General features: G+C 45.5%; 2 protein-coding genes across 2 annotated transcripts; both read right to left on the reverse strand.

Moving 5' to 3' along the window:
- Positions 1-18362: 18362 nt before the first annotated feature.
- Positions 18363-29227, reverse strand: LOC140389256 (extracellular calcium-sensing receptor-like). Its single transcript, XM_072473436.1, has 6 exons — positions 29024-29227; positions 25294-25585; positions 22719-23552; positions 22305-22532; positions 19339-19462; positions 18363-19258 (listed from the first exon to the last, which is right to left on the reverse strand). Exons 1-6 carry the CDS (start codon positions 29170-29172, stop codon positions 18363-18365), a joined length of 2523 nt encoding a protein of 840 aa, XP_072329537.1. The 5' UTR covers positions 29173-29227.
- Positions 29228-61353: 32126 nt separating this feature from the next.
- Positions 61354-69361, reverse strand: LOC140389549 (extracellular calcium-sensing receptor-like). The gene is made up of 5 exons (XM_072473757.1): positions 69072-69361; positions 67858-68683; positions 64740-64967; positions 62352-62475; positions 61354-62258 (listed from the first exon to the last, which is right to left on the reverse strand). Exons 1-5 carry the CDS (start codon positions 69332-69334, stop codon positions 61354-61356), a joined length of 2346 nt encoding a protein of 781 aa, XP_072329858.1. The 5' UTR covers positions 69335-69361.
- Positions 69362-72089: the final 2728 nt, after the last annotated feature.

The raw sequence follows: 72089 nt of genomic DNA on the forward strand, positions 1-72089 counted from the left end.
ACACAAATGTCAGCGCAGATGGTTAAGAAACGTTGCAATGTAATTCCATGAATAACAACCTTAAAAGGTGGCTATGAGCAGACAGTTCTCCTTAGTTATACCCGAGTAACAGGTTTTCGGCAATTACTTAGTTTAATACGCCTATACTGGAGGCCAGACATTTTTGAACATTGCCCTGTTCACTCTTGCTTAGGTTTTAGCTACAGCCAACCAGATGAACCTGTTTAATAAGATGCAATAACACACGTGATGTCGCATAAAGTGACGGGAAATCTAATAATTGAAGGATCATGATTCTGAGAAAGTGAGTGTCTCATTCAAATAACGTGAATGTATTCACTTTGTAGGTCAAAGACAGAAATATTTAAATTCACCAGATGTTAAAAGGGCACGGAATCCACAAAGTGACATATGAGACTAGTGACAGGCTGTTGTATTTGTCGTTTTGTATAATAAATGCAATGCCAGTTGTCCACGGCAAAACCCTCACCTCCGGCTTTCTGATTCAGTCGGAGTAATGGTAAATTAATGAACACTCTGAATCGCATATAAATGCACAGTACATATAACGCCCAGAGGAAACTCCAAGCAATTCCCATGCTCGTGTTCATCATAGAATTTACAGTACAGAAGGAGGCCATTCGGCCCATCGAGTCTGCACCGGCTCTTGGAAAGAGCACCCTACCCAGGCCCACATCTTCACCCTATCCCTATAACCCAGTAACCCCAGCCAACACTAAGGGCAATTTTGGACACAAAGGACAATTTAGCATGGCCAATCCATCTAACCTGCACACCTTTGGACTGTGGGAGGAAACCGGAGCACCCGAAGGAAACCCACGCACACACGGGGAGAACGTGCAGACTCCGCACAGACAGTGACCCAAGCTGGGAATCGAACCTGGGACCCTGGAGCTGTGAAGCAATTGTGCTAACCACTATGCTGCCGTGCTGCCCTTCATCAATGGATTTTTTTTAAACCTTCATGTTATCGAGGGTGCCGTCGACAGTGCTGCCAAGCCGCACATATTCAGAAACAACATGCTGACTAACGCTCAGTTTGAGTTCCTCCAGGATTACTAAGCTCCTGACGTAATTTTAGCCTTGATCCAAACATGGAGAAAGGAGATGTCAGCAAGACGTCAGAGTGACTGCCCATGACATCAAGGTCGCATTTAAACGAATGTGGCATCAAGGATCCCTAATGAAACTGGAGTCAATGTAGATGGCAGAGTTTCAAAAAGGGGGAAGGGGGCAGAGTCGGAACGGGGGTGGGGTTGGATCCGGCACTAGTGGGAGTCATACCTAACACGGTGAATATTGTTTTATTGTGGAAGCCAACGATTTCACTCCCAGTAGAGTCCTACAGGGTACGGTCCCAGGCTCAAGCATTTTCAGCTGCTTCATCAAGGACCCCACCATCATATGGTCAGAAGTGGGGTTTTCAATGAGGATTGCACAATATTCGTTTTGAACATTCAGGGCTCCTGAAATACTGATGCAGTTCATGCCTCACGCAGCAAGACAGGGACAACAATTGAACAGCTTACTTGGTTGGCACCTGTTCACCTCGCTGCAGTTCACCAAGACTCCTTCGAAAGCGACTTAGAAACCCGACACCTATACCACCCAGAAATGCAAGGATAACAGATGCATGTGAACAGGACCTTGTACTTTCCTTTGACAAGGTGCCATACAAAAGGTTGTTGCATAAGATAAAGATGCATGGCATTAGTAGGATTACTGGGAAAGTAGTAGCATGGATAGAGGATTGGTTAATTAATAGAAAGCAAAGAGTGGGGATTAATGGGTGTTTCTCTGGTTGGCAATCAGTAGCTAGTGGTGTCCCTCAGGGATCAGTGTTGGGCCCACAACTGTTCACAATTTACATAGATGATTTGGAGTTGAGGACCAAGGGCAATGTGTCCAAGTTTGCAGACGACACTAAGATAAGTGGTAAAGCAAAAGGTGCAGAGGATACTAAAAGCCTGCAGAGGGATTTCGATAGGCTAAGTGAATGGGCTAGGGTCTGGCAGATGGAATACAATGTTGACAAATGTGAGGTTATCCATTTTGGTAGGAATAACAGCAAAAGGGATTATTATTTAAATGATAAAATATTAAAACATGCTGCTGTGCAGAGAGACCTGGGTGTGCTAGTGCATGAGTCACAAAAAATTGGTTTACAGGTGCAACAGGTGATTAAGAAGGCAAATGGAATTTTGTCCTTCATTGCTAGAGGGATGGAGTTTAAGACTAGGGAGGTTCTGCTGCAATTGTATAAGGTATTAGTGAGACCACACCTGGGGTATTGTGTTCAGTTTTGGTCTCCTTACTTGAGAAAGGACGTACTGGCACTGGAGGGTGTGCAGAGGAGATTCACTAGGTTAATCCCAGAGCTGAAGGGGTTGGATTACGAGGAGAGGTTGAGTAGACTGGGACTGAACTCGTAGGAATTTGGAAGGATGAGGGGGGATCTTATAGAAACATATACGATTATGAAGGGAATATATAGGATAGATGTGGGCAGGTTGTTTCCACTGACGGGTGAAAGCAGAACTAGGGGGCATAGCCTCAAAATAAGGGGAAGTAGATTTAGGACTGAGTTAAGGAGGAACTTCTTCACCCAAAGGGTTGTGAATCTATGGAATTCCTTGCCAGTGAAGCAGTTGAGGCTCCTTCATTAAATGTTTTTAAGATAAAGATAGATAGTTTTTTGAAGAATAAAGGGATTAAGGATTATGGTGTTCGGGCCGGAAAGTGGAGCTGAGTCCACAAAAGATCAGCCATGATCTCATTGAATGGTGGAGCAGGCTCGAGGGGCCAGTTGGCCTACTCCTGCTCCTAGTTCTTATGTTTATGTTCTTTCCGTTTAAAACAAGCAGCTTCCTGACTTAGAATTATATTCACTATCGCTCGGTCCAAATCACGGAACTGTCGAATAACATTTTGGGTGTAAGTAAACCACGTGGCTTGAGGGGTCAAGGAAGGTTCATCACCAGCTCTGAGGCAATAATAATAAGAATAATCTTTATTGTCAGAAGTAGGCACACATTAACACTGCAATGACGTTACTGTGAAAAGCCCCTCGTCGTATTCCGGCGTCTTTTCGGGAACCAGAGGGAGAATTTAGCATGTCCGAATTATCTAACAGCACGTCTTTCGGGAGTTCTGGGAGGAAAGCGGAACACTCGGAGGAAACCCAAGCTGGGAATCGAACCTGGGACCCTGGTGCTGTGAAGCAAAGTGCTACCCACTGTGCTACCGGGATGGGCAATAACCTTATTGACCTAGCAGTGCATCTGCTGAAAGGATAAAGAAGAAAGGATATTTCCCGAGCAATTAATTTCAAGGCAAATTATAAATCAAAACAACCGAAGAAATATATTTCACCAATGAGAGGTTAATATAAAATCTGACATTGATCAAAGCCCCGTGTTCTCTTTTTAGCCTGGTCTGGTTGACACTAAAACTGTTCCTGAGGAAGTGGCGGATGTCGTTAATACAAGTTTATGTGCGAAGCGATCCTTTTAAACCACACGGTATATGGAAATAACAGACTGTCTGTGCAGCGTGACCAAAACAGGTTTGAATTGTGACCCACACCTGGCGAGTTGCTGAATGTATAGACAATGCCCCAAACTCACAATAACCTCCAAATTCCCAAACCTGTCCTACTCGGTGGAAATTCCATTCACTTTTGCTTTTCCCAGGTTATTTTAGCACTTTCCAGGTTGTTTCTCTGAGGCAACCGAATGTTACAACCAAAGAAACCTTACGTATAATTACGCATCAAGAGTAAATGCCGGTTATAGCGTGTGTCTTAGAGATCCCAAACTGAAAGACCAGTTTCAGTTGACGGCAGTAAGAAATAAAAGCGAATTCTGTTCATCGGGATGGGCGGGAGAGCGGGTAACCACGCCGCCCAAATTCCTTAATTTCAGATGCTGGAAACCTGAAAAGAATCATCGACAATGCTGAAAATACTCAGTAGATTGGGCAGTCTGTGGATTTCAGGTCGCTACATTTGATAGGACACTGATGAAAATTCTGATGAAATGTCGCGGCGGAAGCGTTACCTCTGCTCCATAATTTGAACAGTAAGAAGTTTCACAACACCAGGTAAAAGTCCAACAGGTTTATTGCAAATCACACAATTGTGTCTCTCCTCTATATGCTGTGATTGCGAACCTGCCTCCACTTCACCTGGTGAAGGAGCAGCGCTCCGAAAGCTTGTGATTCCAAATAAACCTGTTGGGCTTTAACCTGGTGTTGTGAGACTTCTTACTGTGCCCACCCCAGTCCAGCGCCGGCATCTCCACATCATGGCTGCAATAATTTGAATGCTTAAATTTGCCTCACTGCACAAACCTGTAGTGATACTGGGGTAAGATGTGATGGGACAATAATCGCTTTCGCACCGAAGCTGTGAGTGTGACTTGGAATTTTTTTCTAATTGGACATTCCCCGTCTTCTGCTCCCCTGTGTCGAAGATGGTGACTTGTTTTGATCTAACTCCCGCTAGGATGCACTATTTCATTCCACTGGGCCTTTATCCTGTCCTTTTCCAGACAATCCTGTTTGCTGGGGTAATCCGAACGCAACTAGAACGCGGTGCTGACGTTTCATCACAATGTGAAGGGGAGTCGCTGCTCAGGACCATTTCCTCGTAGGTAGATTGCCGCAGAACAAGTCAAAAATGCTTAAGTTTGTCAATTCATTACAGATAATTTCATAAAATTTACATTGCAGAAGGAGGTCATTCAGCCCATCGAGTCTGCACCGGCCCTTGGAAAGAGCACCCTACCCAAACAATACCTCCTACCACCCCGCAAACCTGTAACCCCACCCAAACGTTTTGAATACGAAGGGCAATTTAGCATGGCCAATCCACCTAACCTACACATCTTTGGACTGTGGGAGGAAACCGGAGCACCACGCAGACATGGGGGGAACATGCAGTAGCCGCACAGACAGTGACCCAAGCCGGGAATCGAACAGCTCCAGGGTCCCAGGTTCGTACTGATTAAGACGCTGCCTATCTCATTGGAAATCTGCAACCTGATAAATGGGAAAGATTCGCTGATGTGTTCCCTATTCAAACAGATCTTTGATTACCGGTATAGGGCGCCATTTGAAAAAGCGTTCCAATTCCTTTCGACCGACGTTCAAGATGTTGTAAATCTCTCTTGTGGAGATCATGAATTTATTTCAATTTGAATTATTTTTTTGGATTAAGCAATAAAATGGATTAAGACCTTCCCCTGTCCACTCTGCGCATTGGCTGTATACCTTTAAGAATAGATTTTAAAAAAAATAACTGCCCACAAATATCTGTGGATAGCTGTAAGTTTCACAAACAGCTGTTGTGTTCCATATACACTATAGATGCAATTGTATTTTATACCACTTTTCACTGTACGTTGGTATACGTGATCATAAACAAATAAACAATATCTAGTTAAATTTCCATTTTCTGATAGGTAAAGCGGGAAGGGAAGAAAGTGGCACAATTCTCAACGCAAAGTTTCCTGCATCATTGCATCCACCCGCATTTGTTTTGAGCTCCACTGTAACTCCTCGGTTTAGCTGCCGCTACTGCACGTAGCCGCCCAATGTGAAAAATACATTATGTATTTCTAACCAGTGACAATAAGGACACTGCCATTCAGAACTTTACAGTGTTTAGTACACATTTGGTTTAGCGACTATATCCCAACTATATATAAAAGTCGGTTATTTAGTTATACCTATCGTTAAACAAATCAAATTGCTTATATTGCTTCAGTAATACCATGGATGCCACACAAATAACATTCGTATTCACTACCGATGGGGTGTGGATTTATCATTCCCTCGATGCATTACACTTACCATTAGACATTTATAACAATAGAAACATTCAACAACAAACAAATAATGCGGTGAATATAAATTCTTCAGATTGGGTCTGTGCACGATCCTGATTTGATAATTGAAGGTTAACGTTCTGTGGAAGCCGATTCAAATAATCTGAATCTAGAAACGTTACAGGACACAGTAAAACTATTTAAACCAGCCAGAAGATAATCACAGAATTTACAATGCAGAAGGAGGCTGTTCGGCCTATTGAGTCTGCACCGGCCCTTTGAAAAAGCACCCTACTTAAGCCCACACCAGCACCCTATCCCTGTAACCCAGAAACCAATTTAGCACGGCCAATCCACCTAAACCTGCACATCTTTGGACTGTGGGAGAAAAGCAGAGCACCCGGAGGAAACCCACACAGACACGGGGAGAACGTGCAAACTCCGCACAGTCACCCGAGAGGCAGGGACCCTGGAGCTATGAGGCAGCAGTGGAACCACTGTGCCATGGTGCCTGAATCCAGGAGATTCGAATTTGTGAAAAACTGATATTAAAATGTGTTATTGTTATTTTGTACAGTAATTGAAGACGGTGTTGCCCACGGCAGCAGTTAGACGTATCTTTTGCAATCCGCATCTGTTGGATTAGTGATAAAGGAAGGGAGCTCCTGATTCAAATCTAAATGCGCCGTGAATATTCCGCCCAGGATGATATCAGCTACCAAAAGGAAAACTAGAAACAAAGTTATTGCTTTATTGCAAGGAGCCTATCACTAGGATATTAGGAGAAAGAAGCAGCTGGAATTTATATAGTGGCTTTCGTGACGTGCCGGCCTCCCAAAGCTTCTTACAACAAATGAATTACCTCGGAAGGTATATCACTGATATAGGAGGGCTCTCAGTATGACATGGTACATGGTCTACCCCGATGTGCGGAGAGGTTAGTCAATTGTGACGTATTGCGTCCCAGTTTGCTGTGGGAGGCGAGGGAGGAGATTGCAGGGACCTGATCCAAATGTTTAGTTTTTCTCTGACCACGGTAGACGTGCCTGAGGACTGGAGAACCTCTAATGTGGCCCCAATATTTAAGAAAGACCGCAGGATAAGCCAAGGAACTACAGGCCAGTGAGTCTCACGTGAGTGGTGGAGAAACTAATGGATAAAATTCTGAAGGAGAGAACCTATCTCCATTTGGAGAGGCAACGTTTGATCAGGAACAGTCAGCTGTCTTTGTCAGAGGGAGGTCACACCTAACATATTTGATTGATTTTTGAGCACCTGACTAACTGTGTAGATGAGGGTAGTTCAGTTGATGTAGTTTAAATTGATTTCAGCAAAGCATTTGACAAGGTCCCACATGGGAGATTCATAAAGAAGGCAAATGCACATGGGAAACTGGGGAACTTGCTACGGTGGAGTCAAAACTGCCTGAGCTGTAGGAAACAGAGGAAACGGCTGCTTTAGTGACTGGAAGTCAGTGTCCAGTGGCGTACCACAGGGATTTGTGCTGGGTCCCCTGTTGTTCGTAATTTATACAAATGACTTAGATGACTATGTGGGCGGTAGGATCAGTAAGATTGGGGAGACAGAAAGATAAGCCTGGTTAAGGACTATGTTTCAGCAGTAGTGAGGTTGAAGATAAATTAAATTAAAATCTGCTTCTGAACAAAGCCACATGTGGTTCTTTGACTGAAGACCTGACGTCCGGCATGTGGCCAAATCTGTCATTTAGATCTTCACATGTAAACTACACACATGCACACATACAAAAATACACATGCACAATGACACACATGCACAGATACACAAATACACAGGCACACATACACAGATACACAAGCACACATAAACAGACACCCACCCACACATACACAAATCCACACAGACATACACATACACAGACATACAGAAACACACATGCACACATACACAGACAGACACAAATACACACACACAGGTGCACACGTACATATACACCGACTCACACACATACACAGACACAAATGCACAGATACAGGAATACACATGCACACATAAAGACACACATACACAAACATACACAGATACATACGTACATATGCACATGCACACATACTCAGACATACATGCACACATACACAGATGCATACATGCATAAATACACAAACATACACATGCACAGACTCACACACATATACACAGACACACACACACATACCTAGATATACAGGGACACATACATGGAGATACATGATCACATACTTAACACATGTGCTTAAATGTCACTCAACGGGACGCAGTGCTCCAACTGTGAGATGTGGCAGATCTGTGATGCTTCCAGCATTGTGATCAACTTTATCTGCAGCAAGTGTAACCAATGGCAGTCCTCGCATACTGTGTGGTTCAGTTGGAGCAGCAGTTGGATGCACTTAGGTACATGCAAGTGACAGAAAGGATCATAGATAGGAGTTATAGAGATGTGGTCACACCCAATGTGCAGGCAGACAGATGGGTGACCGCTAGAAAGGGCAGACAGTCAGCACAGGAATATTATGAGGCTGTCCTCCTCTCTAACAGGTATACCATTTTGGATACTGTTGAGGGGGATAGCCTATCAGGCGAAAACAACAGCAACCAGAACAGTGGCACCATAACTGGCTCTGTTGCTCAGCAGGGGAGGACAAAGTGTAGGGGAGCAATAATTATAGGGGACTCTATTGTAAGGGGCACAGATAGGCTCTTCTGTGGACGTGAAGAGATTCCAGGATGGTATGTTGCCTTCCTGGTACCAAGGTCAAGGATATCTCTGAACAAACACAGGACATCCCGAAGGGGGAGAGTGAACAGCCAGAGGTCGCAGTACACATAGGTACTAACGACATAGGCAGGAAGAGTGATGAGGTCCTGCAGAAGTAGTTCAGGGCAGGTACCATGTTGGCGCAGGCTTAGAGGGCCGAAGGGCCTGTTCCTGTGCTGTATTGTTCTTTGTTCTTTGTTGTTTTTTCCCGCCCTCTGTGGCTGCATCACTTTCCGCCCTCGATGGCCGTGCGTTCTGGAGTCAAGGCCCAAAGCTGCGGAATTCTCTCCCCAAACTTTTACAATTATCTTTGTTTTTCTCCCTTTCTACGATGTTGAGTGATCTGTACTTCTTTGTCAAAGGTTTTGATTGCCGACCCTAACATCTCTTTATCTGGCTCAAAACTGTTGCTAACTTTTGGTTGGCTCTTAATTTGGCTCTCTTTAATCACGTTTGCTCAAGAGTCGCCAGGTATCTTTTGATACCGCACAAGGTTCAGAATCGAATACTGATCAATGACTCGATACACCAGTCAGTAAGTTCAAAAGCAATGCTCATTTATTTACAGTCAAATCTACTCATGCATAAACTCTACAAACTAAATTACCACTATTACTAAAGCCTATACTTAGCTTCGGGTGCCCACTCAGTCAGAGGAACAATGGCCTTTGCTCAGTTCTGAGGCTGCTAGGTTGAGCTGTTTACAGGTTAGCAACTAGGAGCGTCTATCTCGTAGCGTGCGTTGACTTGGGACTTACTTGGTCTGGTGCAGCTGCTAGGCAGGTCTCTCTCTTCGGTGAGAGCCAAAGCCAAAGGAGGAAGATTTTCCCTTGGGGGGATACCTTTTATACTGAAAAGGGCTTTGTGCGCTTTTGGGCGGGCCTTGAACTTGGCCTCAACTAATTGGGTCTTTCCCAATCATCTGTATCGATTTTCCTCCAATAGAGGGGTGGTTCCCTGATCGCTGGGCGTGTCCTGGTGACTGTCAGTCTGCTTTGTCTTAGCTTCTTCTGGCGCCGGGGAGTCTGCCTTAACATTGTGTATCTAAATGTTTCCCTTTTGTCCCCGGAGATGGCTCATTAGTATGTAAATCGTTTGGTAGTTTCTGTCCTAACTGAGAGTTTAAGGTTCTAATCAACAGACAGAGCTTGCACCTGCTTGCTTCTTAGCATTGTCCAATTTTCCCTGCATTCTTTGCAAGTGTCCATTTTGTAATCGGGACGTGGCCATCCCAGATGGCTACAAAATCAAATTATGTAGATGTAAACGGTTATGATATAGTTGGGATTACGGAGCCATGGCTGAATGGTTACCAGAGGTGGGAACTTAACATCCAGGGATATTCAGGATTTATGGAGGATAAAAAAGGAATAGGTTACGTAGTTGCATTAAAGGGTAAATTAATGTAATAACGAGGAAGGAAATTAGCTCTGATAATGTGGAATCTGCATGGGTAGAGCAGATAATAACTGAATCACAGATAATGCAATGCAGAAGAGGCCCTTCGGTCCGTCGAGTCCATACCGACGCATGAAAGACACCTAGCCAGCCTAACTAATCCCATCTATCCAATGTTATAAATAGCTCTCGGAAAGTGAACCATATGGATGAATGCAGTACAAAGCCTGCAGACAGGCTCTGGACTAGCAGCCTCCAGAGCAGTGATCCCAGACATATATAAGGATAAGGTTAACAACACCTGAGACCCCGGCCCCCTCTCCCAGACAGCATGTAAGCTCTCTGTGTGGAAGGGTTAGGGACCCTCACTGGCGTCTCCATCTGCAGCGTGAGTGGGCTGCAGTGGGGAAATGAGGCATCGCCGTATCACGTTACCACAGAGTCCTCTATACCATTCAATGAGGTGAGTGAATTGTTGAGGGTGTACCTGCTCTTGTGGAGTGGATGAGTTCATTCATTCTCTTGTGGCATCACAGAGCCAGGGACACTGGCTACCCTGGAGGCGTCCTCTCAGTTAGGAACCTCTCCCGGCTTGGCCTCCTCCTGCAAAATTTCCTGGCCTCCACATCGTGGAGAAGGATCCCAGGAAGGCATCGCTGAATTTGGGTCACTTCCTCCAGGAACGTTGTGTAGGTTACTGTCCTTTTCGACATGGTGCACAGGTCCGTAGGTGGTGAGCCCGTCATGCTCTGCGCCCGACCATGCAATACCTGGGGACCGGGGACTCCCCCCTCCCTCCATTTCCTAATTAATCAGGCCCAGTAGCCTGTGCTGCAGGAAACATTTCCAGGTTCCGCCCCACCACGGCACCTTGGACTGAATTGTCAGGATGACGAACATACGGCGCTCACCACCCTGAGAGTCCGCAGGGAACACATCTCCACTGAGCATTGATTGGCAGCACATGGGACTTTCCTGCGTCCTTGGAGGAACTTCCCGCCTTCGAGTGCTGCCAGCCAAACAGAATGGCCGACAGATCTCTTGCACACAGCCCTCCTTGGGGTCATTTAGAGGATGAGAAGGTGGATGGGAAATGAGGAAATGGCTGAGGCATTGAACAGGTATTTTGTGCCGGTCTTCACAGTGGAAGACACAAATAACATGCCAAGAATTGTTGGCAAGGAGTCTATGGCAGGTGACGATCTATAAACAGTCATTATCACTAAGAATGTAGTGTTGGGCAAGCTGAAGTTCGCAGATGACACTAAGCTGAGTGATAGAGGCAAGTGTTCAGAGGAAGCTGAAAGTGTGCAGAGGGATGTGGATAGTTCAAATGAGTGGGCAAGGATCTGCCAGATGGAGTTCAATGTTGGTAAGGTCATCCATTTTTGTCCGAACAATACCAAAATGGACGATTATTTAAATAGTTTTAAAAATTGAAGCGTGCTGCTGTGCAGACGGACCTGGGTGCCTTTGTGCATGAATCATGAAAACTGGTATGCAGGTGCAGCAAGTAATGGAATTGTGTCCTTCATTGCTAGCGGGATGGAGTTTAAAAGCTGGGAGGTTATGTTGCAGCTGTCTAGGGTGCTGGTGAAGCCAAACCTGGAGTGCTGTGTACAGTTCTGGTCTCCTTACTTGAGAAAGGATGTACTGGCACTGGAGGGTGTGCAGGGGGGATTCACTAGGTTGATTCCAGAGTCGACAGGATTAGCTTATGAGGAGATACTAAATTGTCTCGGACTACACTCATTATATTTAGAAGAATGAAATGAAATGAAAATGAAAATCACTTGTCACAAGTAGGCAGATTAAGGACTGAGTTGAGGAGAAACTTCTTCACCCAAAGGGTTGTGAATCTGTGGAATTCCCTGCCCAGTGAAACAGTTGAGGCTCCCTCGTTAAATGTTTTTAAGGCATAGGTCGATAAATTTTTGAACAGTAAAGGAAGAAAAGGTCACGGTGAGCGGGCAGGTAAGTGGAGCTGAGTGCACAGAATGATCAGCCATGATATTATTGAATGGCTGAGCAGGCTCGAGGGGCCAGGTGGCCAACTCCTGCTCCAAGTTCTAATGTTCTTAAGATAGCCTTAGATTACAGGAGGATATAGCTGGGCTGGTCAGGTGGACTGGTCAGTGGCAAATGGAATTTATTTTGGATAAGTGTGAAGCGATGCACATGGGAAGCACAAACAAGGCAAGGGAATGTATGTTAAATGATAGGACCGTGGGAAACACCGGGGTTCAGAGGGGCATTGGTGTGCATGTAGGCGGGTGCCTTAAGGTAGTAGTGCAGGTGGATGAAGTAGTTATGAAGGCATTTGCTCTCCTTGTATTTATTAGCCGAGGCATCGAGTATCAGATCCGGGAGGTTGTGCTGGAACTGTATAAAACTGTGGTTTTATTGTGTGCTGTTCTGAAATCTGCATTATTGGAGGGATGTGATAACCCTGGAAAGGGTGTCGAGGAGATTTACTTGGGTGTTACCTGGGCTGGGGAGATTGAGCTATGAAGAGCGATTGGTTGTTTTCCTTGCAGCATAGGAGACTGAGGGGAGAAGATTGAGATGTATAAAATTATGAGCGGCATCGATAGAGTCGACAGGAAGCAACCTTTCCCCTTGGTGGAGGGATCATTGACTGGGGGCATAGATTTAAAATAAGGGGCAGGAGGTTTGGAAGGGATGTAAGGAATTTCCTTTCACCCACGGGGTGGTGGGAGTCTGGAAGTCACTGCGGATATTGATGTAATATTGGTTTCATTTATCTCTAGACCACTGCTTTCTTTTTTTTAGTGTAGGATTTCATGAACGGGATGTAATGAAACTCTGCGATCTTTTCCAGATAATATTCTGCGCACAATTTATCAAAGGCAGAGACCCTCATGACATTTAAGAATTGATCAAATGTACACTTGTAATGCTACGTCATACAGGGCTGTGGGCCAAGTGCTGGAAAATGGGATTAGAATGATTTGGTGGTTGTTTCTGACCGGTGCAGATGGAGTGGGACAAAGGGCTTTTTCTGTTCTATGGTCCTCTGCGACTCTATGATACCTTTGCTCAAATCCGCTCTAGTCTGGATTCATCTGCCAATGAACAGATCTTTAATGCCTTTGCTAGCTTTGAATTTACCTGTTCTACTATATTCGATGGCTGACCTCCCATTATCAAAATCAAATTCACATCTGCTGCCCACTTTCTAAATCATGCCAACTCCCACCGCCCATCAGCTCTCTTAATCAAATCGCCTCCGGGCTGAGGCAACACCATTTTAAAATGATAGTCCTTCTATTCAAATCACTCCACACTCTTGGCCTTCCATAGCCCTGTAGCCTCCTCCAGCCCGACAACTTCCCAAAATATCTGCATTCCTCCAATTCTGGTTCCTTCGATCCTAATCCAACACTATTAATATTGTGCCTTCTGCTCAGTGGACTCGAAAGCTCTGGAATGCCATCTGTAATACTCTGCAGCTCTCCGCCTCTCTTTTCTCCTTAAAGACAACCTTTAAAATCTACTTCTTTGCCTCGGTTTTTATTAAGCATATGCCCTTATGTGGCAATTATTCTACTTTATCTTTCCCAGGGAAACAGAATCTGGCTCACTGGACGAAAATGTGTTTGGAGATGATTTGCCAAGTATTTATAACCACGAAAGACAAGCAATGTCAAATGGACTTTATTTTATTTTTCAATTGGGAGATCTGGTCTGCTCTACCGAAAATAATCATCCAAGAAGATTCCATTGTGTTCTTGAAAGCTGAAGCGCATAAATGATTTTGAAAATAAAATAAATAATCAGACGTGGAGAAATGTCGCAGGAATTAATTTGAATAAACAGCTCGACAAGAAAGACTAGCAAAGTACAACGGACCGAATAACCTCCTCCTGTTCCGTAATATTTAATATTTCCAAAGCGCTGTGCCCGTGCGTACCCGGTGTTTGAGAAGACGGGAAATTCAGAGTTCCACGGGGGCGGGAAGTGGTTACAGCGGTGATGGCAGTCGTGAGGATGATTTAAGGTTGGCATTGACGTTGCCGAAAATAAAGCCATTGGTGCCGGGAGTAGAAGTTTTATGAGGCTTCAAGTTCCGTTCAGTGTGAAATAGGTGACCAATATCAGATGCCACTATGTTGAGGCTCAGTGAGGGGGTTGAGTTGGCAGCTAAGGTGTGAAGTATTCAATCGACCCCAAAATAAATATTTTGCTTGAGAAAAATGGTTGGAACTCGCTCACAACCTGATCATGGACCGGCTGCCAATTAATACAGCAATAGTTGTAACAAGGGTGGTGATGGCGGGGGATAATGTTGGGTCCATACCTGAAGGTATGACGGCCGGGTGTAGATGTTGTTACCGAGAGCTGGCAAGCAGGCAGAAACAAAAATAAATGATATTTTTCAGTTTTGCTTTCACTGGGCAGTAACCTATGTTCTCGTGGTAACACAGTCTGTTAATTTATCTTTATGCTGCTTTTAGCACCTTCCTTAATCCTTAACATCACCATTAACACTCCTATTCTCTTGTGTGAGTGGCATCTTTGTAAATCTCTCCTCAGCTCCGACCAATCCCTGACCTGCCATTCTGCGCCAATTGCACGCAACAAGTTGCATCTACGAATCCGGCTCCACATGCAGTGCGCCCACCTGCTGAATCAGCCAGTAGAGCACCGCGGGCAGTGTTGCAGGAACAAAATTGCACAAAGGGCAACAGGATTGCAGCGTGTGAATTGTAGCTGCCAGTCCTCCTTTCTACTAGTTGAAAGCGACATTCCGCGTTTTCCTAAACAGACTGGGACGATTCCGGACCGTACCATTAAATACGCAGCACCCACTCCGTACAGCATAGACGTCATAGACTGTCATGTCAACGGTGGGATTTAAACAACAACTACTAGGACTTAAAGGCCACAGAGAGAACAGCGGAGCCAATCTGACTCTGTTTCAAGGAAGGATGAAATAAAACCAGGAAAATACATAAATACTCTGCAGATTAACTGATTGGATGTTGTAGACCAGCGGCCTGAACCGTTTGTTTTTCTCCGCTCCGCACACACAGATGCTGCCTGATCTGCAGAGTGGTTGCCGCACAGTTTTGTGTATATTTCTGACGTCCAGCATGTGTAGTATTTTGCTTTTGTACGGATTAGGGCATTTCATAGAATCCCTACAGCGCACAAATTAATTTTATTAACTTGTGACTGATGAACTATGAAGTATGTCTCAATAGATGAACGAAACACGTTCTCACTAAGTTCCTCGAATTACATAAATGAAGAACCGTTTGAGTTTCAAACAGTCCTAAGTTCTGAATTAGCTCACTAAGAGGGAAACCTCTCTTTGCACGGATTGTTTTTTTTGCAAACAGTATTTGAGTGTTGCTGAAAAAAGAAACATGTTCAGCTTGCCCTGATCAGGACTCGTCGCAAGGACACCAGTGTAAGGGGGAAACAACAATTTATTCTATCTGAGAGAGAGTGATGGGTGGCCGGCTGATTGGTAGACGCGACATCATGGAGATTGCATCAACTGATGCTGATTTTCCATGGCAACGCCTCTCCCAATTATCATCAACTTGCCAACGAACATTCACTCTATTCTCATACAGCATAAACTGCGGCTTTCTCCTGATGATGGCATTCTTGCAAAGTGTCCTGAGGAGTGAAAAATGAAAAGCTTCGATATGTCTCTGTTTTCAGGAATATTATCTGCACGGAGTTGAGCGAAAGTAGGTATTATCACGAGAGGAATATCAGCTTTCTGGAAGTGCACGCTTGGCAACAGGATATTTTGGGAGTTATTCAGGACGCGCAGCAGAAATTCATCCCAAGGAGGAGGAAACACGCTGAGGGCAGGACAAGGCATCCCTGGTTGACGAGAGAAGTCAAGGACAGCATAAAAGCAAAACAAAAAGCATACAAAGTGGCAAGGATTAGTGGGAAGCCAGAGGATTGTGAATCCTTTAAAAGCGAGCAGACGACAACTAAAAAAGCAATAAGGGGAGAGAAGATGAAATATGAGTGCAAGCTAGCTAGTGATATAAAAGAGGATAGGAAGAGTTTCTTTCAATATATAAAAGATAAGAGAGAGGCAAAAGTAGGCATTGGAGCACTGGAAAAAGTAATAATAGGAAACAAAGAAATTCCAGATGAACTGAATAGTTACTTTGCATCAATCTCCACTGTGGAAGACACCAGTGAGATGCCAGAGCTCCAGGAGAATCAGGGGGCAGCGGTGCGTGTAGTGACCATCACTAAGGAGAAGGTTCTGGGGAAACTTAAAGGTCTGAAGGTAGATGAGCCACCTGGATCGGATGGACTACATCCCAGGGTCGTAAAAGAGATAACTGAGGAGATTGTGGAGACATTGGTTGTGATCTTTCAGGAATCACTGGAGGTAGAAACAGTCCCAGAGGACTGGAAAGTGGTTAATGTAACACCACTGTTTAAGAAGGGAGGAAGGCAGAAGACAGGAAATTAGAAGCCTGTCAGCCTGACTTCGGTCATTGGTAAGATTTTAGAGTCCGTTATTAAAGACGAGATGGCGGACTACTTGGAAGTGCATGGTAAAATAGGACTGAGTCAACTCGGCTTTATCAACTGTAGGTCATGTCCGACAAATCTGTTAGAGTTCTTTAAGGAGGTAACCAGGAAGTTAGACAAAGGAGAACCGGTAGATGTGATTTATTTAGATTTCCAAAAGGCCTTTGACAAGATGCCGCACAGGAGATTGTTAAATAAGTTAAGAGCCCATGGTGTTAAGGGTAAGATTCTGGCATTGACAGAGGATTGGCTGATTGTCAGAAGGCAGAGAGTGCGGGTAAAGGGTTCTTTTCAGGATGGCAGCCGGTGACAACTGGTGTGCCTCAGGGGTCTGTGCTGGGACCACAACTTTTTACAATATACATTTATGATCTGGAAGAAGGAACTGAAGGCACTGTTACTAAGTTTGCAGATGATACTAAGATCTGTCAAGGGGCAGGTATATGGAGGAAGCAAGGGGTTGCAGAAGGATTTGCACACTGGGCAATGAAGTGGCAAATGAAATACATTGTGGAAAAGTGTGAGGTTATGCACTTTGGAAGGAGGAATGTAGGCATAGATTATATTTTAAATGGGGAAATGCTGAGGAACTCAGAAGCAAAAGGGGACTTGTGAGTCCTTGTTCATGATTCTCTGAAGGTTAACGTGTAGGTTCAGTTGGCAGGTAAGAAGGCAAATGCAATGTTAGCAATCATGCCAAGAGGGCTAGAATACAAGACCAGGGATGTACTTCTGAGGCTCTGGTCAGACCACATTTGGAGTATTGTGATCAGAGTTCAGACCCGTATCTAAGGAAGGATGTGCTGGCCTTGGAAAGAATCCAGAGGACGCTCACAAGAATGATCCCTGGACTGAAGAGCTTGTCGTATGAGGAACGGTTGAGGACTCTGGGTCTGTACTCGTGGGATGATTAGAAGGATGAAGAGGTATGTTTTATTTAGAGCATTCAATTCATTTTTTCCAATTAAGGGGCAATTTAGCGTGCCCAATCCACCTACCCTGCACATCTTTTGGGTTGTGTGGTGAAACCCACGCAAACAAGGGGAAGAATGTGCAAACTCCACATGGACAGTGACCCAGAGCCGGGAGCGAACCTGGGACCTCGGCGCCGTGGGGCAACAGCACTAACCACTGTGCCACCCAGCTGCCCTATGAAGGGAGATCTTGTTGAAACTTACAGGGTACTACGAGACCTGGATAGAGTGGATGTGGAGAGGATGTTTCCACTTGTAGGAAAAAGTAGAACCAGAGGACACAATTTCAGACTAAAGGGACAACCCTTTAAAACAGAGATGAGGAGGAACGTCTCCAGCTAGAGGGTGGTGAATCTGTGCAACACTTTGCTGCAGAAGGCTGTGGAGGCCAAATCACTGAGTGTCTTTAAGACAGAGATAGATAGGTTCATGATTAATAAGGGGATCTGGAGTTATGGGGAGATGGCAGGAGAATGGGGATGAGAAAAATATCAGCCATGAGTGAATGGCGGAGAAGACACGATGGGCCGGGTGGCCTAATTCTGCTCCTATGTCTTATGGTCTATGGTCTTATTTAATCATATACAAGTAACGATAGCATTGTGGTCCATTTATACAAGTTTGGGTTTGCACACGTGCTCTATGATATATTCCGCAGAATTAAACATAGATTTAATGACAATATTGAATCTTGCACATTCATTTCTCAGACATTTTACACCAAACGTGAGTGCAAACTACATTAATTAAGCAAGGATTATACATATTGATGTTACAGATGGGGCACAAGACGTGCAAAACAGCTAAAGGTTCGGGGTTATTGTGAAGTCACTTTCCCATCATATTTTTCTTTGTATTATCCTCCGGTTTCAGCAAGATAATGTAACATTTAGGAGCGAAAATACAGACAAGCAAACCAAAGCTTGATGCCCAGATGGCAAATACTTCTACAGCCACAGTGTACTTTCCAGGAGAGCTTACATAAGCTGGGATAAAAGTTATCCAAACAGCACAGAAGATCAGCATACTGAAGGTGATATACTTCGCGTCGTTGAAGTTATCTGGAAGTTTCCGGGCAAGAAAAGCAAGCATAAAACATACAGTGGATAGAAGGCCAATATAGCACGACACAAAATAAAAGGCTTTTAAAGAACCCACGTCACATTCCAAAATAATGACATCTCTATAATAAGTCATGTTTTTCAGTGGATAGGGGGGTGATACAGATAACCAGATAGTACAAATCAAAGCTTGAAGAAATGTAAGGACGAACACGCCTAATCTCTGTTGCATTGGTCCAAACCAGCTCATCAAATTGTTACTGGGGAGTGTCGCCTTAAAAGCTATAACAACGAGAATAGTTTTACCCAAAATACAGGAAATAGACAGAACAAATACAATACCAAACGCAGTCCGGCGCAACATGCAAGACCATCCGGTTGGCTCCCCAATGAACGTCAGTGAGCACAGGAAGCAAAGCATTAGTCCGAGGAGAAGGAGGAAACTTAACTCGGAATTGTTCGCTCTGACGATAGGTGTTTCTCGATACTGGAAAAATATGGCAGCTGTGGCCAGTGTAAAACCGACTCCCACTAAAGCAAGCGCCACTAACACATACCCCAAAATCTCTCCAAAGGAAAGAAATTCAATTTTCTTCAGGACGCATCGATCTTTCTGTTGATTGGACCAGTACTCCAAAGGACACTTCAGGCAGTCTGCGGAACCTGAAACATAAAAGACTTTTAATAAAAGTGCTCGTGGCCACCGAACTGCGGAGGAAACGGTGAAAATTATTTCTACAGACCTGTGGTGTTGCTAATCTCGCCATCAGCGCATTCGGCGCAGTCAAAACAACAGATTGGTTGCCCTTTCCTGTTAACCTTTCTTGTCCCAGGTGGGCAGGGTTCTGTGCAAATGGCGTGTGGAATCTAAAGAAAAAGAAAACATGCTTACTTCTACGTCACATGGCATCGATAGTGTCCAGAAGGAGCACTCGGCACATCGCTTTGTCACAGATTACTCTTCCTCCTCTGCGTTCAGGGTAAGATCCTGGCATGGATAGACGATTGGCTGACTGGCAGAAGGCAGAGAGTAGGGATAAAGGGGTCTTTTTCAGGATGGCAGCCGGTGACTAGTGGTGTGCCTCAGGGGTCTGTGCTGGGACCACAATTTTTCACAATATACATTAATGATCTGGAGGAAGCAACTGAAGCCACTGTTGCTGATTTTGCAGATGATACAAAGATCTGCAGAGGGACAGGTAGCATTGAGGAAGCAGGCGGGCTGCAGCAGGATTTGGACAAGGTAGGAGAGTGGGCAAAGGAGTTGCAGATGGAGTACAGTATCGAAAAGTGTGAGGTTATGCACTTTGGAAGGAGGAATGGAGGCATAGACTATTTTCTAAATGGGGAAATGCTGAGGAAATCAGAAGCAAAAGGGATTTGGTAGTCCTTGTTCACGATTCTCTTAAGGTTTACGTGCAGATTCAGTTGGCAGTTAGGAAGGCAAATACAATGTTAGCCTTCCTGTCGAGAGGGCTAGAAAACTAGCCCAGGGATGTATTTCTGAGGCTGTATAAGGCTCTGGTCAGACCCCATTTGGAGTATTGTGAGCAGTTTTGGGCCCCATATCTAAGGAAGGATGTGCTGGCCTTGGAAAGGGTCCAGAGGAGAATCACAAGGCTGATCCCTGGAATGAAGAGCTTGTCGTATGAGGAACGGTTGAGGACTCTGGGTCTGTACTCGTCCGAGTTTAGAAGGATGAGGGGGGAACTTAATGAAACTTACAGGGTACTGCGAGGCCTGGATAGAGTGGACATGGAGAGGATGTTTCCACTTGTAGGAAAAACTAGAAGCAGCTGACACAATCTCAGACTAAAGGGACGATCCTGTAAAACAGCGATGAGGAGGAATTTCTTCAGCCAGAGAGTGGTGAGTCTGTGGAACTCTTTACCGCAGAAGGCTGTGGCCAAATCACTGAGTGTCTTTTAGACAGAGATAGATAGGTTTTTGATTAATAAGGGGACCAGGGGTTATGGGAAGAAGGCAGGAGAATGGGGATCAGAAAAATATCAGCCATGATTGAATGGCTAAGCCGACTCGAATGGCCGAGTGGTCTAATTCTGTCCCTATGACTTATGGCTTCCCCGGGCATATATTGCTTCCCCTTTAAGTTGCCGATGGAATTCCTTTACCTACCACTCTTCCTACACACTGCGGAATTGCCAACTTAAAAGTTCATACTGAGAAAGAGAAAATTGTCACAGGAACAGAAAAGAGGTTTTCTGCTAAATTACAAACGATCAACTTTCAGTGATCTCCAATATTGAGACTGTTGGTAAGACATAATTATATATTTTGTTAAGGAATAAAACAAACTGATAGTTATAAGCGTAGTTTAAAATCAGTGGAGTTCAGTGAGAACATGCAGATAACCTGTGGGGTGTGGGGTTTGAGGCTCGAGAGTGGAGATGCTGGGCCTATTGATATAATTTGCTTCAGCATTTACATTCAATGGAGTTGCACTTTCTCTTTCAAGCTAACTGAGGTAGCTAACGGCTGATAGCTCTGATTACTTCATTGAATGAGACTATTGCATATGGTTCACAATTACTACGACTGGTCCAGTCATACCCATTGGGAAGTAAGGAAATCGAAATAAGCAATAGCAATGGTTCCATGGCAGGTTTTACACAGATTTACATAGAATGCAAAGTACATTTTGACCCAAAGGTCGGTAAGGATGCTAATGTTCCATGGGATCCTGCTCCCATCAACTCTTATTCAAATATTCTGTTGGTTTATTCATCGTTTGTTTATCCTGCTTCTGATTTAATGCATCGTTGCCATTCAGCCCCATCCCCACTGGTTTTACGTTTCCAAGCGTTGTCTAGGTAATTTAACGCCGATATCTCCCGGACTCTAGTTGTGTTCTTCCCACACATGGAGCAATCTTATCTATTTCTACTGTATCGAGCTCTTCCATAATATTAAACAAGATCCATCAGGACAGCCATCATCCTTTTCTTTCCTATAGAAAATAACTGCACATTGTTCAAAATTTCCTGCTTTTTATCACCTCATACTAATGGAAGGTCGCTACTCGCATCATAAAACAACACTCGGGACAGCTGAGGAACCCGTGGATACATTTTGCAGACAGATTTGTTCCTACAACAAGGATAGCAGTGAATGAAAATGCACTTGAGCAGTTACTTGGAAGCTATATGACTATAAATAGCAGCAAAACAGGTAGAAAAGCGAAAAAGGGGAGAAAACTTCCTCTTAAATGGCTTCGAAAGTCGTTATGGCGACACGGTAGCACTGTTGCTTCACAGCGCCAGGGTCCCAGGTTCGATTCCCGGCTTGGTCACAGTCTGTGCGGATTCTGCACATTCTCCCCGTGTCTGCGTGGGTTTCCTCCGGGTGCTCCGGTTTCCTCCCACAAGTCCAAAAGACGTGCTTTTTAGGTGAATTGGATATTCTGAATTCTCCCTCTGTGTACCCGAACAGGCGCCGGAATGTGGCGACTAGGACATTTCCACAGTAACTTCATTGCAGCGTTAATGTAAGCCTATTTGTGCCAATAATAAATATTATTATCGTTCATATTAAACAAGGAAAATTAAGGTGGGCAATAAATACCAATCTTGTCAGTAACATCGAAGTTCAAAGCATTCATAAAAATACATATATTTAGCTTCTTGCAATGCTGTTTGTCTAATGTTCACGGTTTTCCATGGGTCGTGAATGGGTGTGTTAAGGAACATACCTGATTCTCAGCACTGCTCCACACGATATCCCCGAAATTAAGTTCGAATTCTTGTCCTAAAGGAGCTGTACCATCATAATATCCAATGTTTACAACTTCAACTGTACCTTTCAAAGTCATTTGCAAATTTATCAATTCATACGCTGGGACTGGATCACCATTTTCATCGAAATACACGATTTTCCCGGTCCGATCTGTGAAATTTACTGAGTGTAGATAATGGAGTAACTAAGAAAGAATAATGCAAGCCGTGTAAGTATTTAAGTACAGCATGGACAAGATGTACGTTGAATGCATTACATTTCATTGATACTAAATCAAAACCGAAGGTAACAATGCAGAACATGATCACATTTGTCCACATTATACACGGGTATTATCTGGGACAGATCGCGTCAAATAATATGTGCATACCTGCCGGGGCTGAAAATTGGAAATTTGAGCACATGTATTATTCATAAAGGGTCCATTGCCTTCTTTGCAGGAAAGCATGTCGTCTAGAGCATGCGCGACAGCATAGACAGCTTTGTAAACGTGATAGGAACTTCCGTCCATTATCGCTGGCAGATAGGCAGTTTCTATTTCTTCCAACCGTTCCTTCCCTGTGCATTGCCGCGTTTGGAATGCAGGGTTAATTTGCTCTGTCCTATTATCGGCCACGAACGAGCACGTAAATGCAGCTTCCCAAAATTGCTTCACGAAAATATTCTCAGGAAATATAAAGGGATGAATTTTAAGAAGATAATCTCTGAGTCCGGGAATTTCTGTCCTACGGGTGGCCAATCCAATTGTCCCAACCAGAAATCTCGCTCTCTCTTCTGGTGAAACTATATCTTCAGTAACCCAGCCTTCGCTTCCGATCCATTGGATCCCGGTTACATTTTGACGCAAAAATTCCTTAAGTAACAGTCGCATCTCTCGCGGATGTAGGAAGCCGACCACCACCGTTGTAGTCGCCTTTTTGATCACACGCACTATCTTGCTGACCTTCTCTGCAGGGTCGGTCCGGTAAAACACTTCAGAGTATGCAATGCAAACCCCAAATCTTTCGGCCTCTTTGATAAATGCCCGCATTCCAAAATTCCCGTAATCGGTGTTGCTCCTAACTGTCCCAATCCAGTTCCAGCCGAAACTTTTCACGAGTTCGGCGAGAAGTTTGGACTGATAGTCGTCACTTGGTATCGTTCTAAAAAACGTGGGATATTCTTGTTTATTGCTGAGACAGGAGCAGGTAGAGAAGTAACTAATCTGTGTAAGAGAAAGTGTGAATAAATGTAAACTTGTGTTCAGCGTACTTTGAATTATTTCAATCTAACTTGTCTGATTTTTGGCAAGCTTTTCGGTGACACTTGCATGTAAACAGCATCCTGTAGGTTACCATTGACCAGAAGCTGAACTGGACTAACCACATAAATATTGAGGAGACAGGTTCACTGAGCAGCTGGAATTTCTGCTCCAAGAAACTCCCGTCCTGACTCCCCAAAACCTGTCTAACATCTTCAAGGCATTAGGACTGCACGGTGGCGCAGTAGTTAGCACTGCTGCCTCACGGGTCGCTCCCAGCCCCGGGTCACTGTCTGTGTGGAGTTTGATGTGGAGATGCCGGCGTTGGACTGGGGTGAGCACAGTAAGAAGTCTGACAACACCAGGTTAAAGACCAACAGGTTTGTTTCAAACACTAGCTTTCGGAGCACTGCTCCTTCCTCACGTGAATGAAGAGGTAGATTCCAGAAACATATATATAGACAAATTCAAAGATGCAAGACAATGCTTAGAATGCGAACATTTGCAGGTAATTAAGTCTTTACAGATCCGTAATTCTGTAAAGAATTAATTACCTGCAAATGCTCGCATTCTAAGCATTGTCTTGCATCTTTGAATTTGTGTACCTCTTCATTCACCTGAGGAAGTAGCAGCGCTCCGAAAGCTAGTGTTTGAAACAAACCTGTTGGATTTTAACCAGGTGTTGGAAGACTTCTTACTGTGTGGAGTTTGGACATTCTCCCCGTGTCTGCGCGGGTCTCACAACCACAACCCTAAATGATGTACAGAGCTGGCCACTCTAAATTACCCCTTAATTGGAATAAAAAAAGAATTGCTTACTCCAAATTAATATGTCTTTTAAAATCTGCAACGAGTGTGATGGAATACTTTCCACTTGCCTGGATGAGTGGTACTCGAAAGCGTAAGAAGCTGGTCACCACCCACAACAAAGCAGCCCCGATTGATTCACACCCCATTCATCACCTTCAACATCCACTCCCTTCACCACCGACGCACAGTGGCAGCAGTGCCTACCACCTAAAAGCTTCACTGCAGCAACTTACCAAGGATCCTTCCAAATACACATCTATCACCGAGAAGGACAAAGGGCACAGATGCGTGTGAACAACACCAGTGTAATTTCTCACCAAACGACACACCATGGTGACTTGGACATCTATGGCTGTCCCTTCACTGTCCTTGTGTCAAATTCTGGATACTTCCTCCCTAACAGCACTGTGGCTATACCTGCGTCACATGGATGCAGCGGTTCAAGGCAGCAGCTCGCCACCACCTTCTCAAGAGCAATTAAGGGTGAGTAGTAAAAATGTTGGCCTAGACAAAGATGTCTACCGTAAAATACCACTTTTAATAAATAATTATAACAAACGTGCGGAACATGATTGGGATTAATAGAACAACGTTCAACCTTTTGTTTTAAAGGTGGCAAATTGTGGACTAAAATTTTCACCACTGAGTACTCTGGTGGCATTGGAACTAGATTTCAAAAACGTGCGATTTCTATCGCATCGAAGGTCTATACTAACGCTTATGTCGATTTTACAATCTCTGTAGATTCCGCACGTACTCAGACTCTGCCTGGCCTCCGACACGAGAGGGGTTTATTTAATGTTGCTGTTTGTGTGATTGAGCTTCCAGTGCGCTGATAAACTTTAAAACCGAAGCTACTTAAAAACTGGTTAAATAAAAATATTTCACACGTTACCATCGGAATTCCGAAAGAGCCGACTGATCTTGCTGCTGCAATGGAGGCCGTGGACATATCACAACCAATAATGGCTGCCACGTCGGAGGAACCTTTGCACCGAGGGTAATTAATTACCGCTTGTTCTCCATTGACCAACGCGAGCGCTGCTTTTGACGCAATAGTGGGGGACGAGCAGTCATCGTAGATCTTATATCCTAGTTTGACATTCTGAAGTAGAGTTTTGCTCTGGTTTATTTCTTCAATAGCGAATATCATGGTCTGCATCAACCGAAAGTTTGACAAATGAAAACTGTGGAATATATAAACAAAACACGATACTCAGACATTCAAGTCATTGTTCAATCGCTTATTGCATAGTAAAGTTAAGACGCAATTGTTTCCAATAAAACATAACAAAGAGGAAATATATTTAGTCAGTAACGACCAGAGATCATTCCTGTCCCATCTCAAATCAGAGGGACAAGAATAAATGGCATCTCCGGGAAGAGTGAAATTCCAGTGGCTTAGCGATTAACAAATGTGTGTCTTTGTAATTGAATGTATGTATACATATAGAGAGAGAGGGAGAGAGAGAGAGGGATGCACATGTACACAAATATAATGTTTATTGATTGAAAATGTTAACAGTTGTATTACATTAATAACATATTTTGAATCATCTTGACTCTCCAATTCACTTTCTTCTGGGGCTGGTTTAGCACAGGGCTAAAGAGCTGGCTTTTAAAGTAGACCAAGGCAGGCCAGCAGCACGGTTCAATTCCTGTACCAGCCTCCCTGAACAGGCGCCGGATTGTGGCGACTAGGGCGTTTTCACAGTAACTTCATTTGAAGCCTACTTGTGACAATAAGCAATTTTCATTCATTTTCATTTTCATTTCAAGTTTCTACTTAGAGATTCGGATTAAGCAAATTAAACAAGTGATTACATTCAATTATAATACATGTGAACACAATAGCAAAAATTAGATTAATGCACAGCTAACTTTTGAAGTATCCTTTAACGCCTAAACACTCAACGTGTTCACGCGAAAGTCAGTAAGACCGTGTTTAGATTCTGCTCTAAGCATAATGCAACACAGGGCACCGACGATTATTTTGGAATAATCGGAAAGCAACTTCCAATGCCTATACATGGGTAGCTCAGCATGGGAATTGGAGCGCCTCGATATGGTAAAATTGCCCTTCCAGAAATCATCCTAGAAAATAATCACACCAGAAGGCTTGATACTCATATGCGTTAAGCGCGTAATAGATAGCCACAGAACAAGTCAGAATAGTTAAGTTGCCTATTCATTATAAGTGAACTCTTATCGGGATGATAAGTCTGTTATGGTGTAAATATATGTGGCACTAAAACGTATATTTTACAAACGTGGATGCTCATTCATTTTGAAATAAATTGCTACTGTAGATTTTCAAAACAAAAATGCACTTATTAAAACTAAAATGTACTTTTTATTTATGTCCCTTCATTTATCTTAATCCAATCCGCTTCCTTTCCTTTAATTCTCTCCATGGTTTTACAAATTAAATACAGTCACTTACACTAACTGATTAAGACCCTGCGTATCTCAATGGGGATCTTCAATCTGATTAGTTGGAAAGATTCGCTGCTGTGTTCCCTATTCAAACAGATCTTCGATTATCGGTACAGGGTGCCATTTGAAATATCTCTCAAATTCCCTTACACTGACGTGCAAGATCTTGCAAGTCTCTCTTGTGGAGACCACGAATTGGATTTAATTTGAATTGTTTTTGGAGCAAGCTGTGAGATGGATCAAGGGCTTCCTCTGTCCACTCTGCACATTGGCTTTCTAACTTCAAGAATACATTTTAAAAAAAATAACTGCCCACAGATACTGTAAGTTTGCTGTTCATTCATATGGTCCATCTTCACTATAGATGCAACTGTATCTTATATAATAACGGGCGGCACGGTAGCACAGTGGTTAGCACTGTTGCTTCACAGCGCCAGGGACCTTGATTCAATTCCCGGCTTGGGTCACTGTCTGTGCGGAGTTTGCACATTCTCCCCGTGTCTGCATGAGTTTCCTCCGGGTGCTCCGGTTTCCCCACACAAGTCCCGAATGATGTGCTGATAGGTGAATTGGACATTCTGAATCACCCTCAGTGTACCCGAACAGGCACCGGACTGTGGCGACTGGGGACTTTTCACAGTAACTTCATTGCAATGTTGATGTAAGCCTACTTGTGACATCAATAAAGATTATTCAATATTTTCTAAAACATTTCTTAACCTCATATCTATCTAGTTCAATTTCAATTTTCTGAAAGGTAAAGCGGGAAGGGAAGAAAGTGGCACAATTCTCAACGCAAAGTTTCCTGCATCATTGCATCCACCCGCATTTGGGGCGAAATTCTCCCCCAACGGCGGGATGCCCGCCGACTGGCGCCAAAGCTGGCGCAAATCAGACGGGCATCGCGCCGGCAAAAAGGTGCGGAAGTCTCCGCATCTTTGGCGGCCTAGCCCCAACATTGAGGGGCTAGGCCGACGCCGGAGGGATTTCCGCCCCGCCAGCTGGCGGAAATGGCGTTTGTTGCCCCGCCAGCTGGCGCGGAAATGCGGCGCATGCGCGGGAGCGTCAGCGGCCGCTGTCAGTTTCTCCGCGCATGCGCGGGAGCGTCAGCGGCCGCCGAAAGTTTCCCGCGCATGCGCAGTGGGGAGAGTCTCTTCCGCCTCCGCCATGGTGGAGGCCGTAGCGGAGGCGGAAGGGAAAGAGTGCCCCCACGGCACAGGCCCGCCCGCGGATCGGTGGGCCCCGATCGCGGGCCAGGCCACCGTGGGGGCACCCCCCGGGGTCAGATCGCCCCGCGCCCCCCCCCAGGACCCCGGAGCCCGCCCACGCCGCCTGGTCCCGCCGGTAAATACCAGGTTTGATTTACGCCGGCGGGACAGGCAGTTTCTGGGCGGGACTTCGGCCCATCCGGGCCGGAGAATCCAGCGGGGGGTCCCGCCAACCGGCGCGGCTGGATTCCCGCCCCCGCCCAATCTCCGGGAGCGGAGACTTCGGCGGGGGCGGGGGCGGGATTCACGGCGGCCAACGGCCATTCTCCGACCCGGCGGGGGGTCGGAGAATGACGCCCCTGTTTTGAGCTCCACTGTAACTCAGCCGTTTAGCTGCCGATACTGCACGTAGCCGCCCAATGTGAAAAACACATGTATTTCTAATCAGTGACAATCAGGACACTGCGATTCAGAACTTTACGGTGTTTAGTACACATTTGGCTTCGTGGCAACTATATCCCAACTATATTTTAAAATCGATATTTTAGTTACATTTATCGTTAAATTGCTTCAGTAATATCACGGCTGCCACACAAATAACATTTGTATTCATTCCGGCGGGATGTGGATTTAACATCCCCCCGATGCATTACATTTACTATTAGACATTTGTAACAATAGAAACACTCAACAACAAACAAGTAATGCGGTGAATAGAAATTCTTCAGATTGGGTCTGTGCACAATGCTGATTCGATAATTGAAGGTTAACGCTGTGTGGAAGAGATTCGCCGATTCAACGCATGTGAAAGTAGAAACGTTACAAGACACAGCAGAACTATTTACACCAGCCAGAAGACAATTCATTCCCGGATCCAGGACATCATACCTCGAATTTGTGAAAGACTGAACTTAAAATGTGTTATTGTTATTTTGTACAGTAATTGAAGACGGTGTTGCCCGCGGCAGCAGTTAAACGTACCTTTTGCAATCCGCATCTGTTGGATTAGTGATAAAGGAAGGGAGGTCCTGATTCGGATCTAAATGCACCGTGAATATTCCGCCCAGGATGATATCGCCACCCTCATATACACTGGGTAAATTATCTTTCGCTCGGCGGGTACAGACCATTCCATGCGTTTCCCTCTTAGGAAAAGCTGCTGCCAAAAGGAAAGCCAGTAACAGAGTCATTGCTTTATTGCAAAGAGCCTAGCGCTAGCTTAGAAGGAGAAAGAAACAGCTGGGATTTATATAGTGTATTTCGTGACCTGCGCGTGTCCCAAAGCTCCTTACAACAAATGAATTAGCTCAGAAGGCATATCACTGAGGTAATGTAGGAGGTCTCTCTGTATCAAATGGTGCATGGTCTACCCCGACGTATAGAGAGGTTAGTCAATTCCTCAGAGAGGAGAATTCACTTCTAATTTTTTTAAAAACCTGTTAAGGCCATTTGAGAGTACACCTTATCCGATTAAAAAACAGAAATGCGCAGAGAACGCAAGAAAACGAATTACGTTTGTGGTGTGGATGATCGTCACCAGATATGAGTTTTAAATATTTCGATAATATCGTAGCACCCTGGTTACCTCAAGGCTAAACTAATTGAAAGTTACATCTTCAACTAAAACTAAGTTGAGTATGTTTCAGCAGTTGCGAGGCCGAAGATAAATTCAATTAAAATCTCCTTCTGATAAAAGCCACATGTGCGTCTTTCGCACAAGACTTGAGGTCTGGAATCTGACCAAATCCGTCATTTAGATCTCCGCATGCAAATTACACACATGTACACATACACAGATTCACACACACAGGCACACACGCACACACACACTACAAACGCGCACATACAGAAACATACACATACACAGGTAAACACGCGCACACACACACAGATACAAACATGCACATACAGAGACATACACATAGGTACACACGCACACATACACAGATACGCACTTACATATATAGCCACACACAAACACATAGAACATAGAACATTACAGCGCAGTACAGGCCCTTCGGCCCTCGATGTTGCGCTGACCTGTGAAACCACTCTAAAGCCCATCTACACTATTCCCTTATTGTCCATATGTCTATCCAATGACCATTTGAATACCCTTAGTGTTGGCGAGTCCACTACTGTTGCAGGCAGGGCATTCCACACCCTTACTACTCTCTGAGTAAAGAACCTACCTCTGACATCTGTCTTATATCTCTCACCCCTCAATTTAAAGCTATGTCCCCTCGTGCTAGACATCACCATCCGAGGAAAAAGGCTCTCACTGTCCACCCTATCCAATCCTCTGATCATCTTATATGCCTCAATTAAGTCATCTCTTAACCTTCTTCTCTCCAATGAAAACAGCCTCAAGTCCCTCAGCCTTTCCTCATAAGATCTTCCCTCCATACCAGGCAACATTTTGGTAAATCTCCTCTGCACCCTTTCCAATGCTTCCACATCCTTCCTATAATGCGGGGACCAGAATTGCACGCAATACTCCAAATGCGGCCGCACCAGAGTTTTGTACAGCTGCAACATGACCTCATGGCTCCGAAACTCAATCCCTCTACCAATAAAAGCTAACACACCGTACGCCTTCTTAACAACCCTCTCAACCTGAGTGGCAACTTTCAGGGATCTATGTACATGGACACCGAGCTCTCTCTGCTCATCCACACTGCCAAGACTCTTATCATTAGCCCAGTACTCTGTCTTCCTGTTATTCCTTCCAAAATGAATCATCTCACACCTTTCTGCATTAAACTCCATTTGCCACCTCTCAGCCCAGCACTGCAGCTTATCTATGTCCCTCTGTAACTTGTAACATCCTTCCGCACTGTCCACAACTCCACCGACTTTAGTGTCATCTGCAAATTTACTCACCCATCCTTCTACGCCCTCCTCCAGGTCATTTATAAAAATGACAAACAGCAGTGCCCCCAAAACAGATCCTTGTGGTACACCACTAGTAACTGGACTCCAGTCTGAACACTTCCCATCAAGCACCACCCGTTGTCTTCTTCCAGCTAGCCAATTTCTGATCCAAACTGCTAAATCTCCCTGAATCCCATGCTTCCGTATTTTCTGCAGTAGCCTGCCGTGGGGAACCTTATCAAACGCTTTACTGAAATCCAGATACACCACATCAACTGCTTTACCCTCACCCACCTGTTTGGTCACCTTATCAAAGAGCTCAATAAGGTTTGTGAGGCACGACCTACCCTTCACGAAACCGTGTTGACTATGTCTAATCAAATTATTCCTTTCCAAATGATTATACACCCTATCTCTTATAAATCTTTCCAAGATTTTGCCCACAACAGAAGTAAGGCTCACTGGTCTATAGTTGCCGGGGTTGTCTCTACTCCCCTTCTTGAATAAGGGGACAACATTTGCTATCCTCCAGTCTTCTGGCCCTATTCCTGTTGACAAAGATGACTTAAAGATCAAAGCCAAAGGCTCAGCAATCTCCTCCCTAGCTTCCCAGAGAATCCTAGGATAAATCCCATCCGGCCCAGGACAAAAACTTATCTATTTTCACACTTTCCAGAATTGTTCACACCTCCTCCTTATGAAAATCAAGCCCTTCTAGTCTAGTAGCCTGAATCTCAGTATTCTCCTCAACAACATTGTCTTTTTCGTGTGTGAATACTGACAAAAAATATTCATTTAGCACCTCTCCTATCTCCTCAGACTCCGAGCACAACTTCCCACTACTGTCCTTGACTGGCCCTACTCTTAGCCTAGTCATTCTTTTATTCCTGACATATCTATAGAAAGCTTTAGGGTTATCCTTGATCCTACCTGGCAAAGACTTCTCATGTCCCCTCCTGGCTCTTCTTAGCCCTCTCTTTAGGTCCTTCCTAGCTAACTTGTAACTCTTGAGCACCCTTACTGAACCTTCACGTCTCATCTTTACATAAGCCTCCTTCTTCCTCTTGACAAGTGTTTCGACTGCCTCAGTAAACCACGGTTCCCTTGCTCGACCACTTCCTCCCTGCCTGACAGGTACATACTTATCAAGGAGACGCAGTAGCTGTTCCTTGAACAAGCTCCACATTTCCATTGTGCCCATCCCCTGCAGTTTTCCTCTCCATCTGACGCATCCTAAGTCTTGCCTCATCGCATCATAATTGCCTTTCCCCCAGATATAACTCTTGCCCTGCGGTATAGACCTATCCCTTTCCATCACTAAAGTAAACGTAATCGAATTGTGGTCACTATCACCAAAGTGCTCACCTACCTCCAAATCTAACACCTTTCCTGGTTCATTACCCAGTACCAAACCCAATACAGCCTCGCCTCTCGTTGACCTATCTACATACTGTGTCAGGAAACACTCCTGCGACTTCCGGGTGCGGCGATGACCAGCTGAGTCGCACGTTTCGGCAGCTCCCGGTGAAACGGACTTTTGGGCTCTTGATAGGAGCCCCAACGGCAATTTTGATGGCTAAAAACACTGTGTGGTAAACCAGAAGGGAATCCCCCCTGGATACGGATGGAAAAAGGAGGAGAAAGTGGCCGGATTGCAGTGGATCCTTTAGAACAGCAGCAAGGAAGGCAAGCAAAAACCAAGATGGCGTCGGAAGGTGGCAGTTTAACATGGGGCCCTGAACAACAAGAGTTCTTGAAATGCTGTGTGGAAGAGATCAAAAAGGAAATGAAGAAAGAGCTGTTGGCCCCGATACTACAGGCGATCGAAGGGCTAAAGGAGGAACAAAAGACCCAGGAGCGGGAGCTTCGGGTCGTGAAGGCAAAGGCAGCCAAGAATGAGGACGACATACAGGGCCTGGTGGTGAAGACGGAGACGCAGGAGGCACAGCAGAAACGATGTGTGGAAAGGTTGGAGGCACTGGAAAACAACGCAAGGAGGAACAACCTGAGGATTCTTGGTCTTCCTGAAGGTGTGGAGGGAGCGGACGTCGGGGCATATGTGAGCACGATGCTGCACTCGTTAATGGGAGCGGAAGCCCCGGCGGGTCCGTTGGAGGTGGAGGGAGCATACCGAGTGATGGCGCGAGGACCGAGAGCAGGAGAAATTCCCAGAGCCATAGTGGTGAGATTCCTCCGTTTTAAGGATAGAGAAATGGTCCTTAGATGGGCGAAGAAAACTCGGAGCAGTAAATGGGAGAACGCGGTGATCCGCGTTTATCAAGACTGGAGTGCGGAGGTGGCGAGAAGGAGGGCGAGCTTTAATCGGGCCAAGGCGGTGCTTCATAAAAAGAAGATAAAATTTTGAATGCTGCAACCGGCAAGACTGTGGGTCACATATCGAGGGAGGCACCACTACTTTGAGACGGCGGATGAAGCGTGGACTTTTATTGTGGAAGAAAAACTGGAATGAGCGGGTTATTAAAAAGAACGTTTGAACAAAGTGGTGGGGCGAATGTGGGGGGAAAAGAGGGGGGTTAAAAAGGGGGGAAAGAGGAGTTTTATGTACTAATCCTGCGATGTGGTAACTTTTCTCTCTCCCACAGGTGGTGATGGGGGGAGGAGGGGAGGTGGAGGAGATGGGGCGTTGGCCATTGGGGGCGGGGCCAAGGGAGAAGCGCGGGCTTGGTTCCCGCGCTATGATAATCATGGCGGGAATAGAGAAGCAGGAAGGAGGGGGCGTCGCACGGTGCGAGCCGAGGTCACGGGGGGAAGCCGAGGTCGGCCAGAGTTTGCTGACTTCTGGGAGCAACATGGGGGGAGTAATTACGCTAGCGGGGGATCTAGCGGGGGGGGGATGGGAGGGGGGAATTACTGGGTTGCTGCTGCTGGGGAGAGGGGGGAGCTGGTATGGGGGAGGATGGGCGGGGGGGCACCGCCTGGGGGAGATACAGCTGCGTGGGAACCGGGTGAGGAGCTGGAAAAAGGTGATGGCTAATCGACAAGGGGGGGGGGGGGTAGGAAGCCCCCCAACTCGGCTGATCACGTGGAACGTGAGAGGGCTGAACGGGCCGATAAAGAGGGCACGGGTACTCGCACACCTTAAGAAACTTAAGGCAGATGTGGTTATGTTACAGGAAACGCACCTGAAACTGATAGACCAGGTTAGGCTACGCAAAGGATGGGTGGGGCAGGTGTTCCATTCGGGGCTAGATGCGAAAAACAGGGGGGTGGCTATATTAGTGGGGAAGCGGGTAATGTTCGAGGCAAAGACTATAGTGGCGGATAACGGGGGCAGATACGTGATGGTGAGTGGCAAACTACAGGGGGAGATGGTGGTTTTGGTAAACGTATATGCCCCGAACTGGGATGATGCCAATTTTATGAGGCGGATGCTAGGACGCATTCCGGACCTAGAGATGGGAAAGCTGATAATGGGGGGAGATTTTAATACGGTGTTGGAACCAGGGCTGGATAGGTCGAAGTCCAGGACTGGAAGGAGGCCGGCAGCAGCCAAGGTACTTAAAGATTTTATGGAGCAGATGGGAGGTGTAGACCCGTGGAGATTTCGCAGACCTAGGAGTAAGGAGTTCTCGTTTTTCTCCTATGTCCATAAAGTCTACTCGCGAATAGACTTTTTTGTGCTGGGTAGGGCATTGATCCCGAAGGTGAGGGGAACGGAGTATACGGCTATAGCCATTTCGGATCACGCTCCACACTGGGTGGACTTGGGGATAGGGGAGGAAACAGGAGGGCGCCCACCCTGGAGAATGGACATGGGACTAATGGCAGATGAGGGGGTGTGTCTAAGGGTGAGGGGGTGCATTGAAAAGTACTTGGAACTCAATGATAATGGGGAGGTCCAGGTGGGAGTGGTCTGGGAGGCGTTGAAGGCGGTGGTTAGAGGGGAGCTGATATCAATAAGGGCACATAAAGGGAAGCAGGAGAGTAAGGAACGGGAGCGGTTGCTGCAAGAACTTTTGAGGGTGGACAGACAATATGCGGAAGCACCGGAGGAAGGACTGTACAGGGAAAGGCAAAGGCTACATGTAGAATTTGACTTGCTGACTACGGGCACTGCAGAGGCACAATGGAGGAAGGCACAGGGTGTACAGTACGAATATGGGGAGAAGGCGAGCAGGTTGCTGGCACACCAATTGAGGAAAAGGGGAGCAGCGAGGGAAATAGGGGGAGTGAGGGATGAGGGAGGAGAGATGGAGCGGGGAGCGGAGAGAGTGAATGGAGTGTTCAAGACATTTTATAAAAAATTATATGAAGCTCAACCCCCGGATGGGAGGGAGAGAATGATGGGCTTCTTGGATCGGCTGGAATTTCCCAAGGTGGAAGAGCAGGAAAGGGTGGGACTGGGAGCACAGATCGAGGTAGAAGAAGTGGTGAAAGGAATTAGGAGCATGCAGGCGGGAAAGGCCCCGGGACCGGATGGATTCCCAGTCGAATTCGATAGAAAATATGTGGACTTGCTCGCCCCGGTACTGACGAGGACCTTTAATGAGGCAAAGGAAAGGGGACAACTGCCCCCGACTATGTCTGAAGCAACGATATCGCTTCTCTTAAAGAAGGAAAAGGACCCGCTACAATGCGGGTCCTATAGACCTATTTCCCTCCTAAATGTAGAAGCCAAGATCCTGGCCAAGGTAATGGCAATGAGAATAGAGGAATGTGTCCCGGGGGTGGTCCACGAGGACCAAACTGGGTTTGTGAAGGGGAGACAGCTGAACACGAATATACGGAGGTTGTTAGGGGTAATGATGATGGCCCCACCAGAGGGAGAAACGGAGATAGTAGTGGCGATGGATGCCGAGAAAGCATTTGACAGAGTGGAGTGGGATTATTTGTGGGAGGTGTTGAGGAGATTTGGTTTTGGAGAGGGGTATGTTAGATGGGTGCAGCTGTTGTATAGGGCCCCAGTGGCGAGCGTGGTCACGAATGGACGGGGATCTGCATATTTTCGGCTCCATAGAGGGACAAGGCAGGGATGCCCTCTGTCCCCATTATTGTTTGCACTGGCGATTGAGCCCCTGGCGATAGCGTTGAGGGGTTCCAAGAAGTGGAGGGGAGTACTTAGGGGAGGAGAAGAACACCGGGTATCTTTGTATGCGGACGATTTGCTACTATACGTGGCAGACCCGGCGGAGGGGATGCCAGAAATAATGCGGATACTTGGGGAGTTTGGGGATTTTTCAGGGTATAAATTGAACATGGGGAAAAGTGAGTTGTTTGTGGTGCATCCAGGGGAGCAGAGTAGAGAAATAGAGGACCTACCGTTGAGGAAGGTAACAAGGGACTTTCGTTACCTGGGGATCCAGATAGCTAAGAATTGGGGCACATTGCATAGGTTAAATTTAACGCGGTTGGTGGAACAGATGGAGGAGGATTTCAAGAGATGAGATATGGTATCCCTGTCACTGGCAGGGAGGGTGCAGGCGGTTAAGATGGTGGTCCTCCCGAGATTCCTCTTTGTGTTTCAGTGCCTCCCGGTGGTGATCACGAAGGCTTTTTTTAAAAGGATTGAAAAGAGCATCATGGGTTTTGTGTGGGCCGGGAAGACCCCGAGAGTGAGGAAGGGATTCTTACAGCGTAGCAGGGATAGGGGGGGGCTGGCACTACCAAGCCTAAGTGAGTATTATTGGGCCGCTAATATTTCAATGGTGAGTAAGTGGATGGGAGAGGAGGAGGGAGCGGCGTGGAAGAGATTAGAGAGGGCGTCCTGTAGGGGGACTAGCCTACAGGCTATGGTGACAGCCCCATTGCCGTTCTCACCGAGGAACTACACCACAAGCCCGGTGGTGGTGGCTACACTGAAGATTTGGGGACAGTGGAGACGGCATAGGGGAAAGACTGGAGCCTTGGGGGGGTCCCCGATAAGAAACAATCATAGGTTTGCCCCGGGGGGAATGGATGGGGGATATGGAATGTGGCAAAGAGCAGGAATAACGCAACTGAAAGATCTGTTTGTGGATGGGAAGTTCGCGAGTCTGGGAGCGCTGACCGAGAAATATGGGTTGCCCCAAGGGAATGCATTCAGGTATATGCAACTGAGGGCTTTTGCGAGGCAACAGGTGAGGGAATTCCCGCAGCTCCCGACACAAGAGGTGCAGGACAGAGTGATCTCAAAGACATGGGTGGGGGATGGTAAGGTGTCAGATATATATAGGGAAATGAGGGACGAAGGGGAGACTATGGTAGATGAACTAAAAGGGAAATGGGAAGAAGAGCTGGGGGAGGAGATCAAGGAGGGGCTGTGGGCAGATGCCCTAAGCAGGATAAACTCGTCGTCCTCGTGTGCCAGGCTAAGCCTGATTCAGTTTAAGGTATTACACAGGGCGCATATGACTGGAGCATGGCTCAGTAAATTTTTTGGGGTGGAGGATAGGTGTGCGAGGTGCTCGAGAAGCCCAGCGAATCATACCCATATGTTTTGGTCATGCCCGGCACTACAGGGGTTTTGGATGGGGGTGACAAAGGTGCTTTCAAAAGTAGTAGGAGTCCGGGTCGAACCAAGCTGGGGGTTGGCTATATTTGGGGTTGCACAAGAGCCGGGAGTGCAGGAGGCGAGAGAGGCCGATGCTTTGGCCTTTGCGTCCCTAGTAGCCCGGCGCAGGATATTGCTAATGTGGAAAGAAGCCAAGCCCCCGGGGGTGGAGACCTGGATAAATGACATGGCGGGGTTTATAAAGCTAGAGCGGATTAAGTTCGTCCTAAGGGGGTCGGCTCAAGGGTTCACCAGGCGGTGGCAACCGTTCGTCGAATACCTCGCAGAAAGATAGACGGAATGGAAAAAAGAAGGCAGCAGCAGCAGCCCAGGATCGGGGGGGGGGGGGGGGGGGGAGGAGGAGGAACCAGAAGGACTCTCAGGGTTGTTAATATATACTGTATAGTATGTATAGGTCGTTGTTACAGATAATTATATATTGGACTGTTAAATTATATATTTGGAGAGTGTTACTTGTGACAAGGCAGTTGCCAATTAGGGCTAGTTTTCATTTTTGTTATTTATTCATTTTTTGTTTATAAAATAGGTCATTGTTATTTGTGTTGTTATAATATTGTGTAAAGGATGCACAATGTACTGTGTTGGTTGACCAAAAATTTTCAATAAAATATTTAATAAAAAAAAAAGGAAACCCTCCCGCACACATTGGATAAAAATGGACCCATCTAAAGTACTCAAACTACAGCGTTTCCAGTCAATATTTGGAAAGTTAAAGTCCCCCATAACAACTACCCTGTTGCTTTCGCTCCTATCCAGAATCATCTTTGCAATCCTTTCCTCTACATCTCTGGAACTTTTCGGAGGCCTATAGAAAACCCCTAACAGGGTGACCTCTCCTTTCCTGTTTCTAACCTCAGCCCATACTACCTCAATCGACGAGTCCTCATCAAATGTCCTTTCTGCCACCATAATACTGTCCTTGACTAACAATGCCATCCCTCCCCCTATTTTACCACCTTCCCTGAGCTTACTGAAATATCTAAACCCCGGCACCTGCAACAACCATTCCTGTCCCTGCTCTATCCATGTCTCCGAAATGGCCACAACATCAAAGTCCCAGGTACCAACCCATGCCGCAAGTTCACCCACCTTATTCCAGATGCTCTTGGCCTTGAAGAAGACACACTTTAAACCACCTTTCTGCCTGCCGGTACACTCCTGCAACTTTAAAACCTTACTCATGACCTCACTACTCTCAACCGCCTGTATATTGGAGCTACAATTCAGGTTCCCAAGCCCCTGCTGAACTAGTTTAAACCCTCCTGAAGAGCATTAGCAAATTTCCCCCCCCCCCAGGATATTGGTACCCCTCTGGTCCTGGTGTAGACCATCCCATTTGTAGAAGTCCCACCGACCCCAGAATGAGGCCCAGTTATCCAGAAATCTGAAACCCTCCCTGCACAGGTACACACACACAAATACACAGATACATGCATACATATACAGACACACACATGCACAGATACACACCCACATACACAGATACGCAGACACACACATGTGCACACACGCACACACATACATAAACACAAACACACACATACACATACACAGGTATGCATACACAGATACACATGCACACATGCATACACACATACACAGAAACACACGCAGAGATACACACATACACAGACACACACATACATGAAAACACACACATGCACAGACACAGACATACACAAAGCCACACACATACACATATATACAAACACAGATACACTTACACAGACACACACATGCTCAGGTACACATGCATATACAGATACACATGCACGCATACACAGATACACAAGCATGCATACACAGAAACACATACACAAAGACATACACACACATACACAGATATACAAACAGATACACACACACGTACACAGACACACACAAACACAGATACACATGCACACATACACAGACACACACACATACACAGATATATGCACACACACAGATATATGCACGCACAGACACATATACACACATACACACACACATACACAGACACACACACACATACACAGATGCATACAAACACCCCATACAAACACTCCATACAAAAAAGATACACACACGTAGACAGAAACACATACACAAAGACATACACACATACAAAGAGCTACAAACAGGCAGACACACACATACACAGACACACACATACACAGATAAACATATACACATCCACATACCATATGCACACATACACAGATACACATGCACACATACACAGATACACACACATAGACAGACACATACACTTACACAGATTCACACCCAAGCATACGCAGAAAGATACACACATACATACACAGATATACACACATGTACTCAGATACACATGCGCACACACACAGGCACACATACACAGATATATGCACACACACACACCGAAAAATGCATGCGCAGACACAGATACACACACACTGACACACACACAGATGCACACGAACACATAAAAAGATACACACACAGAAACATACACAAAGACATACACACACATGTAAAGATATACAAACAGATAGACATACATACAGACACAGATACACATATGCATCTATACACACCCACATGCACAGATACACATACACAGATGCTCACATGCATACAGACACACGCATACACAGATGCACACCCAAACATACACAGACATACACACACACATACATACAGATACACACGCACACATATGCATATACACATGCACACAAACACAGACACCCAAATACCCAGACATATGCACACAAGTCAACAGATATATGCACACACAGGCAGAGATACACACATACACACACACAGACACACACAAATACACAGATGCACACGAACACATACAAAGATACACACACTTACAGAGACACACACACGTGCATAAACAGATACATACACACACACTGTTACACATGCATACACAGATACACATGCATACATACACAGATACACACATACACAGGTACACATGCACACATACACACATACACAGACACACATGCAGAAAGACACACACAAACACTGATACACATGCACACAAACACAGATACACAGACACACATGCACACGGATATAGATAAGATACACATGCAAACAGACACACACATGCACTAATACACACACAGATACACAGATACACACTAACATATACAAAGATACACACACGTACATACACAATACATGCACACATACGCAGATACACACGCACACATATGCACATGCACAGATTCACAGACCACACATACACAGATACACACGCATGCATACAAAAATACACACAGACACATATACATGTACTCAGCTAAACATGCACATACACACACATACACACAGACACATACACACACACGCACACATACACAGACATGCATGCACACATACATGGATAGAGGCACACATATACGCAGACACACGCTTGAACAGATGCACACGCACACATACAGACACACATACACAGACTCACTCGCGCACTTACATAGACATACATGTGCATATACACAGAGACACACGCACATCCTCTTTTCAGCACTAATTTTGAGTGAGCAGGAATTTTTTCCAAGGAAATATTAGTAGGAACCAAGCAAGTTTTTATTGGTTCCAGCCCCAAACTCTTCCATAGTCACGTATCCGTCTCCTTGTGAACTGTCAGAGTTTACCCAGGTTTCTTTCAACATTGGCTTTTACTGGACGTAGAGAGGAGCTTCGTGTTATCACGAAAACCACCTGTGACAATGCTCTGTTCTGGCATTGCCTCACTCACCTGCTGCTGAAACATTTATCCATGCCGTTGGTGACTCTGGACTTGACTATTTCAATGGAAACTCGAGGCGCCCTAAAACTCAGCAAAGATTATAATTCGGGTTCAACCACCACCGCCCTGCTCGCTGAATTGCTTTGGCTACCAGTTTCCATCATTCTAGATTTGAAGATACAGATTATTCTTTACGAATCCCTCCATGGCCCCTCCCGCTGTTTCCGTGTTGCCCTTAATACGGCAAAACTCGGAATGGAATTCGCTGCCACAAATAGAGATTTTGGAAAGCCCCTGAAGAAAGGACGGAGAGGTAGGATGGTGGAGGTGCACAGGGAGCGCTGTCCAGGCTCAGCACCCCGGTAAAGGAATTAACATTTCTGATGTTGAGGATTGGAAAATAGGAGAAAAGAAGCAATTTGTAATTTGCGCGAAGAACAGAGAACAGGGGCGTCATTCTCCGACCCCCGCCGGGTCGGAGAATGGCCGTTGGCCGCCGTGAATCCCGCCCCCGCCCCCGCCGAAGTCTCCGAAGGGAGAAAAGTCGGTGGGGCGTTAATGGCGCCGCTGCCGCGGAGAATGTCACGGGTCTGCGCAAGGCAGCCGATTTTCGGCCTGCCGATATTCTCCCTTCCGGATGGGCCGAAGTCCCGTCGACGTGATGACCGTTCACGTCGACGTGAATCAAACCTCCTTGTCATCGGCGTGACCCGGTGCTCCAGGCTCACGCCGACCAGCGAGGAGGTGAGTGACGGCCTGGGGGGTTGGCTCTGGGCAGGAAATGGCGTGGCCGCAGACTGATTGCCTGAGGAGAGGTGTGTCTCGGCTTGTGTGTGTGTGCGGCGGGGGGGGGGGGGGGGGGGGGGGGTGGTTAGAGTAGGCTGGGCTCCGGGGGAGTGCCGGGAGGGGGTCCGTGCCGGGGTGGAGGTTGGGGGTTGTGGAGGGGGTCCGTGCCGGGGTGGAGGTTGGGGGGGGGGTCCGTGCTGGGGTGGAGGTTGGGGGTTGGGGAGGGGGTCCGTGCCGGTGTGGAGGTTGGGGAGGGGGGTCCGTGCGGGGTGGAGGTTGGGGAGGGGGCCCGTGCCGGGGTGGAGGTTGGGGGGGGGTCCGTGCCTGGGTGGAGGTTGGGGAGGGGGTCCGTGCCGGGGTGGAGGTTGGGGGGGGGGTCCGTGCCGGGGTGGGTGATGGGAGGGCAAATGAGTTGGTCCACCTGGCCAGGTGCCAGCCTCCAACAGTTGGACCCATGCGGTCCATGCCACCTGGCTGGGGGAGGAGGGGATATGGGGGATATGGGGGAGGGGGGATATGGGGGAGTGGGGATATGGGGGAGGGGGGAATATGGGGGATATGGGGGATATGGGGGATATGGGGGAGGGGGGATATGGGGGAGGGGGGATATGGGGGTGGGGGGAATATGGGGGATATGGGGGAGGGGGGATATGGGGGATATGGGGGAGGGGGGATATGGGGGAGGGGGGAATATGGGGGATATGGGGGAGGGGGGATATGGGGGAGGGGGGATATGGGGGAGGGGGGATATGGGGGAGGGGGGAATATGGGGGATATGGGGAGGGAGGATATGGGGGATATGGGGGAGGGGGGATATGGGGGAGGGGGAGTATGGGGGATATGGGGGAGGGGGGATATGGGGGATATGGGGGAGGGGGGATATGGGGGAGGGGGGATATGGGGGATATGGGGAGGGGGGATATGGGGATATGGGGGAGGGGGGATATGGGGGAGGGGGATATGGGGGAGGGGGATATGGGGGAGGGGAGAATATGGGGGATATGGGGGAGGGGGGATATGGGGGATATGGGGATATGGGGGAGGGGGGGATATGGGGGAGGGGGGATATGGGGGATATGGGGGAGGGGGGATATGGGGGAGGGGGGATATGGGGGAGGGGGGATTTGGGGGAGAGGGGATATGGGGGATATGGGGAGGCTCACCCTGCCTGCTCTGACGAGGTCGTTCACCTTCTTGTGGCACTGGGTGCCTGTCCGTGGTGTTAGGGCCACAGCGGTGACGGCCTCTGCCACCTCCCTCCACAGACGCCGGCTGTGGCGTGGGGCAACTCTGCGGCTGTGCCCGGGATACAGGGCGTCCCTCCTCTGCTCCACCGCATCCAGGAGCGCCTCCACATCGCGTGACTCGAACCTCGGGGCTGAGCGACGGCCAGCCATCAAGTCGGGTGTTGCGGTCGGCTGTTCCGGTCGGGTGGGGGGGAGCTGCGCGGCCTTATGAGCCGTCACGCCGTGCAGCGCGTATGACGCTGCACGGCGTGAACCACTGCGCAAGTGCGGATCCCGTTACGTCGCTGCTAGCCCATTTCGGGCCGCAGACTATCGGCCCATTTTTATGACGTGACGCAAGTGGGATTTGCGCCGTTTTTTGCGCCGATCGGCGGAGTTTCCGCCGATAATGGAGAATTTCGCCCCTGACTTCGCAACTGCAGTGAGCATTGAACGGCGGAATGGCCCTCACAATCTCTGGGGGGACGGGGGGGGGGGGGGATGCTGCCAGGCCTGGGTGTGAGGAGAGATGGGTCAGGGCTGCGGGTGGTGGGGGAGGCGCGATTCGGATAGGGTCTTTGTGCTGGGGGCGGGGGCGTTCAAGTCAGGCCAGGCTAGATCTGAGTCGGGAGGCGAGTCTAGGGAGGGGGTGGGGCATGGGTCGAGGGGAGGGGGTGGGGTATGGGTCGAGGGGAGGGGTGGGTTATGGGGCGAGGGGAGGGGTGTGGGTGAGGGGAGGGGGTGGGGTATGGGTCGAGGGGAGGGGTGAGTTCTGGGGCGAGGGGAGTGGTGTGGGTGTGGGTCGAGGGGAGAGGTGGGGTATGGGGCGAGGGGAGGGGTGGGGCATGGCCGAGGGGAGGGGGTGGGTGTGGGGCGAGGGGAGGGGTGGGTGTGGGTCGAGGGGAGGGGCGGGGTATGGGGGCGAGGGAATGGGGTGGGTGTGGGTCGAGGGGTATGGGGTGAGGGGAGGGGGTGTGGGTGGGTCGAGGGGAGGGGTGACGTTTGGGCCGAGGGGAGGGGGTGGGGTATGGGGTGAGAGGAGGGGACGGGGTATGGGTTGAGGGGAGGGGGCGGGGTATGGGTCGAGGGGAGGGGGCGGGGTATGGGTCGAGGGGAGGGGGCGGGGTATGGGTCGAGCGGAGCTGTGGGGTATGGGTGAGGGGAGAGGTCGGGTATGGGTCGAGGGGAGGGGATGGGGTTACGGGTCGAGGGGAGGGGTGGGGAATGGGTCGAGAGGAGAGGGTGGGGTACGGGTCGAGGGGAGGGGTGGGGTTTGGGTTGAGAGGAGGGGGCGGGGTATGGGTCGAGAGGAGGGGGCGGGGTATGGGGTGAGGGGAGGGGGCGGGGTATGGGTCGAGGGGAGGGGTGGGGTTTGGGTCGAGAGGAGGGGGCGGGGTATGGGTCGAGGGGAGGGGGCGGGGTATGGGTCGAGGAGAGGGGGTGTGTGTGGGCCGAGGGGAGGGGGTGGGGTATGGGTCGAGAGGAGGGGGCGGGGTATGGGTCGAGGGGAGGGGGCGGGGTATGGGTCGAGGGGAGGGGGCGGGGTATGGGGTGAGGGGAGGGGGTGGGGTATGGGTCGAGGGGAGGGGCGGGTTCAGCTACTTTCAGAAGGCAGCGAGAAAGTACGTTTGTAACGTACGTGCGTAGGAGGAGCGGGTGTGTGTGGTTGGGGGGGGGTGAGGGTGGTCGAGCGGGGTGGGTCTAGTGGTGATGGTTGGTGTGGAGATCAGCTGGGGGTGTCAGTTGATCGGGGGTTTGGCTAGGGGGTGCTTGATCAATGCGGTGTGGATCGCAGGTGAGGGTGGGCTGGGGGTCGTGTGCTCACCTGGTGTTGTGGGGTGGGTGTGCCAGTGGCCGGTCGGCTGGTCAGTCGGGGTGTGAGTGCTTGGTGGTCAGTTAGGGCATGGGGGTCGGTTTCTCTGGGTGGAGTCTGGTTGGTTAGTGGGGGAATCGGATGATCATGGGGGTAGTTATGGAGACATAATCAATGGGGGCTGTGGTGTTCAGTGGAGGCCATATGTTGGTGGTGTCTGTAAGGAGTCAGGGATTCAGTATTATAGTTACCCAAGAGTTCGACATTGTTTTCATTCTTCTATCTTTTCCAGGTGAACTATTGCTGCAAGTCGGCGAGAACCATCCAAATAAGGTGATTCACAGAATGGTGACGGTGCAGAAGGAGGCCATTCGGCCCATTGTGTTTCCATCAGCTCCACAAATTTAGGGCCACTCCCCTGCCTATTCCCTTTGCCTTTTACATTGTTTCTATTCAGGTAATCATCTAATGCCCTCTCCAATGCCTGGATTGAACATACCTCCACCACAATTCCATGCAGCGCATTCCAGACCCAAACCACTCTTTGTGTGAAGAAGTTTTTTCTCACATCACATTTGCATCATTTACAAATCACATTAAATCTGTGCCGTCTCGCTCTTGATCGTTTTACAAGCAGGAGAAAGTTCTCCCTATCTTCTCTGGCCAGCCAAATCCTGATTTTGAACATCTCTATCAAATCTCTTCATAGCGTTTTTCGCTCCAAGGATAACAGTCACAGCCCCGCCAATCCATTCTGATAACTGAAGTTTTCTCTCCATGAAACCATTCATTTAAACCTCTCCTGAACTCCCGCCTACGTGTTCATATCCTTCCTATATTATCGCACCCAGAATTGTCCAGTGTTCCAGCTGAGGTCAGACCAGTGTCTTCTATAAGTTCAGCATGACCTCTTTGCTCGTGTACTCTATGCCGCAATTCATAAATCCCAGAATATTTTGTTTTATGAACTGTTCTCTACACCTGTCCTGCCATTTCAATGATCTGTGCACATATACACCCATGTCCCTCTGCTCCTTACGAGTTGGATCCATCATTTTATATCGTCTGTTCATATTCCTCGTACAAAAATGCATCACCTCACATTCTTCCACAGTTAACCATCTGCCACTGATCTGCCCTTTCCACCAAGTTTACTATGTCCTTTTGAAGTTCTACACTGTCCTAACCACATTTTACAATACTTCCAAGTTTTTCGTCACCAGCCAACTTTGTATTGTACCCATGTACACCAACATCTGGAACAGGAGTTCCCACTTTGTAAGCTATGGAACCTCTTGACTTGAAGAACATAAGACATACGAGCAGAGATAGGCCGTTTAGCCCATCGAATCTGCTCCACCATTCAATGAGATCATGACTGATCTGATGTAGAAATCCTGAACTTCACTTTTCCCTTATCTTATCTTCATAGCCCTTCATACCTTTACAGACGAGAAACCTGTCTGTCTGCACCTCTCTCATAGATAATGACTCAGCCTCTGAGCTGAGTCATTATCACCCACAGCTCTCTGCGGTGAAGAATTCCACAGAATCACTACTTACTCAGAAATCATACCCTCTGGCTCTAGACTCTCCCACAAGGGAAACAACCTCACAGCATCTACCCTGTCAAGCCCCCTGAGAAGCCTATATGTCTCAATAAGGTCACCTCTCATTCTTCTGAACTCCAATGTTTACAGGTCCAACCTACTCAACCTCTCCATGAACAGAAATCCCTCCATACCCAGGAGCAACCTATTGGTCTCTCAATAGTACTTATGAACCCCTGTGTAACATCGTTATTATTTTGAAGAGTTAAACCACAAAAAATGACACACACACATACATACACACACCATCACCACCCCACACACACATACACACATGCTCCCTCCCCTATACACACATACATCCCCAACACACAAACACATATACACCCCCACACGCACACACACACATAGATACACCACACATACACACACACACACCATCACCACCTCCACACACACGTACACACATGCTCCCTCCCCTACACACACATACATCCCCCAGCACACAAGCACATATACACCCCCACATGCACACACACACATAGATACACCACACATACAGACACACACATATATATACACCACCACCACACACCCCCCCACACACACATATACACAGCCCCCCCACACACACACATATACACAGCCCTCCCACACACACACACACATATACACAGCGCCCCCCCACACACACAAAAAATTACACCACCACCACACACCCCCACACACACACATATACACAGCCCCCCCCCACACACACACACATATACACAGCCCCCCCCACACACACACATATACACAGCCCCCCCACACACACACATATATATACTCCCACACATACACATATATACCCCACCACACACACACACACACACCCATATATATACACACACACGCATATATACATCCCCCCACACACACATATATACACACCCCACACACACATGTATACAGCCCACACACACACATATATACACCCCCTCCCCTACACACACACTCACTCTCCCCTCCCTCTCTCCCACGCAGACCTATTTCTCTCACTCACACACACATTCATACACTCACGCTCTCAAATCTCTCTCTCATACAAACAAACGCAGACACACGCACACTCAGCTCTTTCTTTCACACCCACTCACATACACACTCACCTCTTTCTCCGTTGTTCCACAGTCACTTCTCCTCCATTGCTCGGTGGTCTCTTCCCCTCCATCCTCCATGGCCGCCTCCACTCCGGCTCTTCCAGGCATGTTCCCCGCAGGGCCTCTTTCTCCGCCCTCCATGGTCACTTATCTCCCGCCCTCCGAGACCAGTGCCCCTTCGGCTCTCGTGGCTGCAGCACTTCACGCCCTCGGTGGCCGTGCGTTCTGCAGTCAAGGCCCTAGCTGCAGAATTCCCTCCCCAAACCTTCACGTCTATCTATCATTTCCCCCCTTTCGACGATGCTGAGTGATTTGTACTTCTTTGACAAAGTTTTTGGTCATCGACACTAACATCTCTTTATCTGGCTCAAAATCAAATTATGTAGATGTGAACGGGTATAATATAGTCGGGATTACGGAAACATGGCTGAAAGATGACCAAGGATGGGACTGAACATCCAGGGGTATTCAGTATTTAGGGAGGATTAAAAAAAGGGAAAGGTGGTGTAGTTACATTGCCGATTAAAGAGAAAATTAATGCAATAGTGTGGAAGGAAATGAGCTCTGATGCTTTGGAATCTGTGTGGGTAGAGCTCAGAATCACAGAGTCCAGAAGAGGCCCTTCGGCCCATCGAGTCTGCACCGATTCATTAGAGACACCCGATCTGCCCACTTAATCCCATTTGCCAGCACTTGGCCCATAGCCTTCAATGGTATGATGTGCAAAGTGCTCATCCAGGTATTTTTTAAAGGATGTGAGGCAACCTGCCTCAATCATCCTCCCAGGCAGTGCGTTCCAGACCGTCACCACCCTCTGGGTATAAAGGTATTTCCTCAAATAACCCATAAACCTCCTGTCACTCACCTTGAACTCGTGTCCCCGAGTAACTGACCCTTCAACTAAGGGGAACAGCTGCTCCCTATCCATGCCGCTCAATCTAGTCCACCTCGATCAGGTCACTCCTCAGTCTTCTCTGCTCCAGTGAAAACAACCCAAGCCTTTCCAACATGTTTTCATCACTTAAATGTTCCACCCCAGGCAGGCAACATCTTGCTGAATCGCCTCCGAACCCCCTCCAATGCAATCACATACTTCCTATAATGTGGCGACCAGAATTGCTCACAGTACTTCAGCTGTGGCCTCACCAAAGTTCTATAAAACCCCAACAAGACTCCCCTGCTTTCACCAAATACTACTATAGCAAAGCAGTTGTCTCAGCAAAAACACATTGATAAGCACATGTTGTAATAAAGCCTATAGATAAATTAGATGTCCAATGAACCCATCTTATTAGACATTGCATGCTGTCTTATCTCAAGTAAAAGCAAACATTAAAACTATTCTCACTTATACTCGATATACAATACTACATACACTATGTTAGTACTTTGGAAAGTTATTTATTAGTTTTACGGTTAGAAGCAACTTTACCACTCTATTTTTTGTTTTAAGAGAAAGTAACTTATTCCAAGTTACCTATCCAAAACATAGAGTCATTGATTTAAATCTGATTTAATGCCAATTAATTTAGGTTTTGAGACAATGAGTTTAAGATATCAATCATGGGGGCATGACAGCCTATTTCCCCGTCCTGAACAAATTGGCAAGGAATATTATTTTATCTTAGCAAGAAGTAATAGACACACACTTTAACGAGAGGGATGGTCCCGCAAAGGATGGACCTCAGGGAACAACGGGAAATGGCATCAGTAGATGGCCCTTACCCTCGAGAAACCAATTAGAAACTGATCGTACCTGCCTAGGCCAATCACAGATTGATCGTGCACCCCTTAAGCCAATTAAGAGTTGGCCTCGCCTCACGCAGGCCAATTAGAACACAATAACATAATTGATTATACTGTGGGTTGAGGCTTGGATAAGTTAATAAGCAGAAGATTTCACACAGCAAGTTGTGTCGCAAGTGCTGCCCAGAGGGAAGCAGAAGTTATGGAGAGAGAACAGAGATTGAGTGTTAACCTGCACCCAATGCCAAAGCGGAAAGCAAGAGCCGTAGTACATGAGTCATGCCCCGCCCTGGCTTCATTTGGCACACTGTATTAAAGTGCAAATTATGAAAGTTTTCCTGAGTTTCTTCATCAAACTGTCTCCTGTTGCCTAAATCGTTAAAGTGTCAAATGAAAACGATTAGAATTTAAATAATAATATTAATAATACCTAGAATTTACAAAAGGTATACCCTGTTTCTAATAACAGAAATAATAATATAGACAACTTAAAATTGCCTCTGTTTCCTGACAATCTTCACGATAGAGAATAAAAGTAACTTCTCAGAAATAGCTGTAAACCAGGATATGGAAGAAAAATGATAATTGTCACAAATAAGTGACATCGAGCCAATTGGTGAGGCCAAAGACTGATAAATCCTCGGGTCCAGATAGACTCCACTCTATGGTGTTAAACGAAGTGGCTAGTAAAATAGTTGATGCATTGGTTACAATTTTCCCAAACTCCCTAAATTTGGGGAAGGTTCATTAGATTGGGAGATCGCGAATATAGTGCATTTATTCAAAAAGGGAGTGAGACAGAAAGCAAAAAACACAGGCCAGTTAGCCTAACATTTGTCATGGGGGAAATCTTAGAAGCTGTCATAAATTATGTTATAGCAGGACACTTCAAAATATTCGAGGCAACCTCAGGCAGGCCCAACGTGGTTATGTGAAGGGAGGATCGATTTTTAAAAGTTTTTGTGTGATTAATGCAATAAATAGGTATATATGTTGTATTTTCTATCTGGTGCATTAAGGTTTTTAAAAGCCTGGGTTAATGTATATATTTATTATAGTAATATTATTAAAGAGCCTAACTTAAGGTATCCAGACTGTGTGCCTGCTAAAACTGCAATTAATAAGTGGTAAAAGCACAGGTCACGATTTATTCTAACCATTTACTTGTTATATATAGAATGTTAACGGAACATTGTTATAATTGCTGGAGTTTCCCTGGAGAGTACATAATTTATGAGGGTTGTATCAAGCCCTAGCTAAGCAGGTCATGTGGGGAGGCAGTGGTGCCATGGCCGTGGTATTGTCACTGGACTAGTAATCCAGCGACCCAGGATAATGCTCTGGACATGGGTTCGAATCCTGCCAGGGCAGATGGTGGAAATTGAATTCAATAACAATCTGGAATTAAAAAGCCTAATGACGACCATGAACCATTGTTGATTGTTGTTAAAACCCATCTGGTTCACCAATGTCCTTTAAGGAAGGAAATCTGTCATCCTTACCTGGCCTGGCCTACATGTGACTCCAGACCCACAGCAATGTGATTGACTTTTAAATTCCCTCAGGGATGTGTAACAAATGCTGACATAGGCAGCGATGCCCACACGACATGAACAAATAAAAAAAATCTTAGTGGGAAACAGATAATGTAATTAATGAGAGGAGCCAGTGCAGTCTGTAGTTTTGCAGTTTGCCATGGAAGTTGAGCCTGAAAGGCCGAAGGATTTTAAGCTGAATGGCAGTTTTGCTAAATTTTGATGTGTTGAGCAGAATGGGCGGCACGGTAACACAGTGGTTAGCACTGTTGCTTCACAGCACCAGGGCCCTAGGTTCGATTCCCGTCTTGGCTCACTGTCTGTGCCGAGTCTGCACGTCCCCCCTGTGTCTGCATGGGTTTCCTCCGGGTTCCTCCCACAAGACCTGAAATGCGTGCTGTTAGATCATTTGGATATTCTGAATTCCCCCGCAGTGTACCCGAACAGGCGCCGGCATCTGATGACTAGGGGCTTTTCACAGTAACTTCATTGTAGTGTTAAATTAAGCCTACTTGTGACAATAAAGATTATTATAAAAGTGTACTGCATCTGCTCTTGAAAGGAACTCTCTCCAAAGTCTCTACGCAGCTAAGCAAGTGAACTTGTTGAATAACTTTATTTATAAGTGACATTTGAACTGTATTTGGTTGTGTAATTGGAGTTTATAGCAGTAAGTTTAAGTTGTTTCTTGTGTTTAAGAACGGTTCAACTGAAAAATGTAAAGCTATTTATTTGATGTTAATGTGGTCAATTCTGTGTTTAAATTAAAATTTGCTTTAACATAAAAGAAATCTATTAGTCAGAGTCACCACTCCTGGGATGAAGTATCCTTTCCTCACAGTTTTTTCAAATTAAAAAAATTGTGACCAACAAACTTTGGGGTCTGGTCCGGTATTCTAACATTTGTAGGTGTCACCTGTTCTGTGGATGAAGGGGATATACTGTTCACGGATTTTCCGAAAGCTTTTGATAAATAGCTACGTCATTCCGGGAAAAGAAAGTTCATGCTGTTGGCGGGTAACATGTTTGCATGGATGGAAGATTGGCTAGCCAACAAGAAAGACAAAATAGGCATACATAGGTCTTTTCCTGAGCTTTTTCAAAGGGTCATCTGGACTCGAAACGCTTCCCACAGATGCTTCCAGACCTGCTGAGATTTTCCAACATTTTCTCTCTTGGGTCTTTTCCTTGTTGGCAGGATGTAACGGCTGCTATGTCACAAGGATTAGTGCTGGGACCACAACATTTTTGCAATTCATACAAATGAATTGGATAAAAGGACCAAAGGTATGGTTGCAAAATTTGCTGATGGTCAACGATCAGTTGGAAAGTAAATTTTGAAGAGGATATATGTATACTATCATGGGATTTAGATAGGCAGTGAGTGGGCAATGGTAAGGCAAATGAATTATAATGTAGGCAGATGTGAAATTGTCCATTTTGGCGGGAAGAATTAAAAAGAAACGCTTCATTTAAATGGTGAAAGATTGCAGAGTTTTGAGGTATAGGGGGATCTGGGTGTATCAGTGTGTGAATCACAAAAGGCATGTATACAGGTACAGCAAGTAATTAGGAAAGCTAATAGAATGTTATTTAGTTTATTACGAGGGGAATTGATTGCAGAGATAGGGAGGTTATGCTTCAGTTGTACAGGGCACTGGTGCGGCAACATCTGGAGTACTGTGTACGGTATCAGTCTACTTATTTGAGGAAAGATGTGAATGTGTTCGAAGCTGTTCAGAAAAGGTTTACTGGATCATTACTAGGAATGTACAGGTTATCTCATGAGGAGAGGTTGGACAGGTTATGTTTGTGCTCACTGGAGTTTAGAAGAGTAAGAGGTGGTCTGATTGAAACATATAAGATCATGAGGGGTCTTGACAGGGCGGATGTGGAGAGGATGTCTCCCCTTGTCGAAGAATCTGGAACTGGGGGCCACTGTTTAACAATAAGTGGCCGCTCCTTTAACACAGAGATGAGAAGTGTTTTTTCTCTTTGAGGGTGGCGAGTCTCTGGAATTCTCTTCCTCAAAAGCCAATAGGCAGAGCTAGATAGATTCTTGAATAACAAGGAGGTGAAATGTTATCCGGATAAGTAGGAATGTAGGATGCAGTTACAATCAGATCACCCATGATCTTATTGAATGGCAGAGCAGGCTCGAGGGGCCTAATGTCCTCCTCCGGTTCTTAATTTGTGTGCTCGTATGTAGATGTCACGGGCACAATGGTCATGTAGCCTCCTTCTCTTCTGTACCATTTCACAATTTAAAAATATTTGCTTAGATACTCCAGTGCGTTTTACATTTACTTCTCCTGTCTCGCACGGTTCAACAGCCCCTTCCCATCATCACAGGCAAGCATATCATTATAGCAACACCCATCCCATTTCATGTCAGAATATGCGTGCTTTACTCCGTTTAACAATTCATGGCAGGTACATTTTCAGGAGGAGCATCTGATTTCAGTTTCTGTTCTGTCAGAAGTGCGCACGTGGGCGTAAGTTATCAAACTCCCGCCATTTCAGCCGGGTAAATAAGTAGGGGAACCCTAAGAATGAATACACCAAATCCTGCTACTGATGCCATATGCATGACAAGTTATTTTGTCCCAGGAAAGAATTTAGTCCGTTCAACTGGTGTAAGCAGTTCTGATGTAACCTATTATGGGCCAGGATTTAGGGAACCCCAAAGTGTATCATGGAGTTCACCTGACCCACAACTTTCAATAGATTAATAGGGAGCACACGGCCCACTCTACAGGTGAGGTACAGCAGAAATTGAAAAGTATTTTTTAAAGCAAAACAATGTTTATTCTATGAACTCAGTTAACCTTTTTAAAACATACAGTGAACATCTTAGCAACCATCAATTCAAATACACCCCCCAAAGAATACAACACTCTAATTAATCCTTAAACTTTCCTTTTGACATCTATAAGACAAAAAACCTTTCAACAGAAACACATCAGGTTTAAATGCTCCACTGAAAGCAGTTATCACTCTGAATTCACCAAATGATCTAGAGAAAGTCTTTAGATTGCAGAGAGATTGAAATTATACCTTATTTTGCTGGTTTCAACTCCAAAACGAAACCAAAATACACAGACACATCCAAGCTTTTCCTCAAAGCGAAACTAAAAAGTAGAGCCAGAGCTCAGCTCCACCTACACTCTGACATCACTGCAGTAAGTTGAGCAGACAAACATTTCTTAAACTGACATTTTCATGACACCTCCCCCCAAGAAAAAAAAACATCAACTTCAAGATGGTTTCATTTTTCACCTTTTCACTATCCTTTAAGAAATGCACACAGTAAATATACATTTTTGTTTCAAAAAACAACACGTGCAAACAGGTATAATAATATAGTCCATGTTTTTGAACTTCTTCCTCCAACTGGAATCCCTCTCGATTGACAGTCTCTTTGAACAAGAAGGTCTCTGCACAATCCATCCATTTCTCTACGCCTCGGCATGCCTATTTAAAGTCAGATATTTTAGTTCAATCTGATCACAGAGTCCCTTGTAATTCTCCAACACAGGAGCGTTGGTTATCACAGCTTTCAGGCAGTCAAATGCCTGTTGAAAGTCCGCTGTCCGCTGAAATTTTCCACGTTTCTTCAGCTCCCATCAGTGGAGCAACCACGCTATAAACATTTTGCACAAATGTTTGATCAAATCCACTCACACCAAGAAATCACATTATTTCCCGTCATGTCGAGGGTATCGGAAACTCCCCAATAACTTTTGTTTTCACATCCCGTGGGACCATTCGACCCTGTCCAATTGTATGGCCAAGGAAAGTAACTTAGGCTTTTCCAAATTCACTTTTGGCTACGTTTACCACCAACCCGCCTCCTGAAGTCGATCGAATAACTCCATCAGATGTTTTAAATATTCTTCCCATGTCTGGCTGAAAATTACCAGATCGTCAATGTATACCGCACAATTGGGTAATCCTGAAACGACTTTGTTAGCTAACAGTTGAAATGTGGCTGCGGCATTTTTCATGCCAAATGGCATAACTTTGAATTGGTATATACCATCTGGAGTCACAAAAGCTGAAATCTCCTTCGTCCTGTCGGATAAAGGTAACCAGTAACCTTTAAGTAAATGCCGTTTGGAAATAAAAGCTGATTGTCCCACTTTCTCAATGCAATCCTCCAAACATGGGATAGGATAACAGTCCGTTCTTGTAACTGCATTAACTTTTCTATAGACCACACACAACCAGACGGTGGGTACCGTCTGGTTTAGGTACCATCACTATGGGTGAACTCCATTGGCTGCAACCCACTTCAATTATGCCATTTTTAAGCAAACTTTTAATGTCCTTGTTAGTCTGTGCCAATTTTAACGTATTAAGTCCATATGGATGTTGTTTAATTGGAACAGCATTTTCCACATCTACATCATGTATAGCCATTTTAGTGCTTCCCAATTTATCTCCACAAACTTGCCCATGTGATACCAATAACACTTTCAGGTCAGTCCGTTTTTCCTCTGGAAGGTAACTCAACAATTTATCCCAGTTTTTAAGAACATCCTCGTTTTCCAATATAATTTGCGATACGTCAAATTCAAAGTCATCTGGATTTAGTTTGTCACATTGAGTCAGAATCATTAAAACCTCCCCCTTTTTCTCTCCTTCCCTTTCAAAGTACCTTTTAAGCATATTCACCTGACACACTTGGTGAGTTTTCCTTCTATATGGCGTTTTTAACGACATAATTCACATCACTGAATTTCCTTTCTATTTGATAAGATCCACAAAACCTTGCTTTTAAAGGTTCACCTACCACTGGTAACAATATCAAAAGTTTATCTCCACTGGCAAAACTACGAACTTTGGATTTCTTGCCCGCTACCCATTTCATCACATGCTGTGCAACAATTAAATGCTGTCCAGCAAATTCACCTGCTCTATTTAATCGTTCCCTCAAATTTGGCACGTAATCCAATAATGTAAGTTTTGATTTCTCACTCAACAATTTTTCCTTAATCAATTTAAGTGGTCCTCTTACCTCATGACCAAAAATTAGTTCAAAAGGACTGAATTTGGTTGACTCATTAGGTGCATCCCTAATTGCAAACAGTACAAACGGAATTCCTTTATCCAAAACCTCTGGATAATCTTGACAATAAGCCCTCAACATTGTCTTTAATGTCTGATGCCACCTTTCCAATGCTCTCCGCGATTCTGGATGGTACGCAGTTGATTTAAATTGTTTTACTCCTAAGCTACCCATAACCTCTTTGAATAGCTTTGAGGTAAAATTTGATCCTTGATCCGATTGTATTTCTGTGGGTAGTCCATATCTAGTAAAGAATTTAAGTAACTCCTCCACAATCTTTTTAGCTATAATATTATGTACTGGAATGTCCTCTGGAAACCAAGTAGACACATCCATTATCGTCAAAAGATATTGATTCCCACTTTTTGTTTTAGGAAGTGGTTCTACGCAATCTATTAAGACTCTTGTAAAAGGTTCCTCAAATGCTGGAATGGGTATTAAGGGTGCTGGTTTTATCACTACTTGAGGTTTCCCTATCACTTGACATGTATGACATGATCGACAAAATGTAACTACATCTTTATGTAGTCCAGGCCAATAAAAATATTTTTGTATTTTAGCTTGAGTTTTCCTTACTCCCAAATAACCTCCCACTGGTACCTCATGTGCACCTCACAACACCTTCTTTCTATACCCACCTGCAATACTACTTGATGAACTTCTGCCCACTTTTCATCCGCCTGCATATGTAAAGGTCTCTGCTACCTTTGATTCCAACCACTGTGTCCTGCAAATGAGATGGGTCTGTAAATGTGGTGCACTATGATTGAGTATCTCTAATTTATAGCGTTTTTCGAGGAGGTCACAAAGATGATTGATGCAGGTAGGGCAGTGGATGTTGTCTATCTGGACTTCAGTAAGGCCTTTGACAAGGTCCTTCATGGCAGACTGGTACAAAAGGTGAAGTCACACAGATTCAGAGGTGAGCTGGCAAGATGGATAGAGAACTGGCTAGGTCACAGAAGACAGAGAGTAGCAATGGAAGGGTGCTTTTCTGATTGGATGGCTGTGACTAGTGGTGTTCCGCAGGGATCAGTGCTGGGACCTTTGCTGTTCGTAATATACATAAGTGATTTGGAGGAAAATGTAACTCTACTGATTAGTAAGTTTGTGGATGACACAAGGGTTGGTGGAATTGCGCATAGCGATGAGGACTGTCAGAGGATACAGCAGGATTTAGATCATTTGGAGACATGGGCAGCGAGATGGCAGATGGAGTTTAATCCAGACAAACTTGAGGTAATGCATTTTGGAAGGTCCAATAGAGGTAGGGAATATACAGTGAATGGTAGAACCCTCAAGAGTATTTACAGTCAGAGAGATCTTGATGTACAGGTCCACAGGTCACTGAAAGGGGCAACACAGGTGGAGAAGGTAGTCAAAAAGGCATACAGTATGCTTGCCTGCATTGGCTGGGGCATTGAGTATAAACATTGGCAAATCATGTTGCAGCTGTGTAGAACCTTAGTTCAGCCCCAATTGGAATACAGTGTTCAATTCTGGTCGCCACGTTACCAGAACAATGTGGAAGCTTTAGCGAGGGTGCAGAAGAGATTTACCAGGATGTTGCCTCGTTTGGAGGGCATTAGCTATGAGGAGAGGTTGGATGAACTTGATTTGTTCTCATTGGAACGAAGGAGGTTGAGGGGCGACCTGATAGAGGTCTACAAATTTATGAGGGGTATAGACAGAGTGATTAGCCAGAGGCTTTTTCCCAGGGTAGAGGGGTCAATTACTAGGGAGCATAGGTTTAAGGTGCGAGGGGCAAGGTTTAGAGGAGATGTACGAGGTAAGTTTTTTACACAGAGGGTAGTGGGTGCCTGGAACTCGCTGCCGGAGGAGGTGGTGGAAGCAGGGACGATAGTGACGTTTAAGGGGCATCTTGACAAATACATGAATAGGATGGGAATAGAGGGATACAGACCCCAGAAGTGTACAAGGTTTTAGTTTAGACGGGCACCATAGTCAGCGCAGGCTTGGAGGGCCGAAGGGCCTGTTCCTGTGCTGTACTTTTCTTTGTTCTTTGTTGTGCTTCGGTATATAGTTGAATAGCTTTCAGTGTGTATAAACTGACGAATGTGAGTGCAGGTCTCGCAACAGAGTTTGTTGAACATGTGGGGATGAGGTAAAGCTTTAAGGGGCTGGTTTAGCACAGTGGACTAAATAGCTGGCTTGTATGCAGAATAATGCCAGCAGCGCAGGTTCAATTCCTGTACCAGCCTCCCCGAACAGGTGCCGGAATGTGGCGACTAGGGGCTTTTCACAGTAACTTCATTGAAGCCTACTTGTGACAATAAGTGATTGTTATTATATTATTATTATGTAAGTTATGAGGGGGTGGGTGAATGGAACAGTATGTGAGACTGGCTGTTCCTCTATCACAATATGGTATTTGAAGTTGCAGAGAGTGACTGTCCACTTAAGTGAATCAATTAACATTTTGCTGCACTTCATCCAGATTCTCGGAAGAAGCAGGGATAAACCAATCATCCCATCTCACGTCCTTTGTAATGTTTGTCTCGCCAACTCCTGGTGCCCCACAGGAAGAGGAACTCACTCCTCCCGGAAATCATCTGCTGCACAGTTTCCGGTGTTGCATGGAATGATCTCTGGTCTCTTGTGCTACTTCATCTAGTCTTTCCGGTCAAAAACTCTCCTTTGACAAGTTCCAATACCGTCATGGGCCAAATGTACCCATCAATTAAGAGATTCAGGCTGACTTTAAATAGTCCAGTCTCGCTTTAAGTGACTGTGTGCAGCGAATCGGCAAGGTGATTAGTGCTGGGCTGCGCACCATCCTCTTTAAATTCCTCCTCCAAAGCTGACGCAGTGGGTCACAGTGACGTCTTGGCAGCTGTAGCCGCGGTTTATTTTCTATAAAAGTTCAACCACTTCAAAGAACACTTCGACACTCAGATATTCCTGCACATCCCCACCTACAGCCAGCGAGGCCACCGTTACAGTGCTCCAGCCCTCTGACTCAACCGATACCTCCTAACCTTACTTAATGGGACGTCGGGTTTGGGGCGACCAATCAGGAGAACAACACCTCCCGGAAGGTCACGGCGTGTTGATGGCAACTGTGCGGTCGTGACACCGAAATGACCCTGTTCCATGATTATTTTTAAAAGGGACAAAATCCCGCCTCGCAATTCCCACGCCGTTTTTCGGTCGAACGCATGTTCTCCCAATTATAGAATCATAAAGTCATAGATGTTTACAGCATTGAAACAGGCCCATCGGCCCAGCTGGTCCATGCAGCCCAGTTTCTATCAGTAAGCTAGTCCCAGTTGCCCGTATTTGGCCCATATCCTTCTATACCCACCTGCCCATGTAACTGTCTAACTACTTTTTATAGGACAAAATTGTATCGTCCTCTACCACTGCCTCTGGCAGCTCATTCCAGATGCTCACCACTCTCTGTGTGAAGAAATTTCCCCTCTGGTCTCATTTGTATCTCTCTCCTCTCACCTTAAACCTATGCTCTCCAGTTCTAGACTCCTCTACCTTTGGGAAAAGATGTCGACTATCTACCTTATCGATGCTCCTCATTGTTTTATAGACCTCTATAAGGTCACCCCAAGCCTACTACACTCCAGGGAAAAAAGTCTCAGCCTATCCCGTCTCTCTTTATAACTCAGACCTGAAGTCCTGTATCATCCTCGTAAATCTCTTCTGCACTCTTTGTAGTTTAACAATATCCTTCCTTTAATAGGGTGACCAGAACTGGTCTTACCAATGTCTTGTACAATTGATGTTTCCTTCCCGATTTCCTCGAGTTTGAAGATTATATTTAAACCACTGGCCGGTATTCAACGTTTGTGCTATATCCCACGATTAGAAAAATAATTTGTATTTTATATACTGAACAGGATCGCTGTTACTCCAACTTTCGCGCCTCCACCCTCTTCACTCAGCCCAACCAGAGGTCACCACCATTTCTGGTCTTTTGCGAATCTCCGATTTTAATCGCTCCACATGAGCGGCCCTGGCTTCAATTTACAAGACCCTAAACTCAGGAAATCCTACTGTAAACTCTGGAGTTCCGACCGTAAAATCTGGAATTCCTACCGTAAACTCTGGAATTCCTACCGTAAACCTCTCAAACTCTTCGCCTCTTTCGCCTCCTTTCAAACATGCATAGGAACTCACGTCATTAAGCATAACTTTGCTCATCTATTCTGATATAATTTTCTGTGTCTTGGTGTCAAGTTGTGCTTGATACTGTTCCTTTCGAACTTTACAATATTTGAGAACGAAAAGAGTGCAAGTTATTTGTGTTTGAACATATTGTCCTCAGTTAATTAAAAGGGGAACACGTCATGGCCAATATTGTAATGGACCCGAGAGCATGAGGGGTGCAAATAACTCAACATACTTACAGGAGCTATACAGTATTATCATTTTACTCTTATTTTGTATAATAATCATCTTGGATTTGAATCCTGATGATAGACATCACGCATCCTTGGTTATTAGTCGAAGCTGAAGATCTTTAGCTGGTATGATATTCCACGATATTCGTGAACCAGAAAAGTCTACATGGCCTGGTTCTGTAGCAGCATATTATATGCATATTTGAATTAATCAACCCAATTCAGATCATGGCTTCTCAGGATTTTCAGACTCAATTCTTAAATAGAATATGGAATAGCTGTTGATTACTGCCAGTAAAGGAAGGATGTGCAGGGATACTGGAAGAAAACAGGCTTGTGGTACTAAGTGAATTGCCCTTTCAGAGACCCAGCACAGATACGGGAGGTCGAATTACCCTGGATCACTTATGGATATCAGGGCAGTAGGCTGCTCATGACACTTGCAGGGCCGCTGCAGCTGGAGGTTAGATACCTCGCCAAGGCTGGTATTGAACCCAGTATTGTACAGTTAACTTTGTTCAGATATTGTCTCTCCAACAAAGGTACACAGCGAGCCCATTTACAGGAACGTTCTTTATGTGAAAACTACTGTAGCGAAACTTCAAATGCCAATTATATTTCATTTCTTCAACTAAACATTTAGAGCATATTACAATAATCCATTATTGCTACATGCTGTAGCATGTTAGGGACAGCATAAATCAGATGAAAAAGTTGTTTAAACTACATTTTGTTGCAACTATACCACATTAATTATTGTTTCTGTAAAGATAACATTCTATGTCACTGAGAGAAGCAAATGGATAACCACCATTAAGTAGAATGGAACTGTCTGTCCTGGCTAAGGTTTGGAGCAATGCTGTTAACGTGAAATTACAGGCAACAGAATGTGTTTTAATGATATTGGAATGTTCAATAAATTATTCAAATGTTCAGCCTTTTACAGATTTATGAAGGTAGTTTGGACATTACATGTTTTCTTGTGTTAGTCTCTGGTTTGAGCAGTATGATGGTACATTTAGGAACGAAAATACAGAGAAGCAAAGCAAAACTGGATGCCAGAATAGCAAATACTTCTACAGCTACAGTATATTTCCCAGGAGAGCTCACGTAGGCTGGAATGAATGCTATCCAAACGACACAGAAGATAAGCATGCTAAAGGTTATACACTGGGCCTCGTTGAAATTATCGGGCAGTTTCCGGGCTAGAAATGCAAGAACAAAGCAAACACAGGACAGCAATGCAATATAACCCGACACGCAATAAAAGGCCATCGTGGACCCCACATGACATTCCAAAATGATAATTTCCCTGTAATAGCTAGTGTTTTTCATTGGAAATGGTGGCGCTATACTTAGCCATATGGTGCATATGAAGCCTTGAATAAATGTGAGACCAAATACGCCAAAACGTTGTTGTGTTGGCCCAAACCATCTCATTAGATTATTGTTGGGAAGCGTCGCAGTAAAGGCCATCAGTACAAGAATGGTCTTTGTCAAAACACAAGAAATGCATAAGACAAAGGTTATGCCAAATGATACACGTTGTAACATACAGGACCAAAATGATGGTTGGCCAATAAAAGTAAGGGAACACAGGAAACAAAGGGTTAATGCGAAGAGAAGAAGGAAGCTCAGCTCGGAATTGTTAGCCTTCACAATGGGAGTCTCCTTATACTGAAGGAAAACGCCAGCTATTGCTAGAGTGCCACAGATGCCACCTAACGCGAGTGCCACTAATACGATTCCCAGGGTTTCTTCAAAAGAGAGAAACTCAATTTCTTTCGGAAAGCATTTGTCTTTTTTCGGGTTGGACCAGTATTCCAGTGGACACTTAATGCAGTCTAAAGCATCTAGGATAAATCGTAGTAAACGAAGTTAAGCGATTTGAAGCATCCTAATGAGAGACTTAGAAAGGTAATCTTGAAACTAAAGGTTTGGCATACCTGTGGTGTTACTGATCTCACCGGCAGGGCATTGGGTGCAGTCAAAGCAACAGACCGGGTATCCCTTCCTGGAGACTTTCCGTGTCCCCGGGAGGCAGCTTTCGGAGCAAATTGCACGTGGAACCTGAAGAAAATGTAATAGCAACGTTTCTATTATGTTATATGTAATATTGCACATTATAGCGCAAAATATCATTGAAATATTTCTAATTTCAAGAACCGGTATAGGGAAAGGACTGGTGCACGGGTCATCCGTCTTTTTTTTTTGCAGTTTATCACAAGTGGAGTTTAGCAAAGGATTTAATATGCAAACGAAGAAAAACATGTTGCAAAGTTGAGACCTTTGCATCGAAATCTGAACTTTATATAGTGCAGTGTGCGGTGTATTTGAACATGACATTAAATGTACTGTTGTTATTGTCACAAATATTTTATATTTATCTTTAGCTATAACAAATTTAAGAAAATATTTTCACAATTAGTAATACGTTGCGATTTCTAATCACATAACAGAACTAACTTATAAATTTCCGACCGGCAGAAGACAAACTGAATAGAGAAGGCGTGGAATTCCGGATAACTCATTCACATGAGGGATGGATTGGGTAAGTGGCAGGAGGCGGGAAGTCGGAGTAAAAGTGTGTGTGCCAAAGTGGAAACATGGGACTTGTGGCATCGATCAGGCTCCACATAAGGTTTATAGACCCCTAAAATGAACGAATATCGGGCCTTATATAAAAATGTGCCGATACCACTAGATTAAACGGCACAGTAATTAACAGAGAGAAGAGCAAAAAGTGCCAAGGTGGCAGTGATAGATAAGGTTATTGGGCAAAACAATGTGAGATCGAGTGTGAAGTCAAAACGAAATGCGTGATCGTCCAATTTGGACCTGGGAAAGATTGCTAAAGATAGTTTAATCGATAGAGACTGCAGGAGCAATGGGTGAACATGAACGCACGGGCCTAGGTGTATAGGAATCCCTAAACCTAGTGTACTGCTACAGAAATAATATTTAAAAAACTAATGTGACGTTGGAGTTTTCACGACTGGAATACACATGGTGCACGTGACGGTATCTTGCTTCGAGCATTGATTCACCCCAACACTTTATTCAACAAAAATGCCGTGGTGTCCCTGAAATCAATCTCCAATAGGAGCAGGAGCCGTGATAGCGTGGTGAAAAAGCATCGGGGTACCAGAATTTATAAATAGAGGATTATACAGTATAAAACAAAGAGAAAACGCCTCAACGTTGCAAATCACTAGAAAGATGACAACGTTTTAGAAAGGGTACAGAGAACGTTTACCAGAATTTTATAGAATTAGAATTAGAATTTACAATGCAGAAGGAGGCCATTCGGCCCATCGAGTCTGCATCGGCTCTTGGAAAGAGCACCCTACCCAAGGTCAACACCTCCACCCTATCCCCATAACCCAGTAACCCCACCCAACACTAAGGGCAATTTTGGACACTGAGGGCAATTTATCATGGCCAATCCAACTAATCTGCACATCTTTGGACTGTGGGAGGAAACCGGAGCACCCGGAGGAAACCCACGCACACACGGGGAGGAAGTGCAGACTCCGCACAGACAGTGACCCAAGCCGGAATCGAACCTGGGACCCTGGAGCTGTGAAGCAATTGTGCTATCCACAATGCTACCGTGCTGCCCCTAAATAGGAGCCTCTTATAGGAACACGGAACTTAATTGTCGAGTGGTTAAAAACAATCATGGCCTTGAAACAGTAAAGGTTAACCGATGAGCTAATAAAGGCTTTAAACGTGGGAGAGATTTTGATAGAATATAAACAGTTATGTGCTATGGCGAGCAGACCAATCATCATATATCATAAATAGAAAATCATGAGCAAAATATCTAGAGAGGCGACCAGGATGGGTATCTTCCAGACAGTGGCCAAGTGTAAATTTGGCGGAAGCTGATTCAATGAGTCTAAACCAGCACTGAGATTAGGAATCGCGCCGACACAAAGTGCGCCAGAAATTTAGAACTTTCTTCCATAAGGGGAAATTGACGCTCCACCAACTGTTCATTTTAAATCTGAGATTGATGGACAGCTGTTTTCCTGAAAGATTAAGGGAAATGGGACCAAGGCGTGTAAATGGAGTTCGGCCGCAGATCCGCCATGGTCACATTGAATGGCGTGTGCACACTTGAGGAGATTAGTGGCCTACTCCTTTTCGAAGTTCCGTCAACAGTTTTCAAACTGATTTGGAGATGGTATTGAGCACGAGAAGATTACAGGGTTAAGAACTAAAACCGGGGGATTGGGTGCAGCACAAATGCTCTTCGGAAAACGTCGGTAGAGGCGATACGGACCGAATGGACAGTACAAGATATTTCCTTGATTCTATAATAGGCGCACCTTGTTTTTTCCGCCATTCCACACAATGCCTTCTTCATTTAGAACGATTGCCTGTCCGGAAGATGCGGAAGCATCGTAATAGCCAACATTCACAATCTCCGGGAAACCCTTTGTATTGACTTGCCAGTTCATCAAGTCATAGATAGCCACCGGATCCCCGCTGGACTCAAAGTAGACAGTTTCCCCGGATGTAGTTGTAAAGTTAACTGCCTGCATATAATGAAGTAGCTGAAAAAGCGAAGGACGAGGATGGTTTAATTGAGAATGAGACACACATTTCGGTTTTGCTATATTACTATGTCAAAATACACTTTCGGGCATATCCTGGCAAGAATTTAAAACCATTCAATTAATTGTACTAAGATAAAGTAAAGAGAATTGATAAACATTGCCAGGACCACCAATCTTCATGAATCAATCGACTGACATTACTCCTATTGATTTGTCAAGTAGTTCAATCATTGTCAACGAAAGCAAAAAGACTTGACAAGCAGAATTAACACCTGCAAAGGCATCTTCTCCTTATATATTTTTCCGACGTATCTGCATTCTTCATAGAATTACCTGAAACTCATCATGCTATATCAGACCATTGGGCCCAACTGGTCCTTACTGGTGTCTATGTTCCATACGAGCGTCCACCCTAGTTGAACATGCCTGATCACCAGTTTCTTCAATTCTTTTCTCCCTTGGGTTGACTATTTACATTCCCCTCACATGCATAATGCAATTTACTTCCTCGTGGTAACGCAATTCACATTCTTATCACACTTTGGTTAAGATGGGTCTGCTGAATTTTAATGACTTCATTATTTCACCACCGATATTTTCTGACCACTCCACGGAGACGAGTGTGTCCAAGAATGCAACTGATTTTGGAGAGTAGTCCATGGTGAGTCTGATGGTTGGATGGAACTTATTGATGTCATCGTGTAGGCGTTTCAGTAATTCTTCGTCGTGGGTCCAAAGGAAAAAAATGTCATCGATGTATCAGGTGTATAACGCTTCATCCGCTTCTTTCTGGATCACAGCGTCTTCACCTTCGACAACAAGTTCTTCATCCAGATGCACGGAACAGCCATGGGGACCAAATTTGCACCCCAATATGCCAACATCTTCATGCACAAGTTTGAACAAGACCTACTCACTGCACAGGACCTTCAACCAACGTTATACACCAGATACATCGATGACATTTTTTTCCTTTGGACCCACGGCGAAGAATCACTGAAACGACTACACGATGACATCAATAAGTTCCATCCAACCATCAGACTCACCATGGACTACTCTCCAAAATCAGTTGCATTCTTGGGCACACTCGTCTCCATCAAGGATGGTCACCTCAGCACATCGCTTTACCGCAAACCCATGGATAACCTCACAATGCTCCACTTCTCCAGCTTCCACCCTAAACACATTAAAGAAGCCATCCCCTATGGACAAGCTCTCCGTATACACAGGATCTGCTCAGATGAGGAGGAGCGTAACAGACATCTACAGACATTGAAAGATGCCCTCGTATGAACGGGATATGGCGCTCGACTCATCGATCGACAGTTCCAACGTGCCACAGCAACAAACCGCACCAACCTCCTCAGAAGACAAACATGGGACACAACCGACAGAATACCCTTCATCGTCCAGTACTTTCCCGGAGCGGAGAAACTACGACATCTTCTTCACAGCCTTCAACACGTCATCGATGAAGATGAACATCTTGCCAAGGTCACCCCCACTACTTGCCTTCAAACAACCGCGCAACCTCAAACAAACCATTGTTTGCAGCAAACTACCCAGCCTTCAGAACAGTGACCACGACACCACACAACCCTGCCATGGCAATCTCTGCAAGACGTGCCAGATCATCGACATGGATACCACCATTACACGTGAGAACACCACCCACCAGGTATGCGGTACATACTCGTGCGACTCGGCCAATGTTGTCTACCTCATACGCTGCAGGAAAGGATGTCCCGAAGCGTGGTACATTGGCGAGACCATGCAGATGCTGCGACAACGAATGAACGGACATCGCGCGACAATCACCAGGCAGGAATGTTCCCTTCCAGTCGGGGAACACTTCAGCAGTCAAGGGCATTCAGCCTTTGATCTCTGGGTAAGCGTTCTCCAAGGCGGCCTTCAGGCCGCGCAACAACGCAGAATCGCCGAGCAGAAGCTTATAGCCAAGTTCCGCACACATGGGTGCGGCCTCAACCGGGACCTGGGATTCATGTTGCATTACATTCATCCCCCACCATCTGGCCTGCAAAATCCTACCAACTGTCCTGGATTTACACAATTCACACCTCTTTAACCTGGGGTTACCCCATCTCTGGATCTGTAATGACTTAATCACCTGCTAATGCTCGCATTCCAAGCATTGTCTGGCATCTTTGAATCTGTCTATATATATGTTTCTGGAACATACCTCTTCATTCACCTGAGGAAGGAGCAGCGCTCCGAAAGCTAGTGACATCGAAGCAAACCTGTTGGACTTTAACCTGGTGTTGTAAGACTTCTTACTGTGCTCACGTGTCCCAGTCCAACGCCGGCATCTCCACATCCTACCTACACAGAGCCAGTCTTCCAGAAGTTAAGTGAAGGTCATCTTAGTTGATAGGTGTTGTTTACTGTGCAGCCGCATGTATCATTGCACATAGAGATAAGTCGTATGATTAATAATAAACTGTCTTTTGAACTAACATACTGGTTGTGTGGTCATTTGGTCAATACGAGGAACATACTGCAGTTTGTGGTTATTAATAAAGATTGCAACACTGTACAGATTGGGTCCTTAAATATGTTCAAGGCTGAGAGATAGATTTTTAATCAGTAAGGGAATCGAGGGTCCTGGAGATAAGGTAGAAAAGTGGAGTTGAGGATTGTGCCGTCAGATCAATCATGATCTCATTGAATGGCGGAGAAGACTCGAAGAGCCGAATGGCCTACCTCTGGCCTAGCTCATTGTCTTATGGTCTTACAGCCTTCAAATAGTAATTCACGGCACCAGAGAAGTTTCTTGAGAGCTTCTGACCAGTCTGGTAAGGGGATTTATCAATTAATGTGTTTTCTTTCTATACATTAGCACACGTTTTACATTTGCTTCTCCTACCTGCCAGGGTTCATACGTAGAAATGTGCGCGCAAGTGCCATTTGTAAACGGACCTTTTCCATCTTTACAGACAAGCATGTCATGCACAGCGTGGGCGAAGACATAGACTGCTTTATAAACGTTGTAGGAACTCCCATCCATACTTATATCAGAATATGCATTGTTTACTCCGTGTAACGATTCACGACCTGTACACTGAGGATTGTCAGCAGCAGCATCTGACTCAAACCCGTTGTCCGACAGTAGGGTGCATTTGAATGTTGTTTCCCAAAATTCCGTCACAAAATTGTTGTCGGGCGTAGCAGATGGGTGAACCTGAAGAAGGAATTCTCGCAATCCTATCACTTCTGCCATATGGATGGCAGGCCCTATTGTCCCAGTCAGGAATTTCGTACTTTCCTCTGGAGTGAGTAACTCTGCTGTCACCCAAGCCTCGCTTCCTATCCACTGTATGCCGCTCACGTTTTGACGTACGATTTCTCTTAACAAAATCCGCATTTCTCTTTTGGCTGAAAACACGACAACTACTTTTGTTGTCGACTTTTTGATAACCTGAACAATCTCTGCTACTTTCTCCCTCGGATCGGTGCGGGAAAACGATACTGAGAAAGCCACGCAAATTCCCAGTTCTTCAATGTCTTCTAGAAAACCTTCCATTCCAAAATGACCATAGTCATTGTTACTTCTAACGGTTCCGATCCATGTCCACCCAAACCTTTTCACAAGTTGGGCCAAAAGCTTGGACTGATAGTAATCACTTGGTATTGTCCTATAAAAGGCGGGGTACTCCTGTCTATTACTGAGACACGCACACGTGGAAAAGTAACTTATCTGTTGGGTAAGAAAAACGTATATAAGCCACACATAATAGAAATCAAAGTCAAAAAGAATAAAGGCGAAAGAATATAATACTACATGTAACTAAGATTATTAACATTGTCAGTTTGATCAGTATCTTTTTGAACTTAATTGCATTGAAATTGCAATAGAAATAAGTAACAATTAGATTTCTTGTTTGGTCCCATTACTTCATATAATCAATATATAGTGGAGAAAAATAAATATAAAATCATTCTATTATTTAAGACGTTCAATGCATGCAACATTACGATACACATGGCGTGCTGTCTTCTTGTTCTAACAGTAACATAATTCAATTAGACATTCTTATTACAATATAAGGTTGACCCAGAATATTCCCATTTAGCGCCTACCTTACCAAAGGCATTCCAAACGGACCGATTGTCCGCGATATTGCGATGGATTGGGAGGATCCACCGCCCCCAATTATGGCCAAGACATTGGGAAGACCTTTACAATCATTGGCAGAAATCAACTCTTCCCTTCCATTAGCAAGAGTCAGAGCTGCCTGCGTAGCGGTTGTGGATGAAGCACAATCATCAAGAATTTTGTACCCGATTGTAATATTCGGAAGTAGGGTACGGCTTCTATTTATTTCTTCTATGGCAAAGATCATAGTCTGCACAAGACGGTAAGATCTGAAATCAAAACTACAGAGTACAAAATGTAAGTTGATAGGCATCTACAAGAGCTTTTGACATCTGCCTGATCTTAGGTGTAATCTACTCAGTAACCTCATTATACATGAGTTTGTTTGAAGCGGATTACAAAGGCTAGGTTGTTGACAACAAAATTATCCACTTTAGAAACTTTAAGTCACATGTGAATAGTGCAAAGTATACTTTATTGTACAAGTTAAAAGTAAAATTGTCAAAAAGATAGTCTTTCTTGAACGCTTCATGTCAAGATTATATATAAAACAATTACATTCGATAAATCTTCTACATTAGTAAAACACAAAGATGCAAGAATAAAAAATATGGCATATGGGGTCATATGGTACCGAATGACCTTCTTCAGCAATGTAGGGATTCTATGGTTCTACGGTTCTATAATTCACCAAGCTGAGAGTTATTTTAGTTCTCTGTTGTATGTTTCCCTCCATTTATTAATCTACTGTATTTTACTTTGTTGCCATGTGTTTTATTTTTCGACTTGAACACTGAACACATATGTAGAAACGAGTGTTTAGTCATAAATGTTTTTTTCTCCATTATTTAAGTAGCCCTTTTCGATCGTGCTCCTTGCAATCATGTAAATGTTTCCCGCTTTGTTTAAACCTCTAGTTGTAAACCATAAATATCTACTCTATACATCAGAGTAGTACTCATTCTCCCAAGCAAATATAAATTGGTTGAATTGACTTGCCTTTCTCTCTCAAAAAGTGCTTACTTCAATTTCATTTCAGTTCTCCATTGTCTATCTAAGCTGATAGTTTCTGTCAGTGAAATATATCCGATTTTTCCCTTCAAGCAATTTGCAAATGACCAACAAGTTAGCTTTTTGCTCTACGCGGAGACCCCCGCCACTCGATTCTGATTCTTTATAATGCCTGCTGTCTTTCAATTCTTTCCTAGTTCTGAAGAAGAAACTTGCTACAAAGATAGACCTGAGTTTGTCTTCCAAAGATGCCGACTTTCTTGCGTTTTTCCTTTATAGAGATAGAGTGGTAGACAGTTGGAGAGGTAGATAGAAAGATGAATAGGTGCCTGAATATTAATATTCATAAACAGAAATATGCATTGCCGCTGACCGCCATAAATTTATGTAAGAAATTACCTAAGTGGACTTCAGAACGACCTCTGTTTATAAAGAGGATAAAATGATACGTATAAATAGCTGATCATGCCGGAGGCAAATACTGAAAAAAAAACATTCTTATCTGAACGGGAAGCAAAATTATTAGCTGCTATAACCGTTCGTAAGAGGCCTTGTGGTGCAGTGGATAGAAGAGGTGCCGCTCAGCAGCTCTGGTTTGAAGCCTTACTCCTTGATGGCCAAGAAGTGTGCGTTCATAACGCAGGCAAACAAGTTGAGTGTCAAAATCTCGATCCTTCCAACATGTGCCAAAATGTTATTGCTGTAGAGGGAGTACAGCGAAGGTTTCCCAGACGGATTCTTGGGATGGCGGGACTGACGTATGAGGCAAGATTGAGTGGTTAGGATTGTATTCTCTGAAGTTTAGGAGAAGGAAGGGGGGATGGATATCGTACAAACCTTAAGCATTCTACCAGGACTGCACAGAGTAGATGCAGGAAAGATATTCCCTATTGAAGGGAGCGGAGAGGAGTTCATGACCAGGGACCACAGTCCAAAGAGACGGACTGAGATGAGGATAGACTGCTGCACCTGTGGAATTCTCTGCCACAGAAAGCTGCTGAGTCCAAAACATTGTATGTTTTCAAGAAGGAGTGAGATGTAGCACTTGGGGCAAAAAGGATCAAAGGATATAGGGCAAAAGCTGAAACAAGCTATTGAGTTGCCTGATCAGCGACGATCATAATGAATGGCGGAGCAAGCTCGATAGGTCGAATGGCCTACTGCTATTTTCTATGTTTCTATAGTTAGTAAGGGGGAGGGTGGTTTCCTGGTCAGTCATGTGGTGGAACTAAATTGGAATCTGTGCAATCATTACACGTTACTCCAGGTTGAAACATGCATGTAAAAGTGTATGTTACCAGGGCAGTTTGAACTCATTGAGGGGTTGGTGTGGGAGGAGCGGTGGATTGGTGACAGCAGAATGGAATTTGATCACATGGGTTGGATTTGGCCTGCCTCATCACCCTACCTGTGATGGAGGAGGCAATGTTCTCAGAGTTCACATAGAATTTACAGTGCAGAAGGAGGCCATTCGATCCAGCGAGTCTGCACCAGCCCTTGAAAATGAAAATCGCTTATTGTCACAAGTAGGCTTCAAATGAAGTTACTGTGAAAAGCTCCTAGTCGCCACATTCCGGCGCCTGTTCTGTGAGGCTAGTACGGAAATCGAACCGTGCTGCTGGCCTGCCTTGGTCTGCTTTAAAAGCCAGCGATTTAGCCCAGTGTGCTAAACCAGCCCCTTGGAACGAGCACCCTACTTAAGCCCACACTTCCACCCTATCCCCGCAACTCAGTAATCCCAACTAACTTTTTGTACACAAAGGGGCAATTTATCATAGCCAATCCACCTAACCTGCAAATTTCTGGACTGTGGGAGAAAACCGGAACACCCGGAGGAAACCCACGCAGACACGGGGAAAACGTGCAGACGCCACACAGACGGTCACCCGAGGCTGGATTTGAACCCGGGACCCTGGAGCTGTGAGGCAGCAGTGCTAACCACTGTGCCACTGTGCGGTGGTTTGGACCTGCCTTTGGGTAGAGAAATGACA

The sequence above is a fragment of the Scyliorhinus torazame genome, chromosome 14 (genome assembly GCF_047496885.1).
Source record: "Scyliorhinus torazame isolate Kashiwa2021f chromosome 14, sScyTor2.1, whole genome shotgun sequence".
NCBI classification, from domain to species: Eukaryota; Metazoa; Chordata; class Chondrichthyes; order Carcharhiniformes; family Scyliorhinidae; genus Scyliorhinus; species Scyliorhinus torazame.

Excerpts from the sequence above, each read along its gene's own strand:
- LOC140389256 (XM_072473436.1), bottom strand. The coding sequence starts at position 29,172 with ATGGTCTGTACCCGCCGAGCGAAAGATAATTTACCCAGTGTATATGAG. Across the intron at positions 23,553-25,293 it reads GCTCTTTCGGAATTCCGATG|ATTAGTTACTTCTCTACCTG; the intron begins GTAACGTGTGAA and ends TCTCTTACACAG. Across the intron at positions 19,463-22,304 it reads GGAGCAGTGCTGAGAATCAG|ATTCCACACGCCATTTGCAC; the intron begins GTATGTTCCTTA and ends CTTTTTCTTTAG.
- LOC140389549 (XM_072473757.1), bottom strand. The coding sequence starts at position 69,334 with ATGATCTTTGCCATAGAAGAAATAAATAGAAGCCGTACCCTACTTCCG. Across the intron at positions 64,968-67,857 it reads CTACGTATGAACCCTGGCAG|CTACTTCATTATATGCAGGC; the intron begins GTAGGAGAAGCA and ends TCGCTTTTTCAG. Across the intron at positions 62,476-64,739 it reads GGAATGGCGGAAAAAACAAG|GTTCCACGTGCAATTTGCTC; the intron begins GTGCGCCTATTA and ends CATTTTCTTCAG.